General features: G+C 39.9%; 3 protein-coding genes and 2 long non-coding RNA genes across 6 annotated transcripts; 1 reads left to right on the top strand and 4 right to left on the bottom strand.

The window, feature by feature from the left end:
- Nucleotides 1-13765: 13765 nt before the first annotated feature.
- LOC134164201 (uncharacterized) lies at nt 13766-26880 on the bottom strand. Its single transcript, XR_009965045.1, has 3 exons — nt 25572-26880; nt 15454-15513; nt 13766-13988 (listed from the first exon to the last, which is right to left on the bottom strand). It is a non-coding gene; the product is annotated as an uncharacterized LOC134164201 (long non-coding RNA).
- A 3487-nt stretch (nt 26881-30367) lies between these two features.
- Nucleotides 30368-37409, bottom strand: MAIP1 (matrix AAA peptidase interacting protein 1). Its single transcript, XM_062619713.1, has 5 exons — nt 37057-37409; nt 35355-35426; nt 33665-33791; nt 32382-32532; nt 30368-30611 (listed from the first exon to the last, which is right to left on the bottom strand). Exons 1-5 carry the CDS (start codon nt 37372-37374, stop codon nt 30533-30535), a joined length of 747 nt encoding a protein of 248 aa, XP_062475697.1. The 5' UTR covers nt 37375-37409; the 3' UTR covers nt 30368-30532.
- Nucleotides 37410-37533: 124 nt separating this feature from the next.
- TYW5 (tRNA-yW synthesizing protein 5) lies at nt 37534-46862 on the top strand. Of its 2 annotated transcripts, none has more exons than XM_062619711.1 (8): nt 37534-37762; nt 39090-39244; nt 41616-41685; nt 42558-42602; nt 43120-43257; nt 43971-44058; nt 44569-44685; nt 46472-46862. In XM_062619711.1, exons 1-8 carry the CDS (start codon nt 37676-37678, stop codon nt 46726-46728), a joined length of 957 nt encoding a protein of 318 aa, XP_062475695.1. In that variant the 5' UTR covers nt 37534-37675; the 3' UTR covers nt 46729-46862. The 2 variants fall into 2 exon arrangements, with proteins under 2 accessions (XP_062475695.1, XP_062475696.1); XM_062619712.1 differs by lacking the exon at nt 37534-37762 and adding an exon at nt 37962-37984.
- Nucleotides 46863-49575: 2713 nt separating this feature from the next.
- Nucleotides 49576-52997, bottom strand: LOC134164200 (uncharacterized). Its single transcript, XR_009965044.1, has 2 exons — nt 50887-52997; nt 49576-49998 (listed from the first exon to the last, which is right to left on the bottom strand). It is a non-coding gene; the product is annotated as an uncharacterized LOC134164200 (long non-coding RNA).
- A 734-nt stretch (nt 52998-53731) lies between these two features.
- CUNH2orf69 (chromosome unknown C2orf69 homolog) lies at nt 53732-57202 on the bottom strand. Its single transcript, XM_062619710.1, has 2 exons — nt 56788-57202; nt 53732-55524 (listed from the first exon to the last, which is right to left on the bottom strand). The coding sequence occupies exons 1-2, from the start codon at nt 57115-57117 to the stop codon at nt 54685-54687; spliced, it is 1170 nt and encodes a 389-aa protein (XP_062475694.1). The 5' UTR covers nt 57118-57202; the 3' UTR covers nt 53732-54684.
- Nucleotides 57203-71447: the final 14245 nt, after the last annotated feature.

The raw sequence follows: 71447 nt of genomic DNA, 5'->3' as shown, positions 1-71447 counted from the left end.
GTTTTACACTGCGGAGAGGCAGGGATGTCAAGATTTTCCAAAGGCTAGCGTTAAAAAAGGGCATTCCCAGGTAACATTTAAGCAACACGTGAAATAGCAACAATTACTATGATTGATAACAGAAGACAGGAAATACTAGCAACTCTTTGTTATGCAACAGTCCCTTTCTTAACAAGTAGCTCTTAGCAAAGCAGGGCCCAAATACAGGACCGTCAGTAGAGCAGTGCAGAGACACAGCAGATCACAAGAGCAGGAGCTTGAGTACAAGAACCCTGACAACTGCCATACATAAAGAGATGTGGGAATAAGAGATTATTGAATAATATCCAGGTTGATGAACAACATCTACAGAACGTCAGGCAACGTGTAAAGGTCTTCAATTGTGTATGTTTCTGCACTCACACATGCATCAGCAGGCAGCAAAAAACTCTCTTGGCTTTACAGAATAACCTGATCTGAGCTTTAGGGAAGAGTACAAGCCACCAACTTTGAGGAGAGGTTATCACTGACCACTGAAAACAATGTCCCTCCACCAGCAGAATGCATGTTCCTGTCAGGGCTAGCAGGGCAATTTTTCTCATGTATTTCTGCCTTAGTGAATCAGGTTATTCACATATGAAACAGGTCTGGAAACACAGAACTGGCATCCCTATGTCCTCACATCTCTAGCACGGGGAACAGCCCTGCAGGTTTAGACATTTGTGTGGAGTTTGTAGTAGATATTTATAACAGATTTTGTTACTCTTTCAGCTTTCCTGTCTGAGGTCATAGCTGAAGTGTTTTGGTAGAGCAAGCAGAATAACCTTGTCTATGAGAGAAACCAGCAAGACCTTTATTGTGCCATTTTCACAACTGATTGTGCTCATTGCAAGTATCTTTAAAACAGTGTGCAGTCAGACCTCAATCACTAGCACACTTGTTTTGTTACAGCTTTAGGAAAGAAAGTGTTGGTAGGGCCAAGAGAAAAAGGGATGAGTATATAGTGGGAAACAGGATTCACCAAGACGGACATATAGGAGGATTCACCTTGACAGAGAAGTGGGCAGAGAAGCAAGGGTCCATCAGAGTCTCTTCCCAGAGGCACTGAACCAGCAATGCAAAACAGAAGTTGGATGATACTTCACAGGTCTTACTATAGGGAAGAAATCTATATGTACCCTGCTAGGATGGTGTGTTTTAGTGGATTAAACACAGTTTATAAATTAATACTTTATTCCTCTGAGACTAACAGATTCTCACTTGGATATAACTGATAGTAAAGTGTGCAGCTTTCAGAAGTCTATTAATTATTAACAAAATCTTCTGGTAACAGTAGGGAATTTCTGAAAAATCATGCTTGGAGAGATAATGGAGCTTCTTGAGAATAAGAAAGGCAAATGACTGCAAACCATGATATAAGCATATGTCCACCCACCACAAGGTTGGAGGAATGGCCTGTCACAGTCCAAAGCTCTCTTACAGCCCTTTTTACCAATGAATCTGCATTACAGGATATGGCCCTATTTCCACAACAAATACAGAGATCTTTTCTATACACAACCACACATCTCACAGCCCAGCCTTCAGACAAACAAGAAGATTGACCTGATTCAGTCACTGACTTGATATGAGAGCACACTAATTTGCCAAGCCATGTTGCCAAAGTTTAGTCTTCGGCTACCAAGCACCTCCTGGCAGCTCAAGGAGTTTTCTCTGGTTTGGGTTTATCAGCTGGTTCCCAAAGGAAATGGGTCTGTAATGGTTCCAATGTAGGAGTAATTTTTTGTGCGTGTTGGCTCACCTCCTGTTTACAAGTTTACTAGCAGGTTTCAAAGAAAGTTGACAGAGGAATGGGCAATTCACAAGTGAGAGAAAATAGGCAGCTAGAGGACAGTATCTTCAGCGTCTGGCTGAGGGAACAGCTTTTGTTACAACATCAGAGAACACAGTTGAAAGTCTACTGATATTTTGCAACTGTAAAAAAGTCAAAGTTTGTATAAATCATGAAGTAGAAATCTACAGAAACCAGATTTGTTACTTCAGTTGCTCATTTTTTCCCCAAAGGAAGAGAGAAGTTCAAAGCTTTTCTTGATGGGATACTATTTCCACATTGATTTATCAGTAGTACACAAACCCTATTACTGTACCACAGCACACATAAAACGTGGGACTAAATGCTTCCCCGAGTAAGTGACTGAATGGTAAGCAACAAATACAGCCTTTGGCTTAAGAAGAGGTTACTTTGGTACAAACAGTGGGGCAGATAAATATTATTTAAGCATTCTTGGCACCAGCCTCCTTTCTCCCTTGAATTCTTCTTTCAACTCCATTTTTACTTTAACCTTGCCCTTCACCTTCATGGAATTTCATTGAATTAATAAACGATAAAGTGTTTTCTTTGCTATCTGTGGTAACAAAACACACTGGCTTTGCTTGCTCAGAGATGTGGGTATGTCAATACCAGAAGAGCTTGCTGCCAGTATGACAGTTGGCATAAGTAGAATCACATTCCATAAATGCTTGATCCTGCTAGCATATTAAGGCATCTAACAGAGGGAACTGTATTTTATGAAATACACAGTTCTACAAGTAAGAGAAACACAGAGGCATTTCATGAAGGGCTGGGAAAAGGTTATTTTGCTTATTTTCACCTGCTGCTGTGCATTTTCAGTGCTGAAAGTGCGAGGTAACCTTCAAACTGGAATTATGCACCTCAGTCTTGGCCGACAACACGTCAGAACCCTGCTGGCTTTCTGCCTGACTGAGGTGCTCAGGGAGTTGTGGTGGAACAAGCAGGCTGGTCCTTGAAGCACAAAGGAGGTTGTCCTTCTACAGTCTTACTTATATTTTTCATTTAATTTCAGGGTTATAAAAGGATCTTGGGGAAAGGCTTTCAGGTCTCAAGCTAGAGTTCACGGATCTGATGCACACTTTACTATCATTCTTCTAGGGTCAGGGTAAATCTTACAGATGATGCTGAAAAGCAAAAATATTATGCTTTCTCCTGGTACTCACACATCTCGCCTCTCCTCTGTGTCAGGAGATGCCAGCCACAAACACCTCTGGGCCTGCAAAGTCACCCTGGAGAATTTCTTCTGAGGAAAGGGTGCCTGTCTTGGTGGATCCTGATCGAGCGCAAAGACACACTGCCTTTGCAGAATCTGTGTTCTATATTTAACAACATGAAACTGGATACATAGTGACGCGGGTCACTAAAGAAAGCAGAAGGGCTTTTTTCACCCAGGTTTATCCCCACCTGAGAAATGATGGGAGCTATGATGTGTTTTTCCACTGGACAGATTTGAATCTAACATCTGTTAGCTTTCCTTTTCCAAATACCTGATGAATCCAACATGGCCACACATTGCACACCCCTTTGCTAATTAAGCTCCTGTAAGGCTGTCTGATGAATCAGATGCTTTGCTGAAAAAGACTGTGCTTTAATGCAGATGAAGAAAGAAGAGAGCACACATAGGTAGGTATTCACGCACTCGATCGGCTGAGACAAACTATTTAATGTCCTCTGCTGTTCAAAGGAGGCTCACGAGCATCTAACACTAACAAAGTGTGCTGTTAGGCTAAGAGCAAGCAACCTACCAATGCAATGCTGCATTAGTGCCCTCTGTAGCAGAACTTTCATTCTGGCATACCAAGGGTCAGCATTGCAGAGAAACACCAGCCCTGGACAGCAACAATCCAGCATGGAAAACAGACATGCTGAAAAAGCAGCCGAGTGCAAGCCTGTAACTGCCACAGCTGATACAACCATGCACATGCTGAAGAGCAGTAGAAATCATGAGCATATCAACAAGCACAAAGAAAAACAACATTTAAAACGACTTCTACTGATTTTTAGGCCCATGATTTTTACCTGATGTCTGTGCCCAGTTTCATCTGCTGCGGCTAAGCTGGTACAGTGACTCAGTTGTGTGCCTGAGCCTTAACTGTTTCAGCTTCAACCCTGAGGCAATGACAATACTGTAAATCACTGTAAAAGCCAAGGAAGGGTAAACAACACTATCTAATTTCAGAAAATCTAGGTTCATTTTCTATTCCTCAAGAGACAGATACTAACAAAAAAAAATTAAGTATTTTAATTCAGAAAAACCACTACAGGCAGAAAAGGATACATGTTATTCTAGGGTCATGGATTTTTTCTTATTCTACCTTCATAGATGGAGCCAAAGAAATTGTATTGTGCAAATACCTCATGATACACAGGCTTTACTTGGTTCATTAACATTAGACATATGAGCCTGTGCCTCCAGTTCCCCACTATGGCCAGGGACAAAGAGCAAATAGAATCAGTCCAAGAAAAAAATGCAGCTTTAACCAGAGACTTCAGGAAATGCTTATAGTTTGCACAGAACGGATGTTGTTAAAAACAGTGGAACAACAGCTAGAAACTGACAGGGAAAGAAAGCTTGACATTTTTTAAAGTTAGAAAAAAAATTACAAATTCTACAGCAGTTATAGTTCAGTGTCTCAACACCAGTACAACATATAAACCAGGGGGGTTGGATCTAGATGATCTTAAGGTCCTTTCCAACCCTAACTATTCTATGATTCTATGATTCCTGTCAAACGATTTCTATCCAGCATGAGTTTCTGAACTGACACGACTAATAATAATATTGCAGCCTTAGTGTAAGGCAGGTTTTGTAGAGCTACCTTTTTTTTTGCTATTAAATGACTTCTAAAAATAAAGATACCTCAACCTAATTACCTTAACACCATACAAACTCCAGTATAAGTACTGGCCTTTTTGTTTCCTTCTGAAATTACAATCAACATACACCCTGCAGATTAATCTCCTAAATTTATGTTTCCTTGTCAAAGCGTCATGGTTTTTCATTTATGGGTTGTAGCTAATTGAAATTCTTCCCAATCTGCTATGCAGATAATTATCTAAAACAGATTTCACTGCCAGAGTACAGATGCTCCCTCTGTCATATGTCAAACTGTACCATCATCATTTGTATTATCACAGCGTTTAGATGTCCCAAATGATGCTCTGCTTTTCATCTGCAGGGTACTGTACAAACACATAGATATCTTAGCAGTTCAGTATCAATAAAGCCATGTTCACATTTAAGTGCTCTGTTGTTGCTTGAAATTAAGCACATGTGCACACACAAAGAAAGTACTGGATGAAAAGCAGATCGGTCCTTATTGTCTGGAGGGAGGGAAACCATTTTATCCAAGATCACATAAAATATCAGAAGGAGCAGAAACTGAATGTAGAATCTTCTGATCCAGAGTTTCAACTTTACAACTAGCTCACTTTGAAGCTTTTATACTACAAACATGCTACAATCCAGACCTTAAGTTGAGTTGGGGTAACACAGTCAGCATTTCTTAATTACACAGTGTAAAAAGAGAGAGAAAAGTAGTCCTGATTTCATCTGTAGGAATCACCCAGGTTTTGTAATTTTAACTGTCAGGGTGTCCATTGTCCATTGCTCAAATCTACTCCATAGAAAGTTTGAGTAACGTGGCGATTACTTGAAAAAAGTACTTGAAGTACTTTCTTTCTAAAGAGAAATAAAAATATGGGGAAGACATTCTGCAAATAACAACAACATGGTAAGAGCCTGCTGTCTTTATACACGGCTTTTTCACGTATATAATTATAGTCAAGAGAAAGGCAAGTAACTGACAGTCACCCCTTCCACATCAGTGGTGGGTGCAGTGCAGTAAACCAAGATTCTGAAAGAAGCTCCCATGGGTGTACTGAAGCAGCTACTTGAAACACCTATTTTAACATCATCTTGATGAAGCACAGAGGTGACTTACAAAGTACAAGGAGTAATATCTGAAAAACAAAAGAACTTGAATTGTATAGAAATGAAGAAAAAAAATATTAAAAAAAAAAAATCACACAATCCTTTTAGGTACAAAGGAATTAAAAAAGTTAAATGGAAAAGTTCACCTGGGATAAACATTGCTGCTGCACTCACACAAAGCAGGACAAAAGCAGCAGGATTTGTTTATACTGGAGTGGGATTCAGGTGGCAAGGGAAACTTGAACTAGAAAATATTAATCTGGTCTTTTGGGAGAGCTTAAAGTGGTATAAATTGGAGATGTAGAGCAATCGGGACTGAAACAGATGCTGAGGAGTTACTGGAGGGAACCAGATTCAACTACATATACTAAGCCAGGCTGCTTCTTCATGAAACAGTCCACATTAACCAGCACATAATTCATCAACATTTCTGGCTTCTTCAATCACCTTAGGGAATTGTCAACATTTCTCTGAATTTCCCACTATTCTCCAGTAACATTACAGCCCAAATAGATGGGCCTACTAGGGAGATGAAATCTCTGCTTGTTCATCACCCCCATCGTCACTACAACTTGCAAACACACCCTCTGACGTAAGAGAAGGCTTTCTTTATTACCATCTGCCTTCTCTCCATCCTCTTTCCTGGCTTCTGTACCACCTACCAGTCTGCAGCTCATGTGGCATCAGTGCACAGAAAGTTACATTTTGTGGTGATTTATAATCAAAGGAAATCTTGAATCTTATTTGTTTATTGATTGGCACAGCAGATGAGTAATTTTTGTCAGTAATATTCTTAGATAATTGGATTGTTGTAGTTACTTGTGCCAGTTTATCTGTCAATAAATGATCAATAATGAAATTATTCGCCATTTGTCCAGGGTTAAATCAGCCATAGCTATTTAAGTACTCATGTTCAAATATTGCCATATTATGAAGTAGTGCTATAAAAGATTCTATGATTCTATGATAAAAGTTACTGATCCATACTCCTAAATACAGTCAACCTGAAGGACTTCGTGTGGAGATTTATATAATTAATAACAGATTGCTCTTGTATTTTTATTTCAGTAAACCACAGTGCTGTTGCCAATTCATAAAGCAGCTTCAAGATCTGCTCATGCTGAAAGACATTAAGACATAAGGGCAAGAAAACATTCACTTAAGGTCAATGATATGCCACATGAAATATATACTGAAATGAATGAACTGTAAATCTACCATATTAAATATTCCAGGAAGCTTTACTGGTTATGCTTGTTTTAGCTTTTACATATGTGTTTTGTGTGTGCATACACACACATATACATACACATATATATTTCCCCAAAATAAAGTTCAGATCCTTTACAGTATTCTCATAAAACCATTTAGATGCTGCATGAGCCTCATTCTTTGGCCTGATTGCTATCACATGAACTTTGAAAGAAACAGGCTCCTGTTTCTAATTAGCAAGCACATAAAAATGTTTACGTAGAAGGAGAATCTAGAGAGTTTATTATGCTGAGTCCTATTCAGAGCCAATGTGGTTTTGTCATGTGTATGTTAAAACTGACACGGCCAAGTTTGGTTACAGTCTGGTAAAGCATCTGCAAGTCATTTACATTCTTGCCACAATGATACATACAGCTCTCTGACAATCTGAGGGTTATGTCTGAAAATCATAGAATCACCTTAATGAAGGGAAAGCATTAAAAAATGAATAAGACTATTTATGAAGGAAACCATCATGAAATTGCTCAGACTGAATTTGGGAAGGATGGGGATGAAGAGAAGATGAAGAAGTCTAATCATACTTTCAAGGACTTGAGCAGAACTTATTTTCACTCTTCTTATTCTACCAAAGATTACTCCAGTCATGTGCTTACTGGTGATACATTTCATTTATACTGTACAGGCATAACTGACTGTCCATGGAAATACATTCAAACAGATGGGAAGCGGAAATGAGTTTGCTGATCACACAGCTGCCATCACTGTCTTCATTGTAACTCCCCAAGCAAAAGCTCATTTTGGGGACAGATACATCCCAGCACAGACCTTGTCTGCTCACAACCTAACTTCTGACTTGAGCCTGAGTTTAAGGGTTTATTCCCTTCCACACACTGGACAGGACTCCTCAGATGTTGATTTTAATCACAAGAATTAGCCTTACTAGCAATTCCGAATCAATCGCTTCAGAGCAGGTATTAATTTAGGTTTACCCAAAGAAGTCCTTTTTGTCTGTTTTGCTTTAAAGTTAAGAATCTCTCACTTTTACTTTGGATCTCCCCTAAGAATCAAGAAAGACTGTCCAAAGCTGGATCTGCATTCACACTCTTACTATGGCCAACTCCAACAAACAGTCCTCATGATAGAATTGATGACAGAATTGCAACTTAAGTCTTTTGGAAAAAGCTTAGGGTGCCAGTGACCTCTAACAACCAGCTTTAACCATTCATACAAGCTCTGGGAAGGGACTAAAAGGACATGGTGTAAGTTAGGAGGAACTTGTTTGGGTAACAAGTCTGCATTATGCATTTCTTGGCTATTGCTGTCAGCCTCTTTTTATGTATTACTATTTTTTATGAAACAAAAACTTGCTTTGAATTTTCAGTGAATATAAAAAGCCGGTCACAGCTCCCTTTGAAACGCATAAAAATGTGTATACTTGGCAGGGAAATCTTAAAAAAGGTGCAGGCTACAAGTTATATTGGTATTTCTAGCTTTCACCTCAACAGGGACCATAAGCTGACCCCTTGTTAGTGGTACCTCTTGTCAGGAGAGTCAGGTAACCTCCATACAGTTTTTCCTTAGTCAAAAGTTATCAGCATACTTTTAGATCTGGCTTTACAGTCTATACTCTTCAGCTCAAAGCATTTCCTGTCAAGTCCAGAAGTGTTCCAGTCAACCATAGCCAGACATGCAGTCCATAGGTGGGCAGCAAATGTACTTTGAAACCAGCCTTAAACCTGCTCTAATTTAGAGTGGAGAAGTAGGGATGAGGGAAAGCTAGTAATAAATTCTCACTGGCTTGAGGATTATGTGACAAAAATAGCAGTGACTTCTTCCCACAAAATCTTCAGCAATTACAGCCTGGACGCCTGGCTATGAAGTCCCAGGACAACCATGATGGATGGATTGTACTGCTTTTAACAAGGGACTGGAAAAGAGGAGGCATCCTTTTCATTTTGTCCACTCTCTCAACTCATTAATGTCCATGTTTTACTATGAATTGAATGCCACAGTGAGTGTGAATGCACAGCCAGCTTTGGACATTTTTCTCACTCCTTAGAGGGGATCTAAATCTATCTGAAATGCTCTTGGGGAAAAAAGAATGTCTGAAAGAAAAAAAACCTCCACTAAACAACAAAATAGCAAAATTAACAACAATAAGAAAGGTTGAACCTGCACAGATGAGCAAGGATAAGGGGTCTGAGTTAATGTCTTACTCATTATTCCACGTATTAAAAAACTGATCAATAACAAACAGCAAACATCAGCTATGTAACTCAAGCCATGTCATTTCCATTGTTTGTATTTTGAAGACTGAAGTATTTACAGTTTCCGTGCAAACTAAAAGTATGCTTCCATGGTGGTAAAACAATTACAGCCCATAAATTGGGTACTGTCACTTTCCGCTCAAGTGCCTTCATGGTGGATTTACCTAAGCTGTTTTACTTCACGTTTGTGATGGACTAAGGATGCACTGGTTTAGCTTATATTTCTGATATGCATGGGCCTTGCACAACCTAAATTCACAAAGAATTTTACTTACTACCAGTGCAGCAAAAGCATTTCATAGGCTCAGAGTGAAAGGCACAGGAAAAAGCCAATGCCCATACACGTTGCCTTGGCAAGAAGAGGACGCATCACAGTAAAGACCTTACTCTCATTCTTCCTAGCTTCTTGTTGTATAACTTCACTGCTTTCCTCAGTGCTACCAGTGATTTCTACAGGATAAATAGGGATAGGGAAAGATGCAAATTGCGTGGAATCACTCTTGAAAGGAGGAGTAAAAACAAAGAAAAAAGGAAATGTGGAATTTCTTCAAGTAGGACAAATTGTACTAAAGACAGCTTAAAGCCACATCGAACATTTTTAACTATTCCTCTACAGAAATGCCAGCTGAGATCACCACTGGAACAAGCTACGATCCATCTGGAAAAAGAGATGGCCATGAGTGGACATGGTGTGCCAAATGGGACACTGTTCTTAAAGATGATGTGTGACACAAAGAAGTTTGCAAACAGCTGGCTTTGTAGGCACATGTGGGCAGGCAAGCCCACACAACGTTGGAACAATACTGGCAAGCCACTTATTCAGCAAAACAACAAAGTTCTGGGTATGTGACCATGTGACTGACAGGGATGAGTCAATTCTAAACCTAGACACTCTGAATAAACTAAACAACAAAAAGGTTTACACATCCCAAAACCATGTGTAACTTTAATCTTTGTAGGACTTCTGCTAAAATCCAGCATCTCTCTAGAAATACTGCTTATTCTGTTCACTCCTCTTCCCCGTAATTGCAAGCTTGGTAGGAATCTTAAATGCCTTGGCTAAGAAAAAGGTACAGAAATGGCAAAACTATTATCAGCTATTTCTGGCATAAAGAGTATTGTAGCAAATTCAGACTTCAGTTGGGGAAAAAACAAATAAATATTTCAAAATATACAGACTCATGATAAGCATTCAAAAAGCTTCCAGCAACATATATAAAGCAATTTTGTCCAGTATAGAAAACTATGCCTTTGGAGGGGGAAGTCACCCACATGGACTTTGTAATGTCTATTTTGTCCAAAATGGGATAGTCAGTTCGAACCTATGACTTCTTCTACTATAGCTATCCATCTCTGTCTATTTTTATGTGCTGTGAGGTAGCTTCAGATTCATCTAAGTACATGCTTTTGTCTTCCAATGAGGAAGTTGTCACCTGAACAACCATATGCAGTCCCTGGCATTGCCTAAGGCTACATTTCCTAACTTTATAGGACAACTTCCAGCTCCAGCTCAGTATTCTAAGCCTCCTCCTCAGTATCCTGAATGTTTCTGGGACCAAGACGATTAGTTCTGGGAGCACATTTGCCAAATACAGGTTGTACCATGGCTGCTCTTTGCACAAAGGTTTGGCACCAGCAGCAGATACGCCCACAGAGCACTGCCCAAGGCCCTGAAGCACGGGTTCCTGCAGTTACTGCAACCACACCAGCCAGTGTGGCTAACATGCACCGATGTTTACAGTACAGTTACTACAAACAGGATTGACAGAACCATATCCAGAACACTTGTACTTTCCTCTTTCTAGCCCATCTCCATAATGTGCTCTACTGTCAGACCTGAGCCCCCATTACAAACCCCTGTTTTGTTTAACTGCTTATAACAGACATCAGAAAGGAAAAATCCCCCGTAGGGAGGATTACTAATTTAGTGAAATCCTGCAGGGACTCAAGAAAGTCTGCAATAAAGTGAAGCATGCCGTGGAGTTTTCTAAAGACTAATAGGGTTTGAGAGAAAACAGGTACTCCCAAGCTGTCACTGCTCTTCTTTGCAGAGATCCTGCTCTGTTGAAAAAGGCAACATTCTGATTTGTGAATCTGATCCAGTGTTTTTAACTGGGCTGCTTTCCAAAGTAATGTATTAAAGAACTTCCTTGATTCAAATTATTTTCCCATTTTAGCTTTCTCAAGGTGGACTCTCTCCACTGACCAAATTTGTTATTTTGATTATTCACCATTTCCAAAGCTAATGAAATGTTGGTTTAAGGGGTAGAGTGAAGGCTTTAAAACATGATTCATCAAAACAGTGAATTTACTTTTTCATTTGCAAGTAACTGATCAAATTCTGCAAGAAGAGTGTGGAACTCTGTTCAGTTCTCAGTTCACTATTATGGACTCATGATTAAATCAATCACTCATTGATGTGAACCTGAAAAACCTCAGGATTTTAGTTTTAAAATGCCGTTCCCAGCTGCGTTACAGCACACTGAATTGGAAGTATGGCTGAGTTCAGCCAGAAACTTCTTTGTATGCTACTTCAGACGGAGCCTCTCACACCTCTCTCTCCCTCTTCTTGGTTTAGGCATATATCCTGAATGACTATTAGTTACATATAACTAATCTCAGCTGCCATCTATTAAGAACTGAAAGAGACATAAATGTGACGGATGGACCACCATAAAAGTATTGACTGGATAAAGTATTGACTGGATGGCTGCACACAGAGAGTTGTGGTCAACAGCTCAGTGTCCAATTGGGGAGCAGTAACAAGTGGTGTCCCTCAGGGATTGGTGTTGGGACCGGCCTTGTTTAACATCTTTGTTGCTGACATGGACAGTGGGATTGAGTGTGCCCTCAGCAAGTTTGCCAATGACACCAAGCTGTGTGGTTCGGTTGATACCCTGGAGGGAAGGAATGCCATCCAGAGGGACCTTGACACGCTTGTGAGGTGGGCTGATGCCAAGTGCAAGGTCCTACACCTGGGTCAGAGCAATCCCAGGCACAGCTACAGGTTGGGCAGAGAAGAGACTCAGAGCAGCCCTGCAGAGAAGGACTTGGGGGTGTTGGTTAATGAGAAATAACATGAGCCAACAGTGTGCGCTTGGAGCCCAGAAACCAACCGTATCCTGAGCTGCATCCACAGCCCAGCAGCCTGGACACAGAAAGCTGTTTAGATATCTACTGAGTTTTCTGAGACCACCTAGCCAAGTTTGGTACTTAAAGTCAGATGAAAAAAACCTGGACTTTAGGTAACTTCCCTGCTTGAGCACATCTGAAAAAATACTAAGCAAATATCAGCTCCATTCAGTGACCACGTACTGTATAAGGTCCAATTTCAGGTCGCACAGCTAAAAGCTTAATTGAGTATTTGTACATGTTTCTGTCTTAAGAAGGTGTTTCCCAGTGTGGTCTACCTGCGTAGAGTCTGAGGGTCTGAGCACATACTATTTGGTGCAGAGAAACCCTCTCTGTTGTTCTTTACTGATTTTCACAGTATGCAACACGGACAGAGATCATACTGATGAATAAATACAGGCCAGGCAACCCACGCTGTTGAGATAAGGTTCTTAAAAGCCTTAGCATTCCTAGCAAAAAATATTATTCATCCATTAAATTAAATACAATATACACCCAAATCCTAGCACTTGCCCTAGAAACCTAGTCCTAGAAACCTCAAAGATGTCATCAGAGCACCCTTTCAGGAAACAGTATTGCCAAAGAGACTGCTCCTGGTAACTTCAAAAGGCTTACCTTGTGCAAGCTCTACCCACTTCTGGGACAGCAGGTCACATAAGGATGTGCTATGTGCTTGTAGCAACACAGCTCTAATGGACACTGACGTATCAGGGATTTACCTACCTCCAAAAAAACCCAGGACTGAAAGCAGAAAGAAGGAATGCTGGTCTGAAACACTTGCTTTTTTCCCCTGAAGTCTAGACTGCAACTCAGCTACCATTTCACTAAGTAGTATTATGTTTTCACTGCAAGTTTTGTCAAGAAATAAGTGATGGTTTTGCAATACCAAGAGAAAGACTGTTCTAATCTACCTGATGCCTTTGACATTGCTTCCTCTACAGCCAACCTCCAAGACAGAAATAAACACTGTTGCCACAACCATGAAGAAAAAAACTGCAGCAACAATAGCTACAGAGGCTTGAAGAACCCTCTGAAGCACCCAAACTCCCCAAGATACAGCTGGCAGCAGAGCTGCCATTACCAGCTCTGCCCCATGCCTAGCACTACTTGTTAAACCAGAACTGCTCTCCAGACTCTGATGGTGGCCAAGAGGTACTACTAACAGCCTAGCTTTTCTGTGCTGCTTATGTTATGCAGACAAGCTGTGGAAAACAAGGAGAATTAGAGCTTCATAAACTGTATGCTTTCATATTGAAATAGAAAAGGAAGAGCTTGCTTTACACTGAAGGAAACAGCAAAGTTTTGATATCGTTAAGTTACTAGGGTTAACTATGACTTCAATAAGCCACTGTCTAGCTTCTTATAAGACACAGCAAAACAAAACCCCCAGAACAAGATAGCCCTCTTCTTCAGAATAAGATCGTATGATTTTATATTTTTAAAAGCCACATTGATAGAGGTATAAAACACATGAATGCAATCATAAGAAACTAGTTTACTTGTACCTCTAAACCCTTCTCTGGGTTTTAAAATGTAGGACTCCTTCCTTGTTTTGAGCACATTTCCTCTGCATTTCATGAGGTGGTGGCTCCCTGCTGCTTGAGAAGGTTCCCTTTATAGAACGCAGAACAATGAGTTTGGAGAACTTTTGATTGATAATAGCTTACATATGGTGTTACAGAAAAGGAGTCTATTTTAAGTATCGCTCTTCTCCGAGAAGGGATTTTAAAGAGGCACCATGTGCTCCAAACTTGCTGGCAATACACTGAGTCTCCTCTCAAAGCCTGCCTCTGGAACTGCTCCCTGGCTTGTGATGGAAACACACTAGCCCACTATAAACCTCACCAACATTCAGAGAGCGGTGGAAGTACAGGTTATTTCGATGCTTATGAAGTTTTGGCAGTATGGTAGCACTGGTGTGTAACATGCAACTCTGAAGAGAGTTCCTAGGAAACACATACCACTGTCAGGTATACGGGTCCAGAGCAATGGATATTTCCTCCACATAAACCCAGAGAAAGGGAAAAAACACCCGGTCATCATTCAAGCCTACTCTTCTCCCTAGTTGCTGAGTTTTTCACATTTATTTGTAACACATTCTTACAAGGAAATATGAATTGTAGTTAGAGACATTTTGAAACGTAATTGACCAAATATCAGGGAAAAGAAAGTATGTGAAACTTTTTTTCAGGTGAGTCTTCAGGTCTTTCTGACTTTTCATCAAGATCTAATTCCAAAACATAATGTTAAAGGCATCACATATGCTGCCTTTCAGATAAGAAGTTCATGTTTCTCACCATAATCAAGGATTCCAGGAACTATTCTCTCAGCAAATGCTACACAGGAAGGATCCTGTGACCTTGCAGCACTTCAACCGGCACTGAGAGCAATCTGCCAACTTAAATTCTGCCTACAATTTTTACGATTACACAGCACTTCCTTTCCTAAATAGTTGCATTGCCTTAGAAACTGTTTAATACTATTCACATACGGGTGAAATAATCCCTATCAACTTTAGTGATTCCAAATATTTCAAAGATCAAATTAGATTATTCTCATCAAAGTCTGTAAGAAAAAAAGCTTCCGTTTGTAGCAACTTATAAACACTTTTGTAAATGTCCACAGCTATGACTTGGAATAAAACAGAAATACGCAGAAAGCGTTATTTTTTTCTTATAATTTCTTTCTGACTTAAATGTGTTTTCTATAAATGCGTTATCAACACTGTTCAAGTACAAAACCATTTGCTCATGGTAACAAGATCACTAACAATTATTTGTCATCTGTGACAGGTTACTTGATAAAGCACATGATAGTGTTTCTGTTTCCTGGGTATCTACAACTTTGCATAATGGAAGCTACATAAAAGTGGCTGGTGTGGGAAGGGAACAATGAAACAACTTCTCTTCCTTTAACCATAAACCAGGCTTTGTTCTTAATTTTCACATACTGATCAGCAGATATGCATACAAAGAGTTAAACTTTAAATATTATCTGAGTTACATTTTCCCTCTATAGAAGTATATGCAGTAAGCAAGAAAGTAATACAAAAAAGTTCAGTTATCTGCTTTACTCACCCCACAAGGTGTTTGACATGGTGATCATCAAACATCAGAGGTTCATAAAACAATTCTTGACTGTGATGGAAAAAGATGGTGGTTATAAAACCAGCAAATTATGTTACCTATTTTTAGTTAAACTACTTCAGTGCTTGCATACTTTTTCCTAGCATCAGCATGAATTAACTACAGGCTCATTCCATAAATACATAAGGCCAAAGTTATCTCTAAGGTACAGCAAAGATTATTTTGTTCTAAATGAAAACCACCTGCATGTTAATGTAAAATAATGAAAACGTCATGGGTACATCCATTCATCCAGAGCTCAGTATTTTTTAAATTTCAAGTCAAAGACAGTACTGGTGCCTTCTGTTTGATTCAAAGAAAGGATTTATTAAGGAAGTTAACTTCACTGAGCTTGTAATACAAGTAAGCAAGCAAATTAACAAAACAACTTAGCATTGGACAGTCCTTAATGTCAGCATCATTGTTCACATCTATAACTAGAGACAATGGTGCTCCTCGGTCTTTTAAGTGATGGGTGACTGTTTGTACAGCATTCGTAGCAACAGCTTGTACCAGAACATAAAAAGCATTAGTTTAGGCAAAAACCTTGGCAGAAGGATTGAATTCAGCTTTACATCACAGTTCTGTGCAATTAATCATGACATTATGAAGGGCAAATACCTCAGTGTCTCACTGCCGGTCTTGTAATTTTAGAGATATTTTACACTGTGATATTTTTCTCATCCTCATGGGAGCTCTTCCTTGTCCCTTTTCCCTTCTGAGCAAGAATGCAAGCAGAATCTTTAAGACGTGAGGCACAAAGGTATTTTGCAGATTCAGGGCCCACCCACAAGCTTCTTTTCCCTGATGCTTCCAGCTCCAGGAACAATGTTTACCAGAAAGGAATTTATTTCCCTGGAAGAAGACAGGGAGTGGATAAATGCTAACACCAGGGAGCATTTCATACTCTTAATAAACCATCAATTCAAGTTAATGTATGCAGACTCACAGAATGCAACTGTGATGCTAAGGGAAAACATACGCTTCCCATACAGAAACAATAAAATCTTTCTGTCTTTCAAGATTCTCTTTCTTCTTCAGCCTGAGCCAATGCAGTCTAATCATAGGGAGTCATTTGGGAGAATCATGCAAAAATGTCTGCCTCAACTCATGCTGCATTGCTCCTTGCAGCATTTGGAAGCTGCTTTCTTTTCAATGAGCTATGCTTATTATACCCTATGCTTTGTTTATTTTTCCAAGAAAGGTCCCCTAACTCAAGCCAGTTTCTCTGAAACACCATTGCTCCATTCCTTGCCTCTGCTGCCTCACCATGTGAAATACAATTACTTCAGATAAGAGAGACACACCACGTCTGTTCTGACACCCTTTATCAATTACAAACTAGACAAGCTGATGGCCTAGCTGGTAGAGGTCAGAAGAGAGTCTGGGTCATGCATAGCTTGAAACTTTGCGTCACAAAACCTAGGACTGCAACTGGTTGATAGCTTCAAAGCAACACTTCCATCCACTGTTTCACTGCAACATTCTTCTCATAAGCACCTTAAATGGATAATACTAAAATTAAAGTCCAGAAAAAACTGTGACCATCTTGTAGAAAAAAGAAGGAGTTGTGGATTTGGTTTTTTGTTTGTTTTTTGTTTGTTTGGTATGATTTTGTTTTAAGGAATGAAGACATTAAGATGGCTTTTGAAGAGAGGACTCAAACAGATTTACCAACTTGAAGTACAACTGTAGCTAAAACAGCGGCACAATGACCTCCACATATGGATGTTAACTTACTCTGGCAGCCAAGAGGATAACTTTCCAGTCATCAAGATAACCCCCTTCCAGATCTTCTAACAGTCATGTTAACCAATAACAACACTCTTAACAAGCTGATCCAGTTACCTTAAGCTATCCCAAATAAACATTTTTTCAGCTTGTGGCCTGCCTCCTTCAGTGGTAGCAAATCTCTACAAGTGGTAGCAAATTCCAGGCAACAGGCACACTGAGGGTTAGAAATTTATTAGTAAAAATTCCCTTTATTGCTTCATAATCCCTGTTAATTCCTCTAAACTTCCACAGATGTGCTTAAGTGTCTATACACACAGGAGCAGAGGTGAACCATACAGATTTTATTCTAGGGCAAGAACTAAACTGGTCAAAAGGATCTTCTGTTCATTGGAAAAAAGTGATCCAGTTTCCTTGTGTAGCCTACTTCTTTGGCTAGAGAAAATAAACTCCCTAATGATTACAAAAATTATCTGTAATGTTCTAGATAGGGGAATACAAACTGGGTAGTTTAAATATTAAGGCTTTTATTTTATTCATTGGCACATATATCAAACTTTTTGAGGAACAGTTCACAATACAAGCACATCCTTCTGCACTCTGAGCTTCCTATCAGAAAAAGTAATGGTCAGGTGCTGATCTTGTTTATACCCATGGGACAATTATGAACTTTGGCCTTATGGAAGATGCAGTTTTAGTAAGTAGTGGGGAGTTTTGTTAATAGTTATGTGCATTAAAAATATATATATATACATTGAAGGGGAACATTGAGAGGCGGTCAGTGTTCCTACTGCATTCAAATTCTCCTGTGTTGGGAGGATTAAACATGCTTTCCCTTCCTAAATAGGACTGAAGAAAGCACGCAAGGTAAACTCCTCATAGTATTTTAAAAATCCCCCTTAACCAGAAAACGTGGAAAGCTTTAAGCCTCAGGAGGCAGTAGCTAGTAGGATTGCAATGGCTTTGACTTACAAGGTACAGCTGGGACAAGGACACCACCACCTCCTTTAAGTGAGGTGTATGCCACTTATGAAAAGGGAATCTCAAATGCAAATTCACAGACAAGAAAGAGCTATAAAACCCTTTCTTGTTTCCATGGGCAGGGCTAGTCAACTAGCTTATGCTTGTGTATGCTTCCACCTGCAAACATGGTTAAGTGCTGTGATCAGCTCCTGTGATTTTACTATGCTTCACATGGATCCTAAATCCCTATTTCCTACAAGCATGTGACAGTCTCAGTGACACTGGACAATACACACGCCTATTATTCAGCATCACAGAGAAAAGCCTTAAAAAGCATGCCTTTAATGAGCATACAGCCTCGGAAAGCCAGAATAAACCAAAAGCAAACAGATATCAGAGTTCAGTTCGGTTTACAAAAAAGTTTTACAAATATTAAGCCACTACCCTCAATTTTGACTGCTTGTGGTTAGCAATGGTGGATCAGAACAACCACCATCTAAGGGGGAACATAAGTATGTAACACCAGGACACCAACTATGCAGATGATCTGACGTAACAAGCTTCATCTGGGGACAGTGGGCTGCCCAAGCACTGGTTCAACTGCAGAGACAAGGCTTCACAAGGGAGAACTGCTGCTGAAAGAAGGCACAACCTTGCAACCCAGTACTGCAGGGCCAATCACATGCAGAAACAGAATATAAACGATTTCTCACACTTCCAAAAAGCTCATGACGGCTGGACCAGGCTGATAAATGAGCAAAGAAGCCAGTGACTTTTGAGTCATTTGGGAGCCCAGAACATTTTCTAAATTAAAACCAGCAAAGAAGCAAGAGCTGGAATAGATAGCCAAGAGGGGGGAAGGAGAGGAATAAACCTGTCTTTGCCCACAATTAAATTGTTCGGCATTATGCTGACTGCTGCCACACAAGAGGTCCTGGGGAGAAGCAGCATATGCTGCAGTAGTACTCTTTACTCATGAGAGTGAGCATGGTGAGATTTTATCACCACTGGCTAAGAGGTACAGCTGTTAACCAGAGCTGCATAAAGCAAGAAGTACCTTCTACTTTTCTTTTTCTAGTGATTCAGAAACAGCTCATGAGAAGGATGGGTTAGGGCTTATAAATAAGATGAAGCTTTAAGGTAACCTAACAAACACAGGAGGGAACTTGCAAGAGAATGAGGGATGTGTTTCTTCTGTTTTGGCAAGAAGTACAATACACAGTTTGATTGCTGTACCAAAAAAAGTGTTGCACAGCAATTCAAGCTCTGCCTCTTTTCAATGGCCTGCACATGCCTCCCCCCCAACCCCCATCCTGACTGCCAGGAAGGTCTGACTTTGGCTCTCTGAATATCCCAGAGGTCCATGTTAAATAGGAAAGAGAATTATAATGTAGAAAAATAAGCCACTGATACTTAAGTCTTAAATCAATATTAGAACAGGAAGCTTTAAACGGTTATATAGGTCAGGGAAGTATCTAAAGCCCAAACACTGGGTAATTTGATTCATGGAGAGAGCTCTACTGCTTGAAGGAACTGCTGCTCTGGGTACCCAGGCTGTCCCCCACATAACACCACATTTTACTGCTTCAAGACCATGCAAGGGTAGAACAGGTCTGGTTTCACACAAAGCTGGTCTTTGAACTGCACTCAGGAGGAGAGGAAAGTCATAGCTCCCATTCTGTGACAAAGCAACACACACAGTAAGCCTCAAGAACACATTCTGAGTAGTTCTTAAGAAAACTCAAAGTGGGAAAGAGAGGCTTGGATTTGTAAAAGGAATCTAAACCTGGAATTATAAAGCCTGCAATGTGACAGGCACTCTGGTTGTAATTCTGACCAAAAAAACCCACCACAAAACAGAAAAACCCCAAACAACCAACAAACCAAAATTCCTAGAAATCCACAAAATTTAAAAAGCTACAGTAAAACTATGCAAACAATGGTACTTGTATGGAGTATTTGGTAGGACTGGGGCTAGTACACACAGCAGCACCTTATATTGTTGAATGCCCAGGCTTCTTACAGAATCACAGCCTATTCTGAAGCATGCTGAAATCAAAGGGAGTAATTTATAAGACTCAATATGTTTTGACTCATGTCTTCTGTGAGCTGACTTCAGCAGAACAACTGCTTAATACCATTCACTAAGTCGCTGAAAAATGCTTGGTACTCAGGCCTCGGAAGAACAGAACCATCACGCCTCAAACAATCAAAACTCATGCTTTAAAAGCACATGCTAATCAAGCACAAATACTGGAGGCAGATTGTGACCCGACAGAAACTGCACCAGGAAGAGACTAGAGAATTGCATTGTCTCAACAGCTCTGCATGTGAACCTGGGTATTCAAGACCTCCTCCACGCATCCACCCCCACTGCCATCTGTAAATCAATATATTAAATAAAAAGCTCTGAAAGCTGCGGGTAAAACAGGTTTTTCATGTCTCAATGATTTAGAAAGACTGGTTACAACGGTTGGCTTATAGGGAACATATAGATTAACATTTCTGTACGTACACAGTACCTTTTTAGGAGTGCTTATACAGCTTAGACTTCTGTACCTTATCCTAACTACAAACATACTGAGGGAACGTACTCAGGAAAATATGAAGCAGTGTAGCAACCATAAAGGACCGTTGTTCTTTAGGAATCTCATTACACATGAGATCTAAGCATTAGGAAGGTGAGCAAAATGGAAACAACTCCTCAAACACCAGGATTATTTCGCCAGCATGACACACATTTACATGTCTTCTGACCCTCTGAAGTGTTCATGCCTTATGCCACATGGGGACTTCCTTTGGTGCCTTTTATTTAAAATCTGCGTAAGGATGCCCACACACAGCTCTCCAGTGCATGGCTTGAGAATTTTGGCAGACTCATGCCAGTCTAATATTACTTGTGCAGTAGCTTACACACTGTCTGAAGAAATTCCATGCTGCACAGTTTGCTCTCATCCAGAAAGACAAAACAAAATGGGAATAATTACAAATTTGTGTCTCTCCTCAGTACTATCTTCTCAGGGGCAATACTCCTGTATTCCCAAAGTGACTTACCTTCCACACTTACTTGGTGTTGCTCTTGTTTCCATTAGTGGAAATCACAATTAAGAATACTAGGATGGAATAAAGCATTGCGAATAATGGGATGGAAATTGTAAAAAGCTGTTTAAGCAAGCCATAATAGCCATGCTACATTTAAATCCCCTGAACATATGCAGTGTTTCCTATTTAGGATCTTTGATCCGCTCTGCATTTAGGGACAGACACCCAAATATCCACCAAAAACACAATCTTTCTGGACAATTTCTTGGCGGAAGAAAAAAACAGAAGAGAGAGTGTAGAAAACATGGACGCTGAAACTCAAAACCCAAGCTGTTTTACAAACTAAGGAGCATAAGAAATTAATCTATACTTAAGCTGCTACAGCAGACTGTAGGCCTAACGTGCATTTGATGCATACCAGAGAACCTTGAATGAGAAAAGGCATGTGAATAAAACATGACTCAATAAAATATTTAATGCCGAAATGTCAGGATTTTAATTATGTGCAATGTCAGCCCTGTGAATATGAAGCACAAAGCACCTCAAGTATTTAGGGCACTGACAACAGTAGTTACAAACGTATTCACTGATTTATTTTACAAAACAGTTATGTTGGATGCAGCACTTGAGAAACAAGCAAACAGATAACTCCAAACCAACAACAACAATAAGACCCCCAAAACCATCAAACCCCAAACAAAAACCCAAGAACCCAATAAAAAACCACAAAGACCACATATCTAGATGTGGTCTTCACCAATAATCAGAACTACCAGTTTAATAACACCTGGTGTTAGATCTTCAAGCCACCTCCCTCAGATACCTGTGTGCTCCAAATTGCTGTGGAGTCAGTAAAGGCACAATGTCAAGACTTCATAAAGAAATGCCACAGAAATGAGGGCAAGGAAAATGGAAACATCTGAAAGTGCATATGTGGATTTCAAAACAGTCTTCTTCAGCTTGGGAATGTGGAGAGCTGACACACTTTCAAGAGAGATGTATATCTGGATAAAAGCCCAAAATAGCTCCCAGATCATTCAGGAAGAAAGCAAAAATGGTAAAACAATTAACATACAGTGCTGTTCACGAAGAAAACAGGAAATATAGTCCACTGGGGAGAAATATAGAAGACTACTAAAACAGGCAGCCTCTTGCGAATGCAAACAAGAAATTAAAGGAGATGAGAAACTGATTCAAAACTCCCCCACAACAGCTCCTACAAACCACAAAGCCCAGCAAACCAGCTAAGAAGGAAGCAAGCAACACTACATATCTAATTGAATCCTTGTACAATCCTCCACACTTTATAGCTCATTCTACATCCAAATGGTAAAGGGAGGATTCTTCAAGATGTCTAGTGAAAACCCAAGAAAAACTTTAGTAATAAGGACAGATCGTATAAATGTAAGTTACAGGGGCACTCTCTTAGTAAAGCAGCACAGAAGCTAAAGCAAACAATTATGCCTTTTGTGCTCAATCAGCCGGATTAGTGCTTGAATGGACACAGACATTTTACGTATCAAATAAACAGTATTGGGAGTTAGGATATCGATTTACATAAGAAGAATATGACTAGAGACCTGTGCAGGAAGCAGCACGCACTGTGACATGATACTGTGGTCAGTTTTCAGAATCACTTGCATTCAGGCAGGCCCTGACTTCAAGTGACACAGCTATGCCTGTCCCAGCAGACATACAGACAGCAGCAAGATAAGAGCCCATGAAAATCTGAGAGGAGGAAACTAATGCTGGCCTTCCTCTGGCATTTTCTGAATGCTTGAATCAGCAAACTTCCTCTCCTCCCCCCCCCCCTTTTTTTTTAAGTAGCTTTGGGCATAGTCTTTGAAGCAGACTTTATCTTCTTTTCTGGGCACAGGATGAAAGAAATCATAACTTAATGCACCATAAAGAAAGCAAACAGAGCAAGAAAGTATAGTAGAATATAGTAGAAAGACTAGGAATGCACAGTGTTAAAAACAAAAGGAGAAGAGACTATAGTGGTAAGGTGTCAACAAAAGAGTGAAACAAGGAAAGAAATCCTTACTGGTGACCCACAGTATCAGAAATAATGCTAGGGAGAAAGTACAAGTACTCTTTGCTACTGTGTTTAACAGCAGAAATAAAATCCTGCAAATCAAGCTTGAGAATACAGAAACAGAAATACGAAATTAGAGGAAATTATTCCAATGCCAGATAAATACAGCAGGCTCAGATGCAGCAGTGTGCTCTGCTCGTTAAGCTATTGGAGACACTAAGGTTTTTGAGAAAGACTGTCAAATGATTCTGAGACTCCAATGAGATTAATGCATCTGTGAATGAGTCTCACCAGCTAACCTTCTGAATTAGCCACTGTACAAATGCTAGATCTGCAAGGAGGTTAGGAAAGAAGAGGGTTGTGTGAAAATAAATAAGTAGATAAGCAAGAAGGCCATTTGACTGCAGGCTGAATGTATCACCCTCAGGAGTGGTCACTGACTGCTGCTAATGAGAAGTAACCTGGGGTCTTGCAAATGAAGGTGAGGTGTCTTCACATTTTAAATTTTCTGAAGACTTCCCTCACAACTGACACAACTCACTGTACATCCTCTAGACTTAGTTTTCTCCTGATAACACAGACATTAGTTTACTTTTATCATATAATCAAGACAAATTCTATTGCCTATTCAGGTTGACAATAGGCTAGTGGAAGGGAGAACTTCTTGAAGAGCTCTGGGGTGGTGCCTTGACAATGTTTTTATTTTGTCCAGTTTTTCTAAACTTACTTCCATTTCAGGGCTGATAAAGCTCCTGCTCTACAGTCAGAATACATACCACTTCCTCTTTATACGAACCTTGCGCTACCATCCACCTTTGATTCCCTTCCTCTCTCTACTTCTGCTCTTATAATTTCAGATTTTGCCAGAAGGAGCCATTAGATCACTTAAGCAGACCTCCAGTATAATGCAGGCACTAACTATCACCCAGCCCTCGCTGAAACCTACCTACTTCAGTGAAATGAAAGCAAGAGATTAAATTGTACACTGCAGGAGACCTTGAAGCAGAAGCTGTACCTGGGGACACTGTACTGGCAGAAACCTGGGCAAAATACATGCAGATAATTCCATCAAGAAACAACAGTCTCCACTGCAGAGAGGGATAGTGAGCCACAAGTCTGGCATTCAAAAAGACTTCTTTCCAAGCCAGAATCTGGAAGTAGAATATGCAGCACTAAGAATGACTGACCAGACAAAAAAATTCTATTTTCTCTTAGATGTCTATACTATTTCTCAGCAATGGAAGGCTTATTTTCAGCCCTGACTAACTGCTGGTGTTTAGGAGAAAATACAAAAGCAAAATACAAACAAAACCCACTAGAGTAGTGTGAATAATAATGGAAAAGCCCTCCCTTACTCATAGTAGAAATCAGGCTACCTAAGATTTTATTATAATTGTACTGCATCTGAAGGCTGATATAAATTCAGACTCAAAATATGATCTGTCAATTTGCTTCTGAAATTTTAAAGTAGATACACAATCAAGTTTATAATCCAAGCAACAATAAACCTACCATCTTTACATGCACTTCTTTTTGTACTAATTTTACTATACTCTTAGACAGAGGGCTGGAACCTTACGGAAGGAGTGAAACTGCACGGTTTAATTCTCTCCCCACTGAGTTTCACCACACTTTCACAGGCAGAGATTGAGCTACCACAGCAGGAATGACACCTTCTGAAAGCACTTTGCAGCAGAAGTCCATACAGAAGTCTACGTATCAATAATAGGAACCCTAACCTCTACCAAGAGGCAGTGCAAACTGCACCCACAGGATCAGTGATTCCTCTGCTATTCTGTCTTACAAAAAATACCTCTTATCTCAGAGGAAAAAAAGGTGACTTAATGACACTAATTACAAAAATGCAGGGAACAGGCTAACAGCTCAGCAGGCTCTGTGATAGGGTGCTGAGCCTGAGGTAGACCTAAGGGACAATCACCCCACTGGTAATTAAAAAGGTCAAAGTGCCTGACTAAGCTCATTACAGATTTTAATACATGCACTTTGAACATACAAGAAATGAGAGATATCAGGCAGCTGTCAATCCAAGGCAGACCTCTTCATGACTTAATTTCCACCCCTATCAAGCCAGCAAGTTCACCTGTTTAATGGTCAATGCCTTGCATGACACATTATGGACTACACAAATTCATTAGTTTGCTCTTCACTTCGTATTTCACTCCCTCAACCCTGTTCCCTCTGAAAGCACATTAAGTCCCCCAAACCATTATTTACATTCATTAGCTCTCAGTTTACAAAATGATACAAATTACCAAAAAGTAACATCACAAGTAATGACCTTGTCTGGCTGTACTGCAGATAAGAAGCATGAAGGTCCTCAAGCAGTGTTAACACTCCAGCAAGCTCAGAAGCAGCTGTTCTAACAGACCCATGGGCTTTTGCAAGGCCACTAGCCACTTAATCCGTGTACCACTGAAGCTTGTTTCCAGGCTTGGCAGCTGGTACTTACGTCACAATTGCTGCACTTGCCAAGCAGTTCCAGAAAGTTCAGAAGGGAGGGATTAACAAGGCATTTCCCTCCCTCCCCTGTTTCACTCCTGATTGCTAGGGATGCACCAGCTGCTAAGTAGTGTAAGGCAGAGACAGCCTGTAGCTGCTCTGATTTACCTCAGCTTTATCTGGGCAGTCTCTCCCATGCCTCCCCAGTCAGACTATGAAATCTCTGTAAAATTTAAGGTTGGACTTCAGCTTGAATCTTGGAAACTCAGACTGTTCCCTCATACACAAATCAGAGTAGAAGTATAGCTTTTTATGTAAAAGGTTACTGTCAACCGCAGAAGATAATTTATAGGACCATTCATGTCACCACTTGTTTCCCTATATGTGTCAAATCTTTCATGTCCTTAAGACAAATGGCTGCAACCTTAATGAAATGCCATCTCCTCTGCCAGGTGCATCAGTACCAAACTGGGGACAGATTTCCAATGCCAAAAAGGCAGATCTGTCCACATGGACAACCTTGTTCTGACAGCCTGATGCTACTGTGATCTGATCTTGCTTACACATGCACTTTGCTTTGCTTGTCTTGCTCCTTTCTCTCACAGATCCTGAACACTACAGTACCAAGTTCACTATCAAAAGCCTTGTTCTGTGACAGCAGAGGAGGGAGGAAATGCAGAAAAGAGAAACTACAGCATGTCTAATTTTAGCTTGCTTCTATTTCTGACAGAGTAACTTCAAAGGCAGCAAAAAAGTTGCGGTCTGCTCCCATTAAAATGCATGATATTTTCCAATTTCCCCATCAACTCCAATAGGAGAACCTCATACTAGGAAAAGCATACATCACTGAATTCAAACAAAATATACGTAAGAAAGTTGTGACAAGGGGGTATTTTCAACAATGCTGCAGGTGTACACAGTGACCTGCTCAACATTCATCCTATTTTGCAGGACTGTAAAAACCCAAAAGCAAAGCACATCAGGAATGGGGAGAAAGAAAAAAGGGGGGGGGGGTAAAAGACAATAAAAAAAAAAACCTATGACTTATTGTAGTGAGTACTCACTGTACAGCTCCATTTAGCTCAGCTGCCTTTCCCTTAGAAGAATAAAACCACAGCTGTGTAGGCAACGCTTGCTTTAACAGCTAAGTACCTTCCTTATCAACTATTACATCCATCTGTAAGAGAGAAATGAATCTAAAAACACTTCCTACTACACACACTTGTATCCCATCTCATATAAGCTGGGAGCCATCATGTGACTACAGCATATAAGGAATGTCAATGGCCCCACCTGCAGCCAACAAAGCACATGGGGCAGGAAATGAGTTTAACCATGCAACTAGAAAGAGAAGCACTGGACTTGTGGAGTTTTGAAGGAATATGATCGCTACTGGAAAAACAATATGACTTTTACTATTAAGCAGCTTTCCAGTCATAAGACCTGAAAATATTTAACTAAATAGAACCTGAACTGAAGGAAAGGTCAAGCTTGAACATGCCTTAAAAACTGGAGAAAGTTGAATGTGGCTCCTGAATTAATCAGACAAGGCTGGGACAGGAGAGAAAAGAAGCAATACCTGTGTGAACTCGCATGTACAACTCATCTTTCCCATATTAGGACAGTATTAAATTGCCACTTCAAAATGGGTAGACACTGCAGAGAGTACGAGACACTATCATTGACTCAGGATGAAAGTCAGTAAGAATATCAAGACTTTTTAATAAGACAAGTCTAAATGATTTAAATAGCACTTAAATGAGAATCAATGCCTCTACCATTTCATTCTTTATTCCTTCTACACTCTCATTAATGCCAGTCACTTCCCAGCCACAATAACTTTGTGACCAAGGCCATCTACTGGTGAGTAGGGTTTGCAAATTAATGGGGGTTTTGTTGGCCAGATTTAATCCGTGCTTGTCAAGATTCAGACACATGCACTGGAACTGTACTAAGCAGCTGTCAGTAATTAGTAAACATGACCATACTTTTGGATGAACAAATAAAAAAATAAGGCTTCCCAAACTCCCCACGAACCTAAAGAAATGTCATTTCACCCCAGGGAGAAGAATGTGGTCCTTTCAATCTCCATTTTAAGCATAGTCCAGACACTTGGTGACCTCACCATTCTGTGTAAAATGAATTAGAAATGTCAGTGTTCCTAACAGAGATGAATTCTACCCTGAAAATCACCACCAAACCTGGTGACACTGTTTCTAAGAATTACTGGGCTAAAACTGCGAATATTTTAGATGGGTATGTATGCGGATTTAGAGCCACTACACCATGATTACAATTGTACTTGTCCCCTTGACTTAAAAGCAGCAGAAGTGGAAGTCATGCAAGGAGACAAAAAGGATATAAATCACACCCAAATCCTTACACACTGTGATGTCTGAGACAAATCAGCTACAGAAAGCAGGAGTGCTATCATGCTGTGACAGAGACCCCCACATTGTTCTACTGTTCCCTGTTCAGCATTATTATTCCCAAATTGTGAAGATGTTTCTAATAAACACTTCCTTTAGTTCTTTAAAAATTCTGTAACACTTAAGTTAGTATTATGGCCATCCCCAAATTACAAGACTATACTCTCCTCCATATTTTTCTTAGATCAAGATGAAGCAAACTTAACCCTTTATTCATCATTTTTTCCATGAGAATTTGGGACAAACTTGATATAGAAATGTACTCACTAGAAACTAGCTTGAAGACACTAAATACATTTCTTATCTTAAATAACAGCAAGTTTGGGGAAATACTTTTGAGTAGCAACATAGAAACTGTAAAATCCTGTTTTGCCTGATCAAGTAACATGGAAGAAAAGTATTTCCACAAGAGAAAACATGGATACCATAAGATGACAAAGGCCCTTCACTGACTTTCGCTTTGGTCTCATTAACTGCTATGATGATGAGATTTATGAAAGAGAATTTATATAGAGATGTCATGTAAAACAGATTCAAACCTTCCTGTAAACTTCGATTCTTTAAGATGCATATCTGTCCCTTCCTTCCAGGTTGGGTTTGGAGCATGTTCATACCAAGCCACAATTTTACAGTGAACAAAACAAACATTTTTCATTATTAGTTATATAGAAGGGTCTACCCCGCCTTCGCTTCCAAAAATGGAGCACTCGCTAGTAAAAGGGTAATCCCTTATCAGTCATGACAGACTCCCATTTTGATAGATCTATCAAACAGAAAAGATACTACTAAAGTAACCTAAATTAAAAATGACAGTTTAGCAGCATTTCTAGATAGACTTCCACTACTTAAATGTGAAAGCAGACACTCCTGAATACAAAGATGGCTTTGCTGGCTTTTATCTTCTTTTGCTCCATAATGACTTCTTCTAGAAGTGCATCTACACACTTCACTAGTGTTCTGCTTGTTTCTCCTGTTGCTATGTCAAAGAAATACATCTGATTGCAGCTTCTTGCAGCACATCATTCAGTAGCCACACTGGACATGCTTGCTAGCATCACTCCAGCAAATGGTCCACAGAATAATAAATATCTTTCACTTTGCCTCAAACTTTTCCAGATTGACTGCATACAAAATGGCTATATATAATTTTAAATACAGCATTTTGTTTCTCCCCTGAAGACAAGGACCTCTGTCATCACTGAACTTTGTGCAGAGGACAGATCACGAACTCTCCATTGTAAGGCCAGGCTGCTGCTAAGGCAGAACAAAATACCATAATTATTTTGCCAAGATTAGACATAAAAAGCCTTGTTGATAAATGTTAAAACATTCTTCTCGTCAAATCACTGTATCAAAAGAGCTGAGCCATGTAAATTTAACTTATACCTTTCAATCACTACTGTGAATCACAGCAACTATACTTCATGCTTTCAAAACACTGCACAGATCTCTATAACATGCCTGGGTAGAAAGTTAGCTATATCTTTAAAGTTGAGATAGTGAAGAAAAGAAACTGTTATGATGATCTCCTGTTGACCTGCATGTAAAAACTACTAAAGTTACCCTCACCTGTAATATGCCAGTAACAGACATAATCTGAGAATCAGGAAATAGTTCAGTTGCAACATTTAATGATTTGCTCATTTCTTCAACAAGCATTTCAGGGGAGTTTATTTAGATTCACTGTCCGGTAGCTCTTTTAAATTCATGGTTTTGACTACTTTTTCTTTCATAAATCTCTAAGCTTGCCTGTATGTTACTGAATTGAAAGGAATGTTGGTTTTATTTTTCAAAATATACGTATCAGATTGATTCATCTTCCTGGTGAAATGCTGGAAGTTTTCTCTTACTCCAGTCCTATACCAAATACTGATAATGGCACTAACTTTTTTAATCTCAAATGTATTCAAAAGCAAGATTACCTCAAAATGAACTGCTGAGGCTAGACAGTCTAAGAAGTCCATCTACCTCTATTTCATCTAGCATATTATTCAGTTACATATTGTACAGTCCCTAGGGAAAAAAGAAACATAGGAAAATAACTCAGAGGGGCCATCAGCCAAAAGACTGTTGTTTATCTTCAAGTAGAACCATTTCTTCTCATAATGTAAGAAGTCAACATACCCGTAATATTGGCCTGTGTGAAACTGTGCTGTGTAAATGCCTTGGATGAGCATCAGTACCAATTAAACTTGTACTAGCCTGCTCCAGGGAAAAGGCTTTATTGTAATGCCGCAGCATAGAATAAGTTTCAGGAACAATTTGGGGAAATGAAACATACAAAATTCATCCCTCTTTCGGATGGGAAGGGGGGGTGGGGGAAGAGAGACCTAACATCTACAGTGGTACACAAAAAGACTGTAGAAGGCATTTATTCTAATAGCCTTGGATGTTCAATCCGTGTAATTGTCCAGTCTGGTTTTGCTCCTTCTGTAAATTCCCTTTGGAACCTGCAAAAGGAAAGACAGTAAATGAAGAGTTGTTAAAATTTACTTGATCCTTAAATAGCTACTAATACCAACTAGAAATTGTGAAGAAATACTTTACTTCAAAGTTATTCCTGTAAGAGCTCCTTAGACTCTGATGCTTATGCCCCAAAATGGAGTATCAAAATTAATTCTATAGTAAGAAACAGAGTGCACTGACTTCAGAGTATTTTGGTTGAGATCCCACAGACAGCATCAAGCAGCAATAGTAAAGACCCTGCTATCAAGAAAGCACTGTTTTCATAGCAGTAACTATGAATATGGCATTGTGTCAGATCTTCATCTCTAAATAATGGTTTTCATTTAATGGGATGGCAACTGCATTGTAAAGGGAAATCACATGCTATTCATTCTACCTGAACATTTTCATTTTTACTGAACCATGTTTAAAAGTAAATTATCTTCAGAAATACATCGAAGATCAAGCTAACAGTATCAGTGAATCTCACAGTTGTTTCTAGGAAAATGAAACCTCTTTTCATACAGTCTTCTTCCTTTTGTAGTCATAATATCTCCCTCCCTGAGCATGTCAGTTTTGACTGCTGGCCATCTAAAGACAGGTCTGAACTTCAAGCTGAATATTCATGCTCCAAGTAACCTGCACATTGTTGACACAAGCAGTATAACCTCAGTGCTTTGCAATTACATGCAAAGCCACTACTGGAAACTGTCTTCTCCAGACACCCAAATACTTAACAGTAGGCTTCCAAGGCCTGCAGGATCTTTGCTAATTTGAATTTAGGTTGGCACTGTTAATAGCAGAAGAAACACATACTTGCAAAGATATTTCTGCTAGGGATTAGGAAGATATTTAGGGCTTTATGTAGACTCTTGAAGTTAATGGAACCTCAGAAGCCTCCAGATGTAAGGAAGATTCTGAATTCAGCTAAGGTATGGATCCACAAAAGTCCATTCAGGCAAAAAGCACTGGTGTCCTCAGAATGTTTCCTTTGTTTCAGAGCTCCTCATCAACTAGACCCACAGTCTCACACCATTTCAAACATGGGTGTTAAAGTCATTGATTATATTGCATTTCTCACACAAAAATCCTCACTTCTCCCCTAATAATGTTATTTTCAGTACCTTTTGCCAGCTGTGCAGGTATTTCTGCACTGCTCCAACATCAGTACACTAACAGAGACATTATTTACAAGCAGTCCTATGAAAATTCCTCTACACAATGTGTTCTTTGAGTACTTGGATCAGAGTGGTATGAACTATCTGAACACCAGGTGATGTTGCTTTGTGCTAACTTTCTGCAGAAAGCATTTAGCTAAATAAATTCCTCTTCATGAGCTACTTTTTCAACTAACTCCAGTTCTGACTTTTGTGTGGGAAATGACAAGTCAACAGCACCACACCGGACCGCTTGGCTTGACTGAATTGCTCTTAGCTGTGCTCTAAGAGATGGAAAACAAGGACTGATATTGGCCTGTTTCCTGAGAGCTGTAGGAAAGGATCAGAAACTTCATTCACTGCTCCAACTACTGCTCTTCCTGATAAGAGTTCCCACTAATGTCAACTCAGAAGTAAGGTAATAACATAATGACTTTAAGGGGTACTTAAAAAAAATGGCGCAGTGGAAAGCTAGATGAGAATTTAAAATTAGAATCAAGGTAAATTAAAACATAACAAGTTCCTGCACCGGCACAGTGTGAATGCTTTCAGTTCCTGAACTGCTTTCCATGCAGCTAGCCCATGTACATGAAGAAAAAAAGGGACAAGTAAACTTACTCATAGTTTGCTGTTAAAAGATGCTTTTTCTCTTTTGAACTTTCATCTCCAAACACAATCTGGAAAACTTTGGTTTCACCTGGTACTTTGTCAGGTAGGTTAGCACCATTCAGATACCAGAAACACATCAAGATACTAACAAACTTTCTTCCTGTTGGAAATAAATCAAAGCATAAGGTAAGATCTTATGTTTCTCATTGGTCAAATACTCCTATCTGTTACCTAGCATATATTCTAGTGAGACCCTGGAAGGGCAGCTGACTTCAGCCATGAAGAATGCATGATAGAATAATAAATGATAAAGCTAATTAAAATCATATTCATGCTGTTTAGCAACAATAAAAATGTACTCTGTAGAAAGGCATGTATTTTATCATGAGTATCATGTGACAACGTACGTAATCAAACTGTGTGAAAAAAGCTAGTTACCAAAGTCCAAAGCCAACTACTAATACTATGGAAGTATGAGAGTAGTTTAAACTCAGGAGCAATCTAGGAGAAATAAAAAAAAAAAAAATCCCTATGTCCCAAAAAAAGGAAAAAATTAAAATTTCACTGGTCTAGCAATTTTAAATGCTCATTGGAAGACCCATGGTTAGACTACAAACTGTCTCTACTGTGTCTGATAGTGACCTGAGCTCTTAATGCTGGAGTTCAACCCAAAGAAAAAATTATTTGAGCTCATCACTAGCTTCAAAAGTCCAGAATAAAGTGTATTCCATGAAACTAGAATAGAAGTGAGGACAGCAAAATTCATTTCATTGTTCAGCCTTCACTATTCTTCTTGCCAGATGTATTTTCATTGCTGAAGCAAACAGCTTTCTGCACACAGTAAAATAATTGGTTTTAAGTGGTTTGAGATTGCTAAGGACTAATAATATGAAAAATCTGAAATTACAAAAGAGGAATAAGCAAAACCTAAACAGAAGTCAAAACGGTACCACGACTTACTAGCAATAATCTCTCAGTTTCTGATTTAAAAGGAAATCAAGGAACTGTATACAAAATCATAGAATGGTTTGGGCTGAAAGGGACCTTAAAGATCACCTAGTTCCAACCTCCATGCCATGGACAGGACACTTTCCAGTTGCCCAGACTGCTCAAAGCCCCATCCAGCCTGTCCTTGAACACTGCCAGGGATGGGGCAAATAGATGAACTACAAACAGAAAAACAGGGAACGAGAAACAGTACTCAAAACCACATCTGTAAGAATACCTGCTTAGTAGCAAAATCAGGAAATAAGACTGCCCATTGCTGAAATGGTTTAGAATTCTAAACATACCATCATCATCATAGTAAATGCGAACATCTCCTTCTGTTGTGTACATGATTGAATCAATGTCAGCTGCTAAAGCATCCCTGTGGCTGTCAGGGAGCAAAGAAATCTTTTCCTTCAGCACCTGAAGTACCTAAATTCAGAAAAACTGTCAGTTTTTCATTAGGAAATTGAAGTAACAATCCTTTCAACTGCAGTTAATAAAATGATCTGTATTGTGTAATATATACAACAACAAAAGTGAAAAAAAACTGGGAAGTTTGGGCACTCCTAAATTTGGTGATATTAAAGAAGATCCTTTTACTGCTCACACCAATGAAAACTAAGTATTTTTTAAAAAGGTCTAGAAAAGGTACTGACAAAACAGAAGTTGCAAGGCCTGTAAGCCCAGAAAACACCAGTTCTACAATCTTGCTTACACTCTGTCTTCTCACTGCTCTTAATTACTTTTCACAAATCAGTTCCATTACCACTAAGCTCGTCTTTGCCATTTTGTGATCCACATTCCAATTAGAAAAACTTTACACATTTGCAAATCAGGAAAGACTGAAAAATCATTGCTCTGGGACTTAAGTTGCATACCACATTCCCAGACATAGTATATGGGCACCCTAAGACCTACACAGCTGTGTTAAGTAGAAAAAGACTGTGGTGCACACACTGAATATAGGCGTCACCTCAAACACCTTGAAAAGAACATGTGACAAGGAAGGATGAAACTGCGCAGCACTTCTTTTTAACTCATACTCAGTTTTTAGCCTAACTAGAATTGCCATTTCTGAATAACAAAGAAATCCAGAGGTCACATGGAAGCAAGAGACAATCTTCACTAGAAGACACTGATTTCTAGTACATTGTGCAGGTATAAAATTCACTGGCCAAAGCAACAACAAAGTAGCATGGTATCACAGCCTCATCCATTACATTGCTCTGGTTAAATTAGGTCTCTCGATGAGACATGATCACTGAAAGAATTTGCAGAAGAAGAGGAGATGCTTTTCAAAGCCAACTGTAGTAAACAAACAGCACCAAATTATTTTGCTGCAAAGGCATGGGTGGCAATAGGGCAGGCCAAGCTGACACCCCCCAGTAATAAGGCAAACATAGGTCTAAAGTATCTTCTCTCCTAACTATGATGCATCTGCTACCTCCATCCCCTGGGAAGGCCCAGACAACTTCAGCCATTAAAAACTCATAAAAACACAAAACAAAGAGATGTTTAACCAGCCAGGCCAGCCACACCCCTGAGACCATGACTCAAGACAGATGCCTTCCAGTTGAAGCCAGTAAATGGCTGTATGGTCTGCCTGGGGGTAGGAATGGATTAGTGCAGCATGGATGAGCAAAGCGTCAGCTCTCTGCCTACACCAACAGAGGTATCTAATGCCATCCGAAATCCAGGACCCACTGCCTTACAACCCTTTCTGGTACACCAGCAATCTTTCTGGCAATTGGTGCTTACCCTCCACAGCAAGAATTTTTATTTTTTTTTTAATATAGTAACTTTAAATTAAGTTTCATGCCTTGAAATTAAACATTAAAAAAGCTACAGGACAAACAATCGCTTAGCTCAGCATAATGCAGTTTTTCCCCAATCAAACCAAACTGGCAGCATTTGTAGATAATGACAGGCTAAATGTATGTTACTTGATAATGGAAAAATCAATGGCTAGAGTGAGACATGGAAAGCATTTACCTCTGCTGATACAAGTTCATCCAGCAGCTCAAGTTTACGCTGAGACAGCAGCTTTGAAACAACAGAAAAGGCCTACCAAAAAGAAAAAAGGAAGAAAGAGAGAAAATGAGATGAACAAACAACATTAAGCTGTCTTATTTTTCAGGCAGATCTATCATTATGTGACAAGCTACCCAAATATTCCAAGATTTAAGATTTCAATGTTTGCAGAGTGCATCACCACTGAAATGGAAACCCTGCAGCACTAAAAGAGTGATTCTATGAACTGATAAAAACATGGTTTCTTTTCATTCTCTCATTTAAAGCCTTAAAACTTTTGACAACAGGCACCTGAATGCATAACTTAAAAAAAAAAAAACAAAAAGAAAAAAACAAAAAAGGCATTACATACAGTAATCTATATAAGCTGGTTTTATCGGTTTTGGTAATTCAAAGAGTCTATATCTTCCCCCATTTTGTTCCCCTGCCCCTTTTCCCAGCCTTTCTCCTGGTTTCAGTCATAACAGAAGCTGTAGTTTTATAAAATTTCTTCATAAACCTGGTTTAGTCTTTACACTTCAGGAAACTAAATTCCCATTTCCTCCTTGACTTCACAGGCATTTGCACATAATAATGCCTCCATATATTAAAAAAGGCTACATATGAAACGCAGACACAGTGTTTAGGACTCTGCAGCAAGTACAAACAAACCCAGGGCAAGATAAATCAGGTGATTCTGCATGCATAGCACCTAATTTGGTGTAGGTTTTTTTGTCTCTCTTGAATTGTTCCCAAGCATTTTAATGTTCTGTGCCCTACCCCCTGGGGGGGGGGGGGGGGGGGTGGGGGGTGTTTCAAGCTAACATTTTCTGTTTGTTCTTTAACATTAAATGCAATAATTGAAGCTTGACAGAGGTTACACTGTTTTATGTTATTAGCTTTAAGATTACCTACCCTTTGACACATACTGTTGACAATGCTTACTGAGTTCGTAAATTTTAAGAAACAAATCTATCATAGATTCATAGAGTACCAGGTTGCAAGGGCCCTCAAGGATCATCTGGTCCAACCCTTCTATGCAAAGCATGACCTAGACTAGATGTCCCAGCACCCTGTGTGCAGCTGCATCTTAAAAGTGTCCAACACTAGGGAGTCCACAACTTCCCTAGGGAGATTCCAATGGGTCATTGTCTGCATTGTGAAAATTTTTCCTCATGTGCCCACTTGGAATCTCCCCAGGAGTAACTTATGCCTGTTACCCTTCATCTTTTCCATGTGACTCCTTGTAAAAAAGGGAGTCTCCATCTTTGTAGCTACCCTTTAAATACTGGAACATGGTGATAAGGTCTCCGTGGAGCCTCCTTGTCTCAAGGCTGAACAAATCCAGTTCTCTCAGACTTTCCTCATGTGGCACCAACTCTACACCTGCCTAAGCGTTGTCATTTTGGGAAACCAGCTAAAAGGAGACTCGCTTCCCCTTAAAAGTCTTCGAAACACTGGGCAACATGTTCCTTCATACTACTCTGCGGAATGGGCTCAACCAGCTCATTTTGATGCTGGAATTTGGGAAAGAAAATAGGAAAAGTCTGAAGAACGCCCACCTCCGAAGACCACTGGGCACTCTTCTCCGCAGGCAGGCAGGCATGCCGGCCGGCCCTCCTGCTCCCCCTTCCCACAGCACCGCGCCGGGCCCGGGGTCCGCGCCTCGCCGCCCGCCGCTCACCTGCTTGGCTCCCCGCGTGAACTCTTCGATGCTGAACTCCTGATCGAAGTAAAGCCTGATGAGGAGGTAATAGAAGCGTGTGCGGAGCCAGGCGAAGGGGCTGGTGATCCTCACCACCACCACCCGCCGCTGAAGACGCTCGCCCTCCGGACCCTGCCCGGCGGTGCTGGCGAACCGGGCGCGGGCCCGGAGCAGGCCCGATGCGGCAGCAGCGGCGGGCGGTGATAGTGGCGGCATCGGGGGGACGCGGGCCGGACCCGGCGCCGCCAGCGCGCGCGCGAGCCACCGACAGCGGCCCGTAGCCGCGCGCAGCGCCATGATGGCCGCTGCCGTCCCACCGCCCCGTCCGGTCGGAACTCCCGCTCCGCGGGAAACAAGAGCCGCCGCCACCGGTTCCCTCCCAGTGGGGCTTGCTCCGGAGCTGGCGCTGGTTTGGGTGATCGGCGGTTCCGAGCGTGTTGGCCTAGAGAAGCATAGAGTCACGGTGAGACCCGCCGGCTCTGCCGCCCTTGCCTAGCGGTGCGTGTGGGAAGGGAGGCGAGGAACGTTTCTGCGCGAGCTCTTCTTTCCGGGGGGCAGCTGCGGAAGGCGGACGCGGATCTGTGTCTCGGGAGCGGCCATGGAGCGGCGGGAGCGGCCGGTGGTGCCGGTGGAGCGGCTGAGCGGCGTCACGCGGGAGCGGTTCCTCAGCGACATCTACCCCCGGGTACGGCCCGGCCCGGAGCCGCTCCGCAAGCCCAGACGAGCCGCCGGGTCCGCGGGCGCAGACCGGGTGTTGTGGGCCTGCGGGAGCAAGTTCAGACTGTGCGGGGAAGGAAGGGGAGGAAAGACTGGGGGTTTCCTGTGGCAACGCTTCACCTGGCAGTTAGTGCAGGTAGACCGCAGGCTTCGGGTTTACGTGTTTTCCTGAGGAGCCATTAGGATGAATGTGAGCTTAGCGGCCAGATAAACTGTTAACAAGTTCTGACAACTGCTCGCTCTCTGAGCTCGTTTCCTTTAGCAGTAGTTAAAAAAAGGTGTGATTGCTGGTTTTGTTGCTTTGTTATCGCTGCTTCCTGTTTATTCTCCAAGATCCCAATTCAAAGCAAAGGTGTTTCTTCCTGTTTTTTATTGCGTGCCCTGCATCAAACCTGCTTGTGGCTGTCAGTGTCAAGGAACCTTGGTGGAAAGAACTTCTTTCATAACAACATAGAGCACTACCATAGCACACGCTGTACACCTTAGAGCACAGCTGTTATGAGGAGTGGCTGAGGGAACTGGGAGTGTTTAGTCTGGAGAAGAGAAAGCTCAAGGGAGGACCTTATCGCTCTCTCCAACTACCAGAAAGGAGGTTATAGTGAGGTGGGGGATGGTCTCCTCTCCCAAGTAACAAGTGGTAGGACAAGAGGTGACGGCCTCAAGCTGTGCCAGGGGACTTTAGATTGGATATTAAAAAAGATTTCTTCACAGAGAGGATGATTAGGCATTGGAACAGGCTGCCCAGGGAAGTGGTGGAATCGCCGTCCCTGGAAGTGCTCAAAAACTGTGTAGATGAGGACCTCAGCTACCTGGTTTAGTGGTGGTCTTGGTAGTCCTGGGGTAAAGGTTGGACTTGATGATCTTAAAGGTCTTTTCCAACTTACTTGATTCTATGATTTTAACTGTGTGGTCTCTTTTGTCTGTTTTCTGCTAAGAATGGGCTAGACTGACTAAAGCTATTCCTTAGTCCAGCTAGATTCCTTAATGGCCCAGCACAAGGTGTGTGTTAAAATTGTCTTTGCCCCTCCAAGTCTTTCCTTACCCTGCTAAGAAAGAGAATAGTAAATAGAGAAAGAACCCCACTATCTACTGCATTTTGTTTCAACATTCAGCATTCTGTTTCACATTGGTTGTGTGTAAACACATCAGTTATGACTTTGTGTAATGGGTCCTGGTATTCAACTGGATTGTTTGTGTGTACTTGGTTTGAAAAATTAATTCTGTTTTTTTTGTGATTTTGGGTCACTGCAATTATTTCACCATTGATTTTTTTTTTTATGTTTTTTGTTTATTAGAGAAAGCCAGTAGTGCTGAAAGGGATGGAACTGGGAGCTTGCACAACCAAATGGACAGTAGATTATTTGAGCCAAGCCGTAGGATCTAAAGAAGTGAAGATTCATGTTTCTGCAGTGCCACAGATGGATTTCCTCAGTAAGAACTTTGTGTATAGGTACTTTGTTCCAAGGCCTCTTGTATTTTAAAGTTATGTGCTTGTAACTTGCAGACATACAGTGCATCTGTTTGAAGCTAAGGGTGAGAGCATGAAGATACTTTGTGAAAACTTTAAATTATGTATCGAAGTGCTGTCCTTGACTTCCCCCTCTTCATTTCACAAACATCTCAAAACCCTGAATAAGTATTACAATGGTGAAAGAAGGGGCCAAACAGGGCCTTAAAAGTAATGGCACAAAGAAGTGTTATAAAGATATTTTGACTCTGGTAGGAAATTTGAGCCTGGCATAATCTGGCATTGGTAAGAACAGCAAACCAACCCCCCTTGCTACTACTGATTCTATGAATACCCTGATCTGCTATTTTGTTCTGGTTATATGGTGTGTTTTCAGTGTTACTGAGTAGGGCTAGTTTCTGACTCATCATGTGTCTGAACCTCTTTGAATGCTGGCATGTGGCAGGCTTGCTATTCCACTCTAGGAGGGATGTTACTGATTAAAACAAAGCTCCTTTCGAAGTTAGCAGTGCAGTTCTCACAGTGTTCGAACTACTGGATGCCACACGTTTCACCAGCTCTTTAATCTTGATGTGGGTCACATAAACTCTTGGTCTCCTCTGAAGTTCCTCTCATGTAGCTGCCAAAACATTTTTTCAGTGTTCATCTAATCTCAGTCACTGTGTTGTTCTTCAAGGGAAAATGCCTTTATTTTGCTTCTCATTTGTTTTCCTTAAGTGGGAGCAAGATGTGTTCAGTCAGCTCTTAAGCAGGCAGAAGCATATGCTGTAAGTGTAAACAAGCTACAAGTCTCTATGAGTGGAGCCTGTTATTCAGAGGAAAAAACCTACCTTATGCTATATTCTGCTTACTGCATAAAAAAATTTTGAGTCTTTTAGATTAGCTCATACTTGAATGATTTTGCCTTATCATCAGATTTTTATTTCCCTGCTTTATTTTGTTTCTTTTCATAATACCTCTTACTACGAATTCAGATGCAGTTGCTCTGGCATACTAATTTTAGCAGGTTTGTAGACAGTTGTATAGAGGTGCTGTGATGGTACTTTGTTATAAAGTTTCAGCTACTGCACTTGAAATTCAGGAAGCTTTGACCCTTTCCACAGCAAGTCCCTCATTCTAATATGAGGGGAGAATAAGTAGAAATAAAAGAGTAGAAACATAAGACTTAACGTGTAGTTCCATGAGTTTAAACGGAGGCACATGAGTAGTACTGCAGTAAGTTGTATGCTTCTACCCCCGTCTTTGTGTTGGTTCTGGAGCTCATTCAGTCAGGTTGTGATGTGCTACAGAAATCTGAATGGTTTTCTGCTGGTTTAGCTTTGCAAGCAGGTTCACCATCAGGTCAGATGAGTGCTAGTGCTAGCGTAAGGGAGAAGATTGGATGATTAGGGTAAACAGCAAGGGCAGAGCTCTGGCAGCACCAGCGTGCATCAGTTTAAGCTGTTGTAGAGCTGTGTTGTCACTTTCTTCAGGAGCAAGTATAAATGGCATGATAATTAACAGTTCAACTGAAGTCAGAGTTTGGGTTTTGTTTGTTTTTCCACTAACTGTAGTTGTTGTATTTGACTTTTATAGACAAGTCTAAAATGTTTAAAGAAGTTTTCTAAGTACTGTCAGTTGCAGATCACATTCTGGTAGAGGGATAAAAAGATCACAAAAGATTTTGTTTAAGGATAGTTTCTTCTTAATCCTGGGTACTTGGTGGTTGCTTGAAATGTGATGTTTACATGCAGTCTATTCATTATCCAGTGACAATGTGAGATGGTGAGTTAAATGAACCTAACATTGAATTCATAACAATGAATATATGTCCTATTACTGCTTGTGCTTGGTTTGCCATTCAGCTACCAACTGATGCCAAAATCTGTAATCATTTGGAAAGCTCCCATTATTTAAATAAATATGTAATGTTTCTATTGATTTCAGAGGGACAGGCTCTAATGCCCAGTGCTTCTTTTTGAATCTTCTGAAGTTATGTTTAACAAATTCATGGACTTGGCCTGGAGGGTCTCCAGAGGTTCCTTCCAGCCTCAGCAAATTGGTGATTCTGTTGGGATACATGGGAACAGTTTACTAAAACAGTGGTTTGTAAATGTAGGATTTCTGTCTCAGTAGAACTCTTTGAACATCCACTGCAAACACTGATTAGTCATAGAATCATAGAATAGTTAGGGTTGGAAAGGACCTCAAGATCATATAGTTCCAGCCCCCCTGCCATGGTTACCATGTTAAATAAATTGGAAAAAAAAAAAGCAGCATATTAAATCTTCAGTTTATGATTTTAAACCTGACATTTATAGGCCATGTGTTGTTTCATTGATTCATTGTATAAATGTAAATATTTGTATTTCAGAACTTTGCCTTTTGATGTATTTGTACGAAGAGCAGCTGAAGTCAACCACAAGGAGTACTTTCTTTCTGAGGTAATTTCCTTAGTGTCACGGTTTCTTCTGTTGGTTATTTTGCCAGTATATGGAAGAGAAAATGATGAATTGTAAATTAAAGTCTTACTCCAGTAAAGCACTTGATCTTAGATTTAAGTGTTTTGTGTGGCTTGGAGCCAAGAGAAGTAGTATGGGGAGAAGTATTTTTATAAGAAGTTGTTTTATATATGTACAGTATGGTTAACTTCAGACATCCTGTTTCTGTTAACAGAAACTGCTTGCATGAGCAAATATTCCAGCATAAAAGTTAGAAATCAAACCTTGGTTTAGAATAACAACTGTATCATTTGCAAGAAAATGTTGTGAAGATATTTTAGCATGTGATTACATTTGGTATCAAAATACAAATACTGATTAATTGTAATGTAATATAATTAGTGAGTAGTGGTTTTGTGATTATCTTCATGTATCAGAGGGGTAGAGGGATTTTCAGAGAACTGTGATTAGGAAGCAAACAGTTTTGAATGCAGATATGCTTTTTACCTTTTATGCTAGGTAGTGTGCTGTAAGTTTTGAAACCAATTGAAATAGCTTCCTGCATCAGTATTGTGAAGAACTTAAATTACAATCTTCATTTGCTTTGAGTCTGTTCAGTAACAGCAATGCTGAAGCAGTTGACAAGTCTCCCACCACTTTACTCTTCTACTCTAACATATTTTCCCCATTTCTCGAGATGAACAGCAGGGATCAGTAGAGTAAAGGCAGTACAACAAAGTAGCTGAATTTATAAATGCCATTTATTTATATAATTTTTTAATGAAGCCCTGCATTAATGAGAAAATACAGAGTTTTCTAATGGGTTTTTAATTCTTATTCTAAAACCTAACCAATTTTCTTTGTGTTCTCTTCAGGATGAAAAGTACTATTTGCGATCAGTGGGTGAAGATGTTAGGAAGGTGAGTTACTTGAAATTAAAGTTCTAGTACTGTAAAGTCACAGAGTATTTTTAAAATCCTGCTGTCACCCTCTGGCTGTGTAGTATAGAAATACAACTTGGTTATGGTCACTTGGCCTGTGATTCTGACTGGATTTAGGTCAGAATATTTAAACCTAAGTGTCTAAAATAGTTGCTGTTATACGAGAGCTTAGCTGATCACTGAAGAGTACATTCTTCACCTCCCATTCTTTAGCTTTTCTTGTTAACTAATATAAAAGGATTTCTGATGATCTCTTGCTTCTTCAGTGTGACTTCTAGCAGCGATGGCCCAAAGCAGCTCTCTGGCTATTCTTACTAATATTGTTGACCAAGTCAAGGCTGGAAGGGTGACCACCAAAAAACATTGCTCTTTTCAGCTATTCACCAAGGCTGAAGATGTAGCCCCGTGTTTCATATGATGAGAAATGATAGTGAAGTGCTCCCTTATTTTAATGTGCATATATGGTTCTATAAGAGTTGTATCCTTTTTATTTCAGGATATTGCAGATATCAGAAAGCAGTTTCCTACTTTGGCAGGAGATATTCAGATTCCAGAGTATTTTGAGAAGGAACGGTTTTTCTCTAGCGTCTTCCGCATCAGCTCAGCTGGATTGCAGTTGTGGACACATTATGATGTAGGTACTGTATGCGCTTAACATTAAATGTTACAGATGGCATTATGAATTGAGATATCAAAGTGCAAATATCTGACAAAATTCAGTTAATGATAGACTTCAGGTGTTTCTAAATAGTGAAATGAATCAATGCAGTGGTACAGTGAATTGAAATAGATGTATTGTGTAGTCATGATATCTTACTGTTTTTTGTCTAATTCCATACTTGCAAATATGTTTGATTTTGCGTCTTCCCCCCCCCCCCCCCTTTTTTTTTTTACTGTTTTCAGTCAGTTAAAAATCTGACATAGTCATGAAAAAGAATCCTTTGTCAATAGAACATCAGCAAAATGAGATAGGGGTAATACTGGAAAAGGAAAGGAATCTTAAATATAGCTTGTATGAAATTTTGCTGGTTTATATGTCTAAAGTATGGTATGTCTTTGTGTTTTAATATGAAAGATCTCAATTCCTAATTAAGGAAAACCCCAAAGTTGTTGGAAAGCAGTATTGTGTTTCCAGATGTACTAATTGTCAAGAACGTGCAGCTGAAGGGATAAAGAGACATATTCTGAGGGTTTTTTGATTAACTATGTGTGGAAGCTCTTTTAGCTAATTCCAGCATGTGAAAGTTTTTATAATTCCCTCTTCTAAGATGATATTTTAGATTAGTGGCAGGGTAAGTATTCATTCTTAACTCTTGGCTGACATCTCTCTTACTATGCTTATTCCAGGTCATGGATAACTTCTTAATCCAAGTAACAGGGAAAAAACGAGTTGCTTTGTATAGCCCTCGAGATGCACCATATTTATATTTATCAGGTATGCATGTCATATCTATCTAGTTCAGATTCTGGTGATCAAAGTTGCCTTTCCAGCTCACAAGCATTGCACTGTGGAAGAAAGAAGTCACTAACAGACATATTGATGTAAAAGAAGTCATTGGGTCCCCTAACTCTGATCCTGTTTGCATTAGTCAATGCTAACCATTGTAGGCATTAGAAAAACTGTAAAGTAGCACAGGAGCTTTGCCTGGTTCTGTTTTCAGCACCTAACTGTGGAGGAGTACAGTGTTCTGTCTGGATTCAAAATGGTATCTTAAATGTCAGAGAAAGTGTCTTCTAGTGTTACAGGAGAAATATAGACAGCAGGAGAACATGTCTCTTCAGTAAATGAGGAATGCCATCAGGATTCCCTGGTTTTTAGAAGAGTTAGAAAAATAAACCAGTATTAAACTTGATTCAAGAACTGCCATTTCAAACAATGTGATGATGCTTTGTAGCTGTTGGAAGAGTAGGAATGTTTATTCATTGCTTGTAAAAACTTTCCTAGGCACTAAGTCGGAGGTGCTGGATGTGGATAACCCAGACTTAGAGAAATACCCCCTTTTTGTGAAAGCCAAGCACTATCAATGTTTTCTGGAAGCAGGAGATGTGTTATTTATTCCAGGTAAGCAACAAAGAGATCCTGACCGCAGTGTGTTTTTTGAAATAGTTTTGTTTGCAATTTCACATTTTAAGGGATGGTAAGACACTACAAAAGCATGTCTGTGTTATAAGTAGGGGCATCTAAAGACATTGGCAAAACATGTCTACTTCTTCTAACTGTACTAATTAGCCTAATGATAGGTATTATTTTATCTACCTACAAGCTTACCTTCCTTCAAGATTACACTGTATGCTTCTGAATTCGTGTCTTAATAGAGTAGCACTATAAAGTCAACTTGTGAAATCTGAAATTATTTCAGTGACCTGGGTTTTCTAATGGCAGAATGAGTGAGGTACTGTTTCTGTTCTTCTAAAGCCCTAGCACTTAAGAACTGTGAGGCGTATGATTTGATGAGGATTACAGATGGTACAGTTATTGGACCTTCTAGGAATTTATAATCACCTTCAGTGGATGGAAGGACAAGTCCTAATCATTTTTCTACACAAGCAGAAAATGCAAAGCTGCTTCCTGGGCTAAGATGATGAAATTCTGGTGATCAGGAAAAGGCAGCTGAATTACTCTTATTGAACTACACCTGCTTGTTAATTTTTTATTTAGACTCATTATGAGATTGTGACAGATACTTACTCTATTGCTTTTCATGTTATCTGGACAACATAAACAGGATGGTAAACAAGAATACAGTAGATCTTTTGGAAGTTTTAAGGTATATTCTTTGTCTTAGACTTGTTACTTAATTTTGAACTTACCATTTATGATTCTTTCTAAAGAAACTTTTGATTACAGTTAGCAAAAGGTATGTCAGTGTTGGTAATGTCAGCGTACATAATTTCGGCTTTGTTCTATGCAATGCAGATATTAGTTTGGTTTTGCTAGTAAATGTGCTGGTTCAAACTTAAAACACATTCAGCACTCTTAAGAATGGCTGGGGAGAATAGGGATTTTTGAGTCCAGAGAACGGTGCTTGCTTTGTCAGCATTCTGGAATATATATCGCTGAAAAAAGATGCTTTTTTGAGAAATGTATGTGATTATTACAGAGAAGGTAGAAGCAGCCCCTCTTCTGAACCTGAAAAAAGCTTCATGTTCATTTCTCAGAATAAGCTTTTCTATGTCTTCAGCACATACAAGCAACTAAACTGCAACAAGCATGGCATTCAGTCTCTTAGCTTAAAATTGAAATAGGTTAAATATACCATATCGTATTTCTTTTTAAAATGTACTTGATGAGGCAAAAATGTCTTTGCTTCCTTACCACAGCCATGATGATTCAATTGAAAAGCCTCACAACTTTACTATGAAAAGATTAGCAGAATGCAAATTGCCAATCTTTTTATAGTAGAAAGTTGCTAATCTTCTCATAGTAAAAATAGTTTCATAGGGTGATGTGGCTGACACTTGTGGTTTGTGTTACTGCTTGGACAATCTGTGCAAAGTTAAGGACTGTATCTATGAAAAGATATCTGCATTTAAAGTAGAGATGAGTGAACAGGGAAAATGTCTTATTTTCATCCTACATATGCTTATGGTTTGCTTATATTTGAGTGTTTATACTTCGGCACTTGTTACTTTTGTGTGAAGTTATGGGTTGATGTGAATATCTTGAAGAACTTCTTAAATTTGGTACAATGCAATATACTCAGGGATGACTATTTACAAATAAACAAGAAATACAGCATTTGAGGCTTTCCTCAGCAAGATCTAGTTTGGGTGATTCTGACACTTGTTACAAGTCACTTGAAAGTTTCAGATAGTCGTTTTAACTTTAGACATTCTTCTTCCTACAGCTTTGTGGTTCCACAATGTAATTTCTGAGGAATTTGGAGTGGCCCTGAATGTCTTTTGGAAGCACCTTCCTGCTGATTGCTATGATAAGAATGACACTTATGGGAATAAAGATCCTACTGCAGCCTCTAGAGCTCTACAGATCTTGGACAGGGCCTTGAAAACACTCGAAGAACTACCTGAGGAATATAGGGATTTTTATGCTCGGAGAATGGTGTTACGCATCCAAGAAAAAGCCTACAGGAATGATAATGGATAAAACACATTTTAATTCAGCAAGCTCCTGTGAAAGTAGAAAATTGCATGCTAATATGGAAACTGTCCATATGTACATACATAAGCTTTCTGCAAGACCAATGAGAACTGTGTTGATAAACATTCATCTATAACAAAGTTTATCTGGTAGACTTTTTAATTCATTTTTCCTCATGTGCAGTGTGTGCACAGTCTGCTTGGTCTGGAGTTGGTCTGTCCTCTGCAAGGAGGCATGTATTTCAGTGCCTGAATGTACAACTCTACTTCTACGGAGTGTTCTACTTATATTTTTCTTAACGACAGTTTTGGTATCTGGGCTGGGCTGACAGCATGTATGCTTAGAAGTAACTTCACGTCTTCCTGAATGCTATCTCATTTACTAAAGTTTAGGAAAGTCAGAGTGGTTTCTGAGGAGGTCTGAGAAAGCCAATTGGTGGTGGTTTGTTCGAATTCATGGTTTCTTTGAGTAATTACCTAGTAGTAACGGGGAGTTTCTGCTCCCCCTTGTGGTGAAACTGGGTGGTCATGGGGAAAAAAGCAAAAGCTAGTCATGCAAGGCTAAGCTTGGAATTGTACAGCAGCTTGACTTCAAGGTAAAATGATTTACTTCTTTCCTAGCTGAATTATGTGTTATGCAGGAAACCTTGTCGATCCCTTTCCCAGTGCAGTCAGGTGGCATTGCTGTTTCTGCAGCTGTGAAACACTTGGATCTTATGTGCCCCCAAATCCATACAGCTACAGTGCTAAAATATGAAATTAAGTTCCTAGTTATGGAGTAGATGTAGAATCTCTTGGGGAAGTATTTAAGATACATTCTATTATCATATGAAAGGGGGTTGCATGATACCTTTTGGTATCATGCCTTTTGTACAGGCGTTGTAGATGGTTACTTTTCAGCAGATTGTGGTGCTTACAAAAGCCTTATGAAATAAAGATGGGCATATCACAGAAAAGATAGTAACTGTCCCTTTGAAATACCTCTGATGTTACTTGTGCTGTTTGGGGCATGCAGCAGTTATCTGACTTAGGTCAGTTGGTTATTCTAGCAGTGTTTTTTGAGAACTGTAACTTGTCAGCTCTTAGACTAAATCGGTATGTTAATAAAGTGATGGGAAAAATCCCATGCAGAAGAGCTGGAGACTGCAACACTGTACAGATTATTCTTCTAAACCTGTTCTTCTTGGCAGTTCAACACAGTGAAAATAGTCTGCTACCATGTGAATGGGCACCCGGCCATCTTAATGAATAGGCTTGAATGGAACCAGCCAAGCGATTCAGATGGGCATCATTGTATGTTCTGAGGGTAGAATTTAAATTTGGGATCACAAATAGGTCTCCCAAAATTTTTGTTCTAAACCAAACAAGGACTGTTTGTGCATACTGCTGAGACAGAAGCTGTTAGGCTGGGGAAGCCTCTTGGCTTTGTTGTACCGGTAATATTGAGGGCCCCATCTGAATTGCAGAGGTGTACAGAGCATATTCTTTGTGTGTTAGGACTGAATGGAGAGACTCAGAGAGCCTCCAGGGCTAGACAAAGCTGTGTTCCAGCACTGTGCCTGAATAGCTATCCCTTTAAACTCTAACCACTGGCAGTTTCTCAATATGCTAGTACAGGGAAGTACTGTACCGATCCCTCATTCTGCTATTTCTTAATGTTCCATTCCCAAAACAGAGGTCCTGGCTTGGTGTTCTCAGCACCCCTCAACTTTCACGTATAAATAAGGAAAGTTGATGGAGCAGCAGTCACTGTATGAACAATCCACTTATGTCTCAGCTTGTGAGAATAACAGAATCACAGAATGGTTTGGGTTGGAAAGGATCTTAAGATCATCTAGTTCCAACCCCCTGTTATGGGAAGGCAGGCCTCAGCCGAATTTGTCCTGGTTCATGATTCATTTCCTCTGACCAAAATGTGTCTTTCCAAGCCAGAGACTTACATGTCTCCATGCAGACAACACAGGTGTTGAAGATAGATATTCTGAGACAGTAACTTTTACAAGAGATTCTCCGTTACTGTCACTCAATAACCAAAGATTCCAGTGCTCTAGAAGGATGGATGAAATACTAGATCTGTTCTGACAGTTACCTAAGTTTGTGGTACAAAACAAGATTTCTTGTTTTCCTTTGGGTCAGGCTCTAGGAGTGGGGATAGATTCTGAGCTCTCTGTGTGATAATTCCTGAGAGTAATGATCTCTTTTAAGTGGCGATTCCCAAGAGAAACAAGCGTGGATTACTTCCTTTCCAATTGTTCAGATCCAGATCTGTTCCTAGTCAACATTTTTAACAGCAGATTGAAAACATTAAAAGAACTGCTCAACCATGTAAAACATGCAACTCCACATGCGATGCTGTGTTCATACAAAAAAGCTCAGAAGCTATTGCTTGCAATAATAACACAGATCATAGTTATGGGCAGTTTTTGCTGTGAAAACATTCATATTTCAGCTGTGCATGAATCGCTTAAAACTTCAGTCACACAAAATTAATGCATTTCTCATGATGGGGAATCAGAAAGAAGGGCTATGCAGAGATCATGTAAGGTATGGAATAGATTGATCTGATACCCAGGCTTAGGAATATTGCTCAGAGTGTAAACTGGTGTGGGAGAGACAAAAAGCCTTGTTTTGCACTTCAGCACTGCTATGACCCTTGACTGTTTTCTGTGTCTTGCAGCAGAGCTTTCTTTAGAAACAACTCAGCTCTGAAGTGCCAAGATTAACAAAGCAATCTAACAGTTGTGACTGAAAGTGCTCTCTGAAAGCTTAATGAAAGACAGAATATTTATTCTGAACCTTAGAGTGATGGCATTCTGCCCCTTTTCAAGTACATGAGATGTTTATACACGTGAAGTAAAAACCAGATGATTTATTTTTCCCTTTTGTTTTGCCAGATGCTTTTCTGGTAATTTGGTTAAGTAGAATTTGGCATTCCTTGAGTCAGTTAGAAACATATAATGAAGCCCTAATGGCAGGAAACAACAACAAAGCCATCACTGCTTTATAACCCACACTACATTACATGCAAAATGACTGCCTGAATCAGTTTTCCACGGTTTCTGAAGTGATGTGGAACAGCTAATCCTGTGCAAGTGGTTTTTTTTTTTGTCAGAGGGAGGAGTGAATTATGCTGATAATACTGATAGAATTAATTTAGTTAGGAACTGTACGCCTGGCACTGGGAGAAGCAGTGTCTGTCTGCCACATAGGTGTTACATGATTTTGCATTACTGGCTTAACGACTTCATGTTGTTTTATTTGAGTTAAAAACAGTCACCTTTTTTTTGCCGATGACACCAAGCTGTGTGGTTCTTGATACCCTGGAGGGAAGGAATGCCATCCAGAGAGACCTTGACACGCTTGTGAGGTGGGCTGATGCCAACCTCATGAAGTTTAACCATGCCAAGTGCAAGGTCCTACACCTGGGTCGGAGCAATTCCAGGCACAGCTACAGGTTGGGCAAAGAGATTCAGAGCAGGCCTGTGGAGAAGGACTTGGGGATGTTGGTTGATGAGAAAATGAACATGAGCTGGCAGTGTGCGCTTGCAGCCCAGAAAGCCAACCGTTTCCTGGGCTGCATCAAAAGGAGTGTGACCAGCAGGTCGAAGGAGGTGATCCTGCCCCTCTACTCTGCTCTCATGAGACCTCACCTGGAGTATTGTGTGCAGTTCTGGTGTCCTCAGCATAAAAAGGACATGGAACTGTTGGAACAAATCCAGAGGAGGGCCACAAGGATGATCAGGGGACTGGAGCACCTCCCGTATGAAAACAGGCTGAGGAAGTTGGAGCTGTTCAGCCTGGAGAAGAGAAGGCTGCGTGGAGACCTCATAGCAGCCTTCCAGTATCTGAAGGGGGCCTATAGGGATGCTGGGAAGGGACTCTTCATTAGAGACTGTAGTGACAGGACAAGGGGTAACGGGTTAAAACAAACAGGGGAAGTTTAGGTTGGATATAAGAAGGAAACTCTTTCCTGTTAGGGTGGTGAGGCACTGGAATAGGTTGCCCAGGGAGGTTGTGAATGCTCCATCCCTGGCAGTGTTCAAGACCAGGTTGGACGAGGCCTTGGGTGATATGATTTAGCGTAAGGTGTCCCTGCCCACAGCAGGGGGGTTGGAACTAGATGATCTTAAGGTCCTTTCCAACCCTAACGATTCTATGATTCTACCTTTCATCTGAACAGAATTAAGAGATCAAGAAGACCAACAGAAAGCCAGCTTTGGTCTTAGGGTCTCCATCAGCAGTATTTAAATGTGTCTAAATTTTCATCAGGTTGTGAGCACCAGAAGCAAACTTTTCTTTTTAATCTACCATCCACACAGAAGTGAATTGTATTGCAATGTAAGATTAAAAACAGTGTGAAGAAGTAACTGCAAAGGTGATTTGAAGCACTCTCTTGTCTGTATTGCAAGTCTGAGACATGGGCTCTTATATTGCACAGGGACGCCAGGCAGAGTTCGTGTTTGTGAACTCTGCTGACCTAAAAATGTGGCTCACAACACAGCACACACATCAGAATTTTTACTGTTCTTTAACTACTTTCTTGTATTAACTGGTAAGACCCCATGTAATTTAAATGTGCATTCAAGGTAAGTGGATGGTTATACTTTAACCTCGGTGCTTCAACTTTCAGTCTATACGAGACAACAAATATTACTTATCTGCAGAGATGAAAGAACTGTTAGCTTAGGAAAGACACCATCGTATGAAGCACCCTAAGAGGGAAGAAAAACCAGGTGTGTTCTTTCTGCAAATTGCTCAAAGAGAACCCATTGGGAAAATCTGAGTGCATGATCATGAACAACCACTTTTAGCTGTAAATAGCCACAGTTGTAACATTCTAACTCCCAAACTGACTTAGCAGACTTATTTAAAATAATTTCTATGCCTGTTTAAATACACACCACTCCTGCTAGTTATATCCATCAGCACGAATAACTTAGTAAGGTAGAACATGGTAAGCTAACCATAAAGTGCTTGTGCTAGCATAAGGGAGGCAGCAGAATGTTAGCGATGGGAGGACAGAAGAGATGGGTCCTTTCAGCAATATGTTAAGACTTGGACCCTTCATCACCTTTCAGAATTAGAGGCAAATACTGATTTATGCAGCAGCATTTACACAGATGCTATTAAATTAGTCCTAGATATGAAGGTTACCAAAATTTCTAGTATTTCAGATGCACACAAAATAAAATCAAATAAGTTATATAGAAGTCTGAAGAATTTCACAGAATCAAGCCTTGTTTTAAAGAAATTTAACAGGTACAGCTTAAAACATTTCAGCTTTCCTCAAAATCTAAGAGTGTCTTGTCTGCTGTACAAGAAACAAGTATGTAGTATGAAGAATACCAGCTATTACAAACTAGGTTGTATGAAGGACTGTGTAATGTCACTCATTCTGTTCAGAACCAGAAATGTCTTGAACTAAATCTCTGTATATTGACTCACTGAACTTCAGGTATTTGCATCTAATCTTATTAAAAACTGCCTTTACAGTTAACATTCAGAAACAGGGATATACAGACTATGACCTATTTCATCCTAACATAGAAATGCTCACACTCATGGATATTTCATGCTAGCTTTTCCAAGTACACAAGATGCCAGTAAATTGTTGCAGAGTTACAGACGCTGGCCACACAAACACTTTTCTTCCTTGAAGAAAAGCTAACAAATCTGATTTTTTTTTTAATCTAGGTTTGTATAACACCTGATAAAGCTTAATCCATGAAATTTAACTGCACATTCCTTAATGGCTTTGCATTCACATCAAAGTGGTTTCACCCATCAGAAGTAGTTTATTTTCTACGTTGTTTGCAAAAGTTATTATTAGCATGCTTTGTAGTGAATGACAGAGGCACATTCCAACAGAGTACTACCACTGTTTAGAGAATGAAAAACAACTGGTCAGTTTTCCCTCCACAACATGAGATCTCACAAGAAGATTAGGTTCACAACAAAGTCCTTATTCTTCAAATTAATACAACACCACTAGAGCTTATTTAACAGTTATTGTAAGCAGCCTCCATCAAACAGGTTAATATTTTCATAGGGCAGACATCCAGAAACTTCTGAAGACAATGTCAATATTTTAATAGCTGATTCCAAAAGCTTGCACCAACCTACTCCTGCTGTTTTGGCTGGCACAGAATTGTTTAGAAACTGGTCTATGATCTGCACTGTTATTGGACAGGGCAAGTTTTAGCATACCCAAGTTAGTCTGGTCGGTTTGAGAGGGGAGCTAGATCAGTGGTGTGTTCTGGGGGTTTTGTTGTTATTTTTTTAAGTTTATTATATAAGTGGATAATTTAAAGATATTTCAAGCTATTTGTAAGCTTCCCATTAAAAACACTTTGTTAGGTCACCCATATTTCCTATACAGAACAAAGAGGCATGCAACCTCTGCAAGAGTTGTGAAAACACTGTCTCCAGTGAACCTTGTAAGTTTTAATGATGCCAATAGAAGAAAAATGACTCGGGACTTTCCTCCCACAGCGCAAGAGTCACAGGAAGCAAGAAGCAGGGTAAGAGGTTGCTAAGCCATCAAACATAGGAGCAAAGTGAATAAAATGCCTTTTTTTTGTAACTGAACCACAATAGTTTGTGTAATCTTCACGGTGTTTTGTATTCCTATACTTTCAGCAAATCCAAAACCATTTTAAGCTGTTCACTGTTAATAGCTGCAGCTGTCTTTAAGAGTTATTATAAAATTTATTTGTAGATAACTGGAAAGTTACTTAAAAACAGTAGAAAAGTTCCACTAGTTTATTTGTTCATTTTTCAGTAATTCTGTCTAAAGAACATGCAGGTTTGGGGCCTGAAATAGACTGCATCTTTTGTATCTGATTAGTCCAGCTTTGTGTTTAATTAGAGGTTTATTTTTTTCCTGTATGAAAATTAGGCTCTGAAAATAGATTTTTGTGTGGCTCTAGAAGCAACTAATGCAGTATATTTAAAGGAGATAATAGTTTAAAAAAACAAGGCATTGTGAAACAGCTACAGTCAACACAGTCTAAATTTTTTTTATGCAACTTGCAATATGTGAAGTTCTTACAGCTCGATTTAGATCGACATCAATGCAATCATTAGCAAGGAAAACCTCATCAGTCCAATGCAGGGATAAGGACACCTCTTGACACAAAAATACAGATATTACTGCTGGTCCTTTGAGACGTTAGTCAAAGCAATAGCAAGGTATGTTGAAACAGCAATAAGCCACGCACTCATCAGCATTCTTGGTCACTTAACATAGCTATGTCAAAATTTTCAAGCCTCCAGGTGACATGGCTATCACTAGAACATAAATACAATGAATTAATGGAGCTTTATAGCAACAGAAAAAGGAAGGCACACATAAGGAATTAAAACGGATTGGCACTATTATTCCAAAGGTAAATATTTGTGACTTTGTTTCAATTAGGAGAAATGTTACAAAACTGGAAGATTTAATTAACTAATTATAAGTTTTCACCAAAGTATATAACTAAGATTCTAACAAGCTCTAACAATTATAATTTTCCTTAAGCCAAAAACCTAACCTCACATTTGTTAATGACAAAGAGCAAAGCTTTTAACCCTAATACTAAACTGAAGTATTCCAAAATTTGAAGGGCTTGAGTACTTCAAACTACCATTAAAGGCAGTATATGACATTAGACATCCAAGACTAAAAATTTTGCCAATAGCTTCAGAATAAATGTTCACATTTAACAGAAAAACCCAACCATGTATAGGATAGTTCTTCATAACATTTTTTCTAGGAATAAGTGACAACATCTGTTGTAGATATGGGGTCCGAACCTCCCTTTTAAACTACTGAAATTTATATATAGTATCTATCAGCAACACAGGACTGATCTAATATTCCCTTCAGAAAGCATCTGCACAAAGTTGCAAATCTAGGTGAAAACATTTACAATGTTAAAAGTGCTTTTACAATGAATACACTATTCAGATACAGAAAGTTTCAAAATACTTCATGAACTCTGAAATGGTTATCTAAGGAGGGATCATCATCAGCAAAATGTAGTTGATCATTTACTTCTACACCAAATCCTTCAAGTATCTGTACAAATTTCTCGTGCTCTCTCCCAATCCATGACCTCATTGTGTCAAACACTTGGTATGGCGTAACATGAGCATGAACTTCAACTCCTGTCTCCGCAAGTTCTTTCAGCACTTCAGGGTAAGTAACCCAAGTATTGCTTCCTCCCGAGTGACCACCATCCAACCAGTAAATTGCTTTTATGTTTTTTAAGAAGGCATCTGTATTCTTGTCTTTTTTAGCTTCCTTCAGCTCATAAAGTAGCTGGTTCAAAACCACACAACCTTTACTGAAGCCAATCAAAGTAAATGATGCTGCACCTACAGCAGATGGTACAATGAAGTTCATAGCAGAATTATTAGAGCATTCACAATCTCTCTCTCTTTCTGTGGATGAGCCACCATTTGTTGTAGGAACAGACTGCGGCTGTGATTTACAAGCAGCTATTTTTGCATCCTTGCTGACACCATGCATGCTTTTCTGGGACAGCAGAATATTCTGAGAGAGTCTGAATGCATTAACTAGCAATGCATGGAGATGCTTGAAAGCTCCAAAGTCTGTGCTGTGCTCTGGTGCTCCAAACATGTTGCTCACGACAAAGTTGTCATAACAACTGAATTTGTGCAGGTGCATTCGAGAACATTTTACAACCCAAATGAAGCTATTAGGGAACCGTCGAGCAAGTATGGTCGCAACGTTTTCAAAACTCCAGTGCTCCCACTGAAAGTTTTCTGGGTGGCAAGACATGACGTCATGATAGTTCTGAAAAAGTGAATACAAGATGTTACTACACTGTGAAAATACTTCAGCTCTGTCCAGTGTACTTACATGCATAAGAAAGGACTGCAACTAACAGAGAAATGTGCATTAGAGAGGAGCTCGCTTGCTACGCTTCCAGACCAAGAAACACATTAAAGAAACTGTTATACTTAGATTTAATTATTCTACTTTAATATTTATTAGCATGCATTTTTAACACCCCAATATTAATGCAATAAAAATGAGCGCATGGAAGTATTCATTATTTTTGTTTACTTCACTCCAAGAGAAAATTAAAGTATTATTCAGCTTATTGTGACATAGAATACATAATTTTGCTGTATTATCTCCACCTGAGCACTGATTATCTTAACAAACCATAGACTTAAAACTTTGCAAAAAGTTTCTATCTTTTATACACATTAAAAAAAAAAAATCCTCTTATTCATCTATAGGGAATCTTTACTGTTCACATCCATATGGGGCATAAATGGAAAGAAATTAACTCCCAGATTATGAACGATCCTCACCTCTGAATTCATAATGGCAGAGAATACCAATTGATTTATTTTCTTAAGGAATAAAGCCATACCCAGGAATGAAAATCAGAAAGGTTTTCTTAGGCCACCCCAAGCCTTAAAATGAAAATCTACTACTAAGTTTTGCACATTTACCTTACAGAAAAGGAAAGGTTTTTCCCTAGAACAAAAAGGCACTAACCCCTGCTTTTGAGCAGTAATGACTTGTGAGATGAGCTGACTCTCCAAAGTATGTATGTTACAGAGGTCAACCACATGCTTAGTGACAGCACTTCAGAGTCTCCTACTTGTCAACTCAGAGACAACACGTGCCTTCAGGACACACTGAGGAAGCAACAGCGCCCATGAAATACCGCAGGATGGTGCCTGGGATGTTTGTACGCCCGCACAGAGACGACGTGCTAAACCTGATGAGAAGAACTTGCCATTTTAGGATTTCATTGTCTTTCCTCTGACGCTCTTTGACACCTTTTCAGATACCGCCATCATCGCCAGAAATGTCAATCTCAAGCAATACCATAGAAGACGACTCCCCTCCAATTGCTGATGCGTTTCAGGCTTCAAGAACGGCTCATTTCCGCTACATTTACCGAACGGTAACGAGCACCGAGCGCCCAGAGATGCTTCCCTAGGGAAGCCTCTGACTACCCGCCGCGGGATCCCCAGCAGCGCCGCTTCCCCGCTCCCGCCCGCCATCGCTTACCGCCCGCAGCCCTCCCTGCCGTACCTGCACGTCTCCCGGGAAGTAGACAACGTGATGCTGTTGCGGCGGGGCCGAGCCGCGCGGGGCCAGCGGCAGCAGCAGCAGCAACTCGTTAGCCCGGTGCGGCTCCGCGCCCGGCACCTGAGGCAGCCTCAGCCACGGCGGGCTCAGCCGCGCTGAGGAGAACCCCGCGCCGCTGCCGCCACCACCACCGCCACCACCAGCACCCGCAGGCCCCGCGGCGCAGGCGGCCGGCGCCCCGCAGAGACTCATGCTCCTGCCCAGGCAGAGAACAGCGGGGCCGACAAGCCCCCGCAGCAACGAGGCCGCGGCTGGCGGGCAGCGCCTGCTCATCTGAGTGCCCGCCCCACACCCCGCCGGCTGCCGCCCGCCCGCCCGCGGCCCGACCACGCTCCGCTGTGCGCCTGCGCACTACCACCCCCCCCACTCCCCGCCTGGCCTCCATCTATCGGCACCACCCCCAAAGACCCGCCGGGGGCGGAGCAACGGCGCGTCTAGCTGGCGCTCGTTTCGGCCATGACGTCACCGAAGCCTTTAAAAGGAGCGCGGCGGGAAGCAGGAAGCCGTGAGGTAGCGGCAGCGCGGGCGGTGAAGTGTCCCCGCGTTGCGGTCCTCGGGGGCTTCTGAAAACCTTCTCAAGCCCTGTGCCACGGTTGGTTTGGGCACCAGCGCTCCATCAGATGGGCTCAGGTGTGGGCTTGTTCTGGGAGCTATGAGGCTCCTCAGTTCTCAAGTTATGTGGTGCCCCAGGTGAGCTTGTACAGCTGCCGGCCCCTCAGCCTCACCCTGCCCCCGTGGAAACAAAGTTGAGGTGGTGGTGTCCAGCTGGTGTCCTGCCTGTGCTGCCTTGTATTGGAAATAGTGCTGGGCTGGTGAATCTTAACAGAGAAGGGCCACTGAAATGGGCAGAGTGTTGGAGCACTTCTATGACAAAAAGGCTGAGAGAGTCGGGGTTGTTTAGTCAGGAGAAGATTCTAGGGAGACCTTATTGTGTCCTTTTAGTACTTAAAAGAAGTCTATAAGAATGAGATTTCAGCAGGGCCTGTTGCAATAGGACAAGGGATGATGATTTAAACTAAAAAAGAGAAGATTAAGGCTGGGCATGAGGAAGAAATTCTTTACAATGAGGGTGGTAAAATACTGGCACAGGTTGCCCAGGGGTGGTGGATGTGCTATCCCTGGAGGCATCCAAGGCCAGGCTGGATGTGGTTCTGGGCAACCTTGTCTGGTTGAAAATGTCCCTGCTTGCTGAAATAGTTGATGTTTGAAGGTCTTTTCCAACTCAGACTATTCTGTGATTCTATTCTATGATTTATTTCTCAAATGTTGGTTGTATTAAAAAGCCCCAAACCAACAACCAGCCAAAATCCTATGTGCTTACTGTACGTCGGCTATACTAGTGCTACTACATTGGAATAAAAGCTTTTATGTATACTGTTGTGAGAAACTGCACTTTACATGGTAAACAAAGCAAGGAAACAGCCTTTTCTTTATTCCTAAGTATTCCTGGTTGGTCTACAGTTTTCCTATTTCATGTATTCATTCCTTTGTTCTGTTTTCTTAGCCTTGTTAAAAATGCTTGCATGCAAACCTACGAAACTACTGGATACCAAGTCTGCCTGTTACTAGTTGAGTCAGTTGTGCAAGAAAGCAAAGTTAATTGAACAGTGATTGCATAATTGCGTAACTTGCATCAAAATATTGACTGGTTTCTTCTGGCTGGAAAATTCAATAAATGAAAAGGAAATAGGATGCTGTTAAGTCTATTTGCTAGTGTAGCAAGCTAGCAGCAAGCAGGACTTAAGAGTACTTAGAGTGGCTTATTTTCCAAGTAATAACTCTAGCCTGTGCAGTTGTGTGAGGCCTGCTCATGTAAACTCAGTTTGAGCAAGGGTGTGTTCATGGTCTACTCAACATACTTGTATATTTCATGGGTATGGGTTTGGGCTCATGCCAGAACAAGTGCAACAGTTCTTACTTCCCGTATTCCAAAGCTTATCCAAAAGCTCTTCCAGAAAGCAGACTTGCACTTTGTAATCAAGGGTTCATATGCAAGCTCAGAAGAACAATGTGTGCTTTGAGGTTTCATTGTTTATTATAGAAAAAATGTGTATTTTGGGGTTTTTTATTTGCAGAAATGTGTACAAGGTTGATGCCTGGTCCTCTTCATCAAAAGTGTAAGACATTTTAAAGGATATTTTTTCACTTTGTGTGTTTCTAGGGATAGTGGGTTAATAAAAAAAAATGGTGACTTATAGAAGTTGCTTATTTTGACTATCTTCTTTTAAAACTTAACATTACTATTTCTTGCTTGGAAATTATGCTTGCCATGGTTAACTTTTGGTCACCAGAAGATGGTGCTGTGTAGCATGGTTTGAAAAATGTATCAGAAGAGCCATCAGATTATAACCACTTTCATGTCTTGAGAGCCTGATTTATAGTGGAGTTACTGCTGAATTGGAACTGGAATTCCTCTGTGAATTCCTGACTGTGCTCCCAGGAGTTTAAAACTGAGCAGTTTAGAACCATGGCATGTCTGAGGCTGAAAGATGCCTCATGGTCAATCAACCGACCTGCTCAAAACAGGGTCAGCTAGAGCAGGTTATTCAGGACTGTATCTAGCTAGCTTTTGAATATCCTGTTAAGTGATCAGTCACCCTTATGGGAAGAAAGGTGTTTTGTTGAAAATAGTGCTGGACAGTTTTAACATGGCCTTCTTAGCTACAAGGGCACATTGCATGTTGTGTCTTGTTTATTTATCACTTTCGCTTTCCTGTACATCATGTAGGAAATATGAATGATTATTGTGTTCACACAGCCACCAGGATAACAGGTTTCAAATACCCACTTAGAAAAGCCACATAATAAGTCAGGTATAAGAAGTTACAACACCCTTGTGAAGTTTAAGGCTATGTTTGAGGGGGAAAAAAAAGGTAAAAATGGATGCCTGTATTAGCTCCAAAACTTAGGCACTTAAATCTGTAGTTTGATTCTTCTGAAAAAAAAAAAAAAAAATGAGTTTTTTAACATGTTAACTGCATGTATTAGAAATCAAACAGTGAAGATCCAAATTTCTGTCAGGTACTTAGAAAACTACTTAGCTTGACTATTTGAAGGAGGAGTAGCAAAGGTAGATCATAAAGGTAGCAAGTAAATGCTTGCAACTGTGGAACCCTATTTTATCCTTGTTTCTGTATAGACTGTGGTGCAGCCTTGCCTGCAGGAAGGTGGGGCTGCGCTGGAGCTAGGGTAGCTCTGTAAAGAAGGAAGATGCATGTAGGAAGAAAGGCTTAAGGTTCCTAAAACCTTGTGAGGTATGTGCATTTGGTGGGAGTGCAGCTTACTGTGTGTGTGTGGACAGCTAGAAATACTTAGGTGTTCACTTTGGAATTTCCTCAAAGCAAACCCTTATTTTCCTTTTGGTTTGTGTTTCTGGGGTATGGTTGTAGAGTGTTTTCTAAATTTTTCTTGGTGAGCATGCCCTAAAGCTATAATCTTAATGGAAACTTTCACAATGCCTCTGCTAATGAAGCAACACTATTAAGGAAAAAATCTCTAGCTCACTCATACAACTGTTTATTTCAGTTCATGCAGGTGGATTTTCTTATTCCAATTTTGAGCCATTCTGGTCCATGCTGACACTGTAACTTTTAATTAGAAGGTAATGAAACTTTGTTACTTCTGTTTCCTAATAGGTACTGTGTTAAAAAAATACTACGTGAGACCTGCTAATATATAAGCGTAAGAAAGAACACAAGTGGTTTGCTTCTTTCAAATGAAGCAGGTAATTTCAAAAGATTGCTCACCAAAGTGTAGAACATTATAATGCCTGTGCTCTGAAAGTCTGGTTGCTTGGACCTTAATTGCTAAGGTTTGCTTACACAGGCAGAGCTCTTTCATGATTAATGAGATATGACAGAGTAGTAAGGATTCGTTGAAGAGGAGTGGTTATGAGAATGAGAGCTTACATTTTAGTAATTATTTTTGAGAAATGTTAATTACTATCAGTAGCATGAAAAAAAAATTATCTGTGCTTTTTTCCTTGTTGCCTATATTTCCCTTGTCTAGTTTTTCCAGATGAGAGATTAGCTTGTCCAGAAAGGTTTGCAGCCATTATTAACATTCTAGTAATAGTTATTTGTGGTAACCAAAGGTGATGCAGGTGCTTCTGCCCAGAAACCTTTATACAATGTGTTCATGGTGCAACTGTTACCAGATAAAGCAAATATATAAGGTGGCATACAGGCTTCCATCTTCATCCCAAATGTTACATGAGCATTATGGGAGAGCATGAAAATTAGTCAGTATCTCAGCCAGAATTCAGATACACACAAAATAATCCAATTGGCTCTTTTGGTTGTAGGAAGTAACAGTGTATGTAACACGTTTTTTCCACTTAAAATGGAAAGCATCAACCTGTTCCTACTTTCAGGAAGACACAAGAAATGTTCCATACTATAAATTTTAATGGTACAGTGACTGCTCTGAGTTTGCCTCTGGTCTTTGTCATGTGGCTAGTGCAAAATGTAAGTGGATTCAATAAACTTGAGTGAATCAATCCTTACAAATATTAACCAATGTAGGCATGAGACACTCTACTTTGAGGGGCCTCTGTCAGCCTTCCCGTTTGTCCTGTTGTCTGTGATGTCTCATTCCTCCATTGTATTTTCAGTAATGAGCCCAAGCACTGGGTTACTAGCCTGTCCTGCATGCCTGCACTATGCAGGTCACTGCTCACTTTTGTTGCCATTATAGGTTGGACTGAGAGGTAAAGTGCATAGTGTTTTTTCATGATTCTGCAGAAATCTATCCATACATCTTTGGAGCTTGGCAAAATGAATGTGTATCATGGTTGATGAGCAGTGATGAAAGACATGCATATCAAAATTAATTCCTCTGGAGAGAACTACTGCCTTGTTCACCAAACCAGTCTCTCTGAGATCCCATATAGACTTTTGTGGCTGCCTGCAGAGTCGTTAGTTTCATCTATGAGAGGCAACTATGTCTTCAGTTTCAAAGTAGAAAAAGATTACTGCAAAAGTAATCTTTATTGCAATCAAAGCACTTTTTTCTGGAATCAGATATGTTTCGTTGCCTTCATATCTGCTATGCTAACCCTGTGCTTTCATTCAAAGCATGTTCAAACAACACAAAATATAATTCTGGTTATATGTATTTTCTCAGACTAAGAAAATATGTTGTAGGGTTTTTTTTAATCATACAGTTTAAATTAGAGCATTTTGATAGATACTTCATCAAAATTCTATGTGAAGAACAACTGTCTGGTAATGCGACATTAATATCTTTAGCCAAGTATCTAATATATATGACTTTCTGTCTGTTCATAGGTAGTAACTGTAGTGTTTCATGGTACTTCAGTGATCTTCAGAAAAGCATGCTTCCTGCCCAACTAATGTACAATGTGCATATATATGTATTTCCATATCTGTGTATTACATTTTATATTTGAATTCCCTTTTAAACAGTTTTCAGCTGCATATGCATTCAACTTAGTAGTTTGCATTTTGGCAAAGGATTGGAATAGCTGTGAAAACACCTGTTAAATACTGATAGGAAACTCCTTTGCAGTTGATATGCAGTTGTGTCATTCTCTATTCAGAGTAAGTGCCAGGCCTGGCTCATCATTCTCTCAGGTATAGTAACACTTAAAGTACTGAGTTACCTGTCTCTGTGGTGAAGCATGCACAGAGAAATTCCCAGCGGCTACAGAGTGATGAATGGCTGGGTCTTGACTTGTAGTTTTATTAGCTTATTAGTGGCAACAGTTCAAATGAAATTACAGCTATTATGCTCCATTATAAGTACTAAACAATTTACTTCTGCTGAAATTCCTACTGACAGCTCTGGCTGCCAGCATCCATCTTTTGTGTGTGTATGGATATTCAGGAGAGCATAGGGGAGAATAAATTACTCTCTCATCAATTTACTGAGTTGTGTTAAAGTGAGAATAAAAGCTTTTCAGCATGAAAAATAAATCCATGTTCTTCTGTCAGCTGTGTGGAGAAGCTACTAAAATAACAGGATATGTGATCTCATTTCTCTTTTTTTTTTATTGCTGAAAAAAATCAGGTGTATAAGGAATTCAGAATCACAGAACTACTGCTACTGTTTAAAACACTTTTCCCTTGTGCTGTTTTGGTGTGGAAATTGGTTTTGTTTAATCATGCAGTCTGTCTACATGTCAGTCCTTTCCAATGGCCCTATTAGACACTTTAAATGAAGAGTAGGAGTTGCAGAATAAATAATCTGGGAGTACTGGGAAAGCTGCTGAATGAATAGATTAGGATGACCCAAAGGAATGCCCCCATTGAAGGGAAGCTGGGGAGAATTCAGCCTTTGAACAGCGAGTTTGAAAGCAATAGGCTAAAAATTAAGTATGTGTTGGCTCTGCATACTGGAGCTGGTATGTGCTGCCTCTGTCTTGGTCCAGTTCATGGAGGACATGGTGGATATAGTGCTGAAATTACTTTAGTAGAAAAATTAAGAACAAAGGACACGAGTCCATAAAAAAGCTTTGGTAGCTCTGCTGTTCATGGAACACATAATCAAATGACAGCAAGGTTTCTGTGCTTTGTAGCTTGTTTAAGCATACAAGAAAAAAATTTGTGTCTTAAGGAAGCTCTATGCTGTCTGGTATAAATCAATATAAATTGGAAAATCTATTTATAGGATTTAAAAGAACACACAGTGGCCCAGGAAGTGAAATAGAGGGGGATTTTCTTGCTTAAAAAGTGGACCAAAGCTCAGCCCCCTAACTATTTCTGCAGTCTGAGGCTTTTCTGGCAGTGAAATGATGACATTTTAGCTCCTGTGTGCTTGTATCTCAATTTCCCCTCTCATGCATTCTTTTAGAATATTCTGGCTTTGTGGATGGGTACTGCAATGTATTCAGCATGAGACTAATTTCTGCCATCCCATGTATTAACTTTGATGCATGCACAAAAATGAGGTCAGAATTTGGCCTCAGACAATATCTTTGCACCATGGGTTTCTGGCATTTATACCATATCCTCTGCTCTAGTTTTTCTTTGGAAAAGTGGTACGTTTGCATGATACATTACACAAATAGGAAATTTGAAACTTGAGTTATTTGTCAGAGAACAGTGTTTTCTTAGGTGGAGCACTGCAAGAGCGCTGGACATTGCAATAGGCCATTTTTCTATGGGATGCTGATCTAGAAAAGTATTATGCAAGTGGAATACTGTTATATGAAATGAGGGACACATTCAGCTGTGTGACTTCCAGTGGATACAGATTCTTCATCTTCCTGTAATATTCTCCACTACTTAAGGACAATGGAAAATAACCAACAGGCAACATGTGTGAATTTACAGAATCAGGCTTCTAAAGGCTATTCTTCATTCCTCTTAATGCAAATAACATGGATGGGGAAGATCCCTTTTATTTGCAAATAGACTTGAAAGATTTCAGCACGTGTAATATAGATACTGCAAATAAAGGAATCTCTGATACTTCAAATTATAATGATTTAAGTTATTTAAGCACATGCTTCTGTTCAGCTTTCTCAGAGGACTTGTCTTTAGCTGATTTCAGTCAGAAAATTATATATACGCTTGTGTGATATGGAGAATTGATATTTTTGCTATTTGCTGCATACTTGAAATCTTGAATTTATATCTTCCCCTAGGGCAGAAATGTAGTTGTGTAGCAATGCTAAATACATCTCCAGATTATGCCTGTAACAGTCTCTTTTAATCAAAGCAACTTGTGTTGATATTTTAGGTAAGAATGTTTGGGTTTTTTTATGTTTGTAAACCCCTTTTAACCCTTGTACCAGAAGAATTCATCTGTCTGGAAGAAAGATGGGTCTTGTTTCCCAATTGTCTGATACATCTGCCAATGGTTTTTACTTTTTGCATTTGCAGAGCTTTGCTATTGCATGTACCACTGGTTCTAGAGTGGATTTGAACTTACTGGCGACAGGTTTACTTTTCTCTCGCCTTTCTTGGACACCATGGACATTGCCCATTGATTTGGAGACCTGCCTAGAGATTTACTGGGTAACTCGTGAGTTAGGAGTCCTTCCTAAGATAATTTGGTAAGAAGTGTTAAACACATGGGTTTCAATCAAAGTGGATACTACTTAATGATAACATTAAACTGCATGAAAAATGCTTGCATGAATGGTGAGATTTGCACATCTACCAACAGAAGGTACCTATCTAACTCCTGTGTAGGCTTTAAATGGTACTAGTGATGTGCAAGGACAGTTATCTACTAAAAAGACACTGCTGTATCAGGTAATATTAGTCCAACAAGAATTTTACTTAGGAAATGTAAGTATAAGAATGCTTGCATCCTAGTAGAATCATAGAATAGTTAGGGTTGGAAAGGACCTTAAGATCATCTAGTTCCAACCCCCCTGACATGGGCAGGGATGCCTCACACTAAAAGTAGTAGGATTGTCTCAGAGCGATACTTTCATGAAGTTAGAAACTTCTCAAAGAAAAAAGAAGTTTTAATGCTTTATAAGCATTATTTATTTCAATGTTCAGTAGACTGGTATTTTACGACATTCCTTACAGTGTCATCGTCAAAACAGTCCTTCTATATAAAAAGAGCCAGAACGCTTTTTCTTGCATTAAAGTAGACACATGCAGGACAGTGACATAACTGTCCTTGGATGCATGTAATTTTGTAATTAGGTCAAATATTAAAATGGCACAAAACAAATCTGTGGAATGAAGGTTTCTAATTGCAGGGAATGCTTTCGTTATGGAGGCAGTTTAAAACTTTAGCCCTTACTGTTAATTTCTCCTTGCTGAAGTACTTGAGATTTGCAGATCACTTGTTGTTTTTTCATACCAATTCAAAGTTGCTTTCTAAGTTCTTCTGTTTGATAGCTAAATAAGACTTGCCTTTTTTTCTCTAAATGGCATTGTTTTGGTATTTGACATGCACTAACGTGATATCAATAATAAAGCAATATGTGAACATCCAAACATTCAGTGCCTGAGTAAAATAAGCTGTTATTGTGTTTTGTTCAATGCCAAACAGCATAAAATGTTGTGTTCTGAGAAGGATCTGTTTCCCTCTAAAGATTTTTTGAGTCATTTTTTTAGTATGATACAGGCTTTCTTAGCATAAGCACTTCTCAAAGATTTGTGAGACTTTGTAGATCTCTTTAAAAATTCTTACCTGAGATCAGTTTAGAGGAAAAAAATCCATGTTATTGATGTGTTTTCTAAATGTGGATTCATGCAGAATCCATTGTCTTAACTTAAAGTGTTTCTTTCCCCTTTCCTTGTACTTTGCAAACTCTGCATTATCTCACTCTTACGTTGGAATTAAAATTCCTCTTTCGTGGAGCGAGTAGACCTTTCCTTCAACAAAAAGTCACCGAACTCATTATCCAAATAGCTAAAGCTAAGAGCACCATTTTGCAAAGCAATAGTTTTAAAGGAGTTAAAATAACTTTAGCATAAGTCAGATATTATTTCCAGCATCTTCATCTGTTGAAAGTCTTTAATCCTGAGACAAGAAATCCCTGAGTTAAGACACTCTGGTGTCTGCTAAAAGTTAGACTTGATTACTGAAATGGTGTTGAAGCATCAGTGGAACAATTGTACCATTTTGGCATTGAGTTTGGCTCATTACTGTTCTGATATATATATGTTTGCTTAAATAGGTGTACACAGTTAAATCTAGAAGTTCTTTACTGTAAAATAAAGAAATTTAATTCTTTTATCCTTGTTATTCCTTCCTCTTTTTTTGACCTATGTTAGTTTGGTTTTCCTATCCCCCTCTTCTAATGTAGCTTATCATCTGACTTTGTTGTAGGAATTAGAGTGTTTCTTGGGCAGGCCAGTAAATAAAGTCTTATTCAAAGGAGGTTGTTTTTCAAGGAAGGATTTTAATTTGCTGGTATTTTAACCTGATTTAGCACTTCTGTCTTCCCAACGATAAGGTCCAGGAGGTAGGAACTGTAATGCTTTTCTAGCAATAAAGTGTACAAATCCAGTGTTGTCAGCAATGCTCTCTCTCAGCCTAAGGTGAAGTCAATTAGTCTATGGAGTAACTCCCACTCAGTTCAGTGAGGTTTTGAGCATGCTTGCTGAAAGAATTCTAATTCCTTTTGTAAGGTCCTTATTCAGACAGGGAGAACAAGTGATGAGGTCCATTGGTCTTCATAGTTAAATTAAACAAATTAGGGTTTGACTTTGCAGTAAAATCTAAACAGATTATGTTGACAGCCATTAAAAAGTACATGAGAGACTTTAAAAGTCTTGGTTTGTAGGGATGAAGTGAGAACATGGTCTGAGTTATATGAGAAATAACTCATGTAATATCTACTGAGCCATTATGGAAAAGAAATGGATTTTTCAATGTGTTTTGTATGAGAGCAGGCAGGCATCACTCTCTGCTTTACAAGTAAATCTGCTTAGAATTGAATGCTATTGTTTAGGTCTGGCATTTATCATTATATTCTTAGCCAGCAGCTCCTGAAAAGAAAACATTGAAAGAGAAGTTTCTCTAAGTATTTAAGTTATTTTCCCAATGGTTATGTACAAATATGCAGAGAATTTTGGCTAAACCATTGCTGTTGGTTTTGGTTTTATTTAAATTTCTATGCAAATCTGTTAATTCATAACTTCATCCTGAATGCTTTGTGGAAAATGGATATGCCTTCTCCCAAATAGAGAAGACACCACTTAAAAATCATACAGAATCACAGAATCCTAAGGGTTGGAAGGGACCTCAAAAGATCATCTAGTCCAACCTTCCTGCAAGAGCAGGGTAACCTAGAGTACATCACACAGGAACTTGTCCAGGCGGGCCTTGAATATCTTCAATGTAGGAGACTCCACAACCCCCCTGGGCAACCTGTTCCAGTGCTCTGTCACTCTCACAGTAAAGAAATTTTTCCTGATGTTCACATGGAGCCTCCTATGCTCCAGTTTACACCCATTGCCCCTTGTCCTGTCACTGGACATCACTGAAAAAACCTAGCTGCATCATCCTGACACTCACCCTTTAGATGTTTGTAAACATTGATGAGGTCACCCCTCAGTCTCCTCTTCTCCAAGCTAAAGAGTCCCAGCTTCCTCAGCCTCTCCTCATATGGGAGATGTTCCACTCCCTTAATCATCTTTGTGGCTCTGTGCTGGACTCTCTCCAGCAGCTCCCTGTCCTTCTTGAACTGAGGGGCCCAGAACTGGACACAATATTCCAGATGCGGCCTCACCAAGGCAGAGTAGAGGGGGAGGAGAACCTCTCTTGACCTACTAACCACACCCTTTCTAATGCACCCTAGGATGCCATTGGCCTTCTTGGCCACAAGGGCACATTGCTGGCTCATGGTCTCCTCCTGTCCACCAGGACCCCCAGGTCTCCCCTTCAGTCCTGCCCCCAACCTGTACTGGTACATGGGGTTGTTCTTCCCCAGATGCAAGACTCTACACTTGCCCTTGTTGAATTTCATCAAGTTCCTCTCCGCCCAACTCTCCACCTGTCCAGGTCTCGCTGAATGGCAACACAGCCCTCTGGTGTGTCAGCCACTCCTCCCAGCTTAGTGTCATCAGCAAACTTGCTGAGGGTACATTCAGTTCCCTCATCCAGGTCATTGATGAAAATACTAAACAGCACTGGTCCCAGCACCAGCACCTGAGGGACTCCACTGGTCACAGACCTCCCGCTAGATTCTGCCCCATTGACCACAACTCTCTGCCTTCTTCCTTCCAACCAGTTCTTGATCCACCTCACTACCTGATCATCAAGCCCCCACTTCCTTCGCTTATCTATGAGGATGCTGTGGGAGACAGTATCAAATGCCTTAAATAAATACAAAATGTTCTTACATTCCAATATAATAATAAGCAAATTTTTGGTCTGGAAGAGATTTAATTTTCATCGGAACTTCAGATAATGGACAAGCAAAAATCAGTAATGTTCCTTATTTCTAGATCTGAAGTATTCAATAAATATCTATTAAACTGCTGTGTTTTAATATGTCAGGTCTGCAAAGGAACCTGAAAGCAGATAATTTTCTTTCATTCCATTACAAACAATGTAAACTTTTCACAAAATTGAATAACTAAAGAAAGGGCAAGAAAATTCATACAGGCTGTATTTACAGTAGGGCAGTAAGAAACTTGTCAGTTTGTAAAATAGGTTTCAAGTTTAGGATTCCAAAATGTTATAAATGAAAGCAAGGAGCAAAGACAACAGAACAGTCCTTTTATAAGGACCTGTTTTAAATTTGAGTTACAGCTTCACTGTGAGTGAAGTTCTACCAGTAAATTTTAATACTGCAGGAGTGGATTCCATAGGATAGTTCTGGTTTAGGTCTTACACCTGCAGGGAGGTTGAAAATACCTGGACAGTCATTCAAGCTAAAATTCTGTAATCCTGTTGGAACCAACCAAACAAAACCTTAAAAAACACAAACAGAAAAAAAGCCCACAAAACCCACCTTAATTGATTACACTTCCAATAGAGCAGTTGCTTTTCAAGGGGAATTTGATGCTATCTTGTGAATTTTTGGTAAATCTAACAGTGGAAGCCATGTGGCTGATAACAACAGACAAATTTGGGCAGGATGGTTTTCCAGAAGTGGCTGCCAGAAACCCACACACAGCAAAAAGATGACAGGATGGGTATTTTCTGCCTACCTGGATCATGGGTCTCCCCAGGTCTTTGGTTTGGCTGTGTTGACTATGTCCTTAAAAATTTGTAGCAACAATCATCAGAATGTTTCTATATGCATATCTTGCCAAAAAAAAAACCAAACACAACAACCAAAATGACTAATTGCTAGGGCTGGTTTTACATAGCATTAGCAAACACTACAGAATGTCTCAGTAGGAACAGTCAAAGAAACAAATTAATATTGTCCTACTTTAGCCACTTATAATAGGCAGCTAAATTCGATGGATAGTCAGTGAAAAGGATGCACCTCCAGATGTTGATTTGGAGCCAGAGATCATTTTAGGAGACTGTTTAGCAAATGGATGCCTCATGTCATTTTGGTGTGAATTGCTGCTCTAAACTGCCAGCAATTTTCATTGCATCCCTGACTGAAATTCAGAAGCCCTAATTCTATGATCTATTTTAAAGTGTAAATTCTTAAGCCCAAGTTAATAAATTAAGCCCTTAATGCAGCTGGACTTCTTAGTCTGTTTAATATCCATTTATTTAGCCTAAAGATGTTCAGGGAAAATAAGCAAAAATGGTACTGAGCTATTTTTCTCCCTTTAAATAAAACAAGGATTTGCATATACTTTAAAAATACATCTTCTCAGAAACTTGGATTTTAGTTGAGAATGGCAGTGTTTGGATCTATCTTAAGAGAAGTTACATGTCAATAACTTCCTGAGAGAAGAATACATGGTTTTCTTCTGTAATCACTGCTGTTAATTTTTTTTAATGCACTTCTAACTGTTGTTTTGTCTGAATACTTTTTTTTTTGTTGTTGTTCCTCCAGACAGGATCCTGCCACAAGCATTTTTAAATCAGATATTAATAGCATAGTTCACAGTTGTTACTGCCAGTGCTCAAACACAAATACTGTGTTTGTGTTCAGAGGAAAAAGCAAACATCAGATCTTGATTATGAGCATTTCTGCTTTCTTTACTTTAACAATCTGGCATAAGAAGTTTACATCACTATTGGCTAACTGTAGACCTTTAACTCTGAGGATCACTGGCTGTATGGTTTGCACTGGGGGCGGGGGGGGGCTGTCCCATTTTTTGCTTGTTGTTTTTAAATGGCAGAATTGCCAGGGAAACTTGAAGCTTTGTACGATTCCTTTATGCATAAGAAAAATACTAAGGGAGACTTTTGTGTTGAATGCTTACCTAAAATGAATTGATTTATTTGCAGACTGCATACAGGTATGTTTGGTTTCTTTATGAGACTCAGTATGATTGACCGGGCTGAGCGTTAGAGCAGAGATCAGAATTATGGAGTCCTGTCTTCACTACTGTGACCTGCACGATAACTTCTCATGTTCCTGTTTCTGAACAGATGATCATATAATCATTTAGGTTGGAAAAGGCCTTTCAGATCATCCAGTCCAACCATTAACCTAACATTGCCAAGTCCACCGCTAAACCACATTGCTAAATACCATATCCACACATCTTTTAAGTATCTCCAGGGATAGTGCCTTAACCACTTCCCTGGGCAGCCTGTTCTAATGCTTAACAACCCTTTTGGTGAAAAAATTTTCCTAATATCCAATCTAAAACTCCCCTGGAGCAACTTCAGGCTATTTCCTCTTGTTCTATCTCTTGTTACTTGGGAGAAAAGACAACTACCTCCCTACAGCCTCCTTTCAGGTTATTATAGAGAGCAACAAGTTCTCCCCTGAGCCTTGTTTTCACCAGGCTAAACAACTCCAGTTCCCTCAGCCACTCCTTACAAGACTTTCTCTATTTCATTCACCATTAACATAACGCCAGCCTGAAATCTAGAGGTATATTTTTAAATCAATGTGTATGGCCATTTGTCTTGTGAACTCAGTCTTCTACAGATATATTAATGTCTGTGTTCTATGCAGAGCCACACAGTTACTCTAAACAGGGGAGGGAGAAGAATTATTTTTTCTAAGGCAATGTAAAGCTGTACTTAGAAGCAACTTGTCAAATATATTATTAGCATAGCAATGAAATATTATTTTA

This window comes from Pezoporus occidentalis, unplaced genomic scaffold (genome assembly GCF_034315485.1).
Source record: "Pezoporus occidentalis ecotype Australia unplaced genomic scaffold, CSIRO_AGI_Poc_V1 ctg213, whole genome shotgun sequence".
NCBI lineage: Eukaryota > Metazoa > Chordata > Aves > Psittaciformes > Psittacidae > Pezoporus > Pezoporus occidentalis.
The sequence above is the reverse complement of the archived record's forward strand: the minus strand, read 5'-3'. Positions and strand labels throughout refer to the sequence as shown.

Bases quoted from the DNA above. Each gene is read 5' to 3' on its own strand.
- MAIP1 (XM_062619713.1), bottom strand. From the start codon at position 37,374: ATGGCGCTGCGCGCGGCTACGGGCCGCTGTCGGTGGCTCGCGCGCGCG. The intron at 35,427-37,056 runs GTGAGCGGCGGG...TCTTTTTGGTAG, and splicing joins TCACGCGGGGAGCCAAGCAG to GCCTTTTCTGTTGTTTCAAA. The intron at 32,533-33,664 runs GTATGTTTAGAA...TATTTCCAACAG, and splicing joins CATTTACTATGATGATGATG to GAAGAAAGTTTGTTAGTATC.
- TYW5 (XM_062619711.1), top strand. From the start codon at position 37,676: ATGGAGCGGCGGGAGCGGCCGGTGGTGCCGGTGGAGCGGCTGAGCGGC. The intron at 39,245-41,615 runs GTACTTTGTTCC...TTTGTATTTCAG, and splicing joins AGTAAGAACTTTGTGTATAG to AACTTTGCCTTTTGATGTAT. The intron at 42,603-43,119 runs GTGAGTTACTTG...TTTTTATTTCAG, and splicing joins TGGGTGAAGATGTTAGGAAG to GATATTGCAGATATCAGAAA.
- CUNH2orf69 (XM_062619710.1), bottom strand. From the start codon at position 57,117: ATGAGCAGGCGCTGCCCGCCAGCCGCGGCCTCGTTGCTGCGGGGGCTT. The intron at 55,525-56,787 runs GTACGGCAGGGA...TCACTTTTTCAG, and splicing joins ACTTCCCGGGAGACGTGCAG to AACTATCATGACGTCATGTC.